The sequence below is a fragment of the Myotis lucifugus genome, unplaced genomic scaffold, assembly GCF_000147115.1.
Source record: "Myotis lucifugus unplaced genomic scaffold, Myoluc2.0 scaffold_153, whole genome shotgun sequence".
Lineage (NCBI taxonomy): Eukaryota > Metazoa > Chordata > Mammalia > Chiroptera > Vespertilionidae > Myotis > Myotis lucifugus.
In genome coordinates, this window is record NW_005871201.1 from 1599964 (window position 1) to 1672052 (window position 72089).

The following is a 72089-nucleotide window of genomic DNA, read 5'->3' on the forward strand; positions in this document are numbered from 1 at the left end:
TAATGCACTATATGAAAATATTCATTGAATTTGTGGTTCTTGGCTGATAACAGATAGTCCTGGCTTGTTGTCACACACATTTATCTTTTCGATGGCTCTATGCTTGAGCTGCTTTCTACACAAGGGTCTGTTTGCTCTGTGCACTTTCATGAGAATCTTGAAACATGGGCTTGACAAGTTGGTCAACCTTCATGAAATAAGTATTTCCCTTCTCTTGTTTTTCTTTTCTTTTGCTTTGTCTTGCTCTTTTCACTGACCATTCTTAAGAAATTCTTTTCCCATAGAACCATTTGTCATCAAAAGTATTTGGATAAAATATACTGTACAAAAATGTTTTAAAGTGTTGTTGGTATTTTAATTTTAGGTGAATTTTAAATATTTGAAATAATTATTAAGTCTTTCAGAATATTTTTGTGTTACTTTCACAGTTCAAATCCATGATTAAAATTCAAAAAAGGGACATTTAATCTTCACAAAAAGCAAAAACACACAAAAAATGATCTTGAAAGAAAATGGAAAATGCACTCAATGGAATTGTGTATATAAAGGCTGCACTCATTCCACGTGTCCATAGGAGACTAAAAACCATGTCTAGACAGCTGATGGCTGCTTGAATAATGTAGTAATTTTTAGTGTTTGGAACTGAAGGTATTAAAATAGAAGCCTTTCCATATGATCTTACAATTAAGAGACTTTGAAAATTACATTTTTGATGAATGGCCAGCTTTATTTAGCACCTTAAAAAATAAAGACTTTGAGTCATTGATGGCAACAATATAACATTTACTGTCATTTTTTTTAATGTTAGGGAATACACAAATGACTGTCTGTTAGACAAACATTTCTGGAGGGTAAGAAGAACAGACAGTACTTTTACCCAAGGTTTTTCCTATAAAAAAATAACCTGTCCTGTTATTTCCAAAATCATCACTCTTCATATAAGAAGTTAGGGAAATGTATTCTTGAATGCTGTACTGTGCACAACCGTATATCCTCATTTGCAGATATGAAAGTGCACTCTAGCAAGGAATAGGGAAGCACAATCGCCCTGCCCATCTATAGTGATATACGGCACATTACCTGTCACTCCAGAGCACACAGACATAGCCGATCAGCTCCCATCACAAAGCAAGCAAGCAGATGAACAGAAAGCAACAGCAGAACCTTGATGGTACCATGCTTACGTTAATTTCCAGGCAGAGTGCAGTAATGAGATTGAAATAGTTGAAAACTATGGCCCAGGCTTCAGCCTGCCTCACATTTCACAGGCAGCACCTTCCTAAATAGTTTTAGTGGTGCCCAACTGACTTAGTGTCAAACAGGCCTACAGTACATTCTTTCATTAGGCAGGGGCCCTACACGAAATGGAAATTCCACTGGAAAGACACGAGGAATTGGGAGCTGGAAACTACTTTCCTGAGTTACTGCTAAGAAGATGTAAATAACGTAAAAAGCATATAAAAATTACACAAACTAAAGAGACCCTTGAGAGCACAGTGGGGCCTTGACTTACGAGTGTCCAGACTAACGAGTTTTTTGAGATACCAGCTGTCTCGGCTGATTTTTTGCATTGAGTTGATAGAGTAATTTGAGTTAACGAGCTCCTTAAGGAGCTCCTTAATGAGCTCGGTCTCAGAACGAATTAAACTCCTAAGTCAAGGCCCCGCTGTACAATGCAATGGCTCCCAACAGTGGAGAGCTGGGGAATAGCAGCAATAGGAAAAGATGAATTTGTCCTAAAGTAAAACAATCACGAATCAGCCACTCTGCAGAAAAATAAAACATTTAAACACATTGCACCATCCATAAACAATCACTTTTAACAATGTCATGCCCTATAACCAATAAGTATTTTTTAAAACTGTGATTGATCCTTGCATATATATATATATATATATATATATATATGTACACACACATATATATCATCATAGCCATTCATGTAAATATATACAGATATATATGTAATAATAGCCATTTACTACTCTTTTCCAGTTAACAATGTTATGAAATAATTTTCATATGTATACATAAATGTTTGCCTCATGTTTAATTCAAACAGTATGATTTTTTAAATCTCAACTGTGAATGCCAAATAACTTCCCAGACTTTGACATCTCATAATCGGGAATTAATAGTTCTTATCTATAAATATATTTTACATGTTCTTCTCCTAACTTCTAGAATAGTATTATGTATTTTTTTCCTTATGTGCAATTTATTTTATTGACTATCTCTGAACTCCAGCTGCTTGCCCAGTACTACTTTGCAATGTTGCATAGGTAGTATGAGACAGCCACCTGCTGGCTATCTGAAAAACTGAACAATTATTATAAAATTTAAATTTTAATTTCAGTTTTCAAAACAATAATTGGGTCTCAGTGCTTCCTTATGAGGGAAAAATCATTAGTGATTTATTAAGTCTTTCACTTTCCTTAATAAATTTGTTTTTTTCTTAATTTTTTACTCTTAAAATCAAATGATGAGTCAATATCTCAAAAAGAAGTTTTAAGAAAGATTTAAAACTCAGTGTTACTTAAATTTTATTACATTAAGTAATTATCTCTGAATGATGTGGTTCAGTTGATTGTAGCATCGTCCCAAGCTCTAAAAAGTTATTGGTTCAATTCCTGGTCAGGGCACATACCTAGGTGGCTAATATGATCCCTGGTCAGGCACATACAGGAAGTAGCCGATCAGTGTTTTCTCTCTTACATCCATGATTCTCTCTCTCTCCCCCTTTCTTCCTATATCCCTCTCTCCATTCCCCTCTCTCTAAAATAAACAAACATATCCTCGGGTGAGGATTAAAAATAATAATTAATTAATTAATTAATTATTTCAAATTATCATTCTTTTTTTTGGAATACATTTTATACTATGAGATTCTTGATTTTATCTTTGTCTTCCTGGCAGTTGATAAGGTTTTAATAAATATTTGGTGAGTTTTGAATAAATATTGAATAAATAAATGGTGAGTTTTGCATTATGTACTTAAAGAAATCCAAATGTACTGCTAATTTAATTTTTAGAGCATTAGCCATTAATAATTTTGTATTTATCACTAGTAAGTTTAACGGAAATGTTTGTTCTTTTGTCTTACATGTTCATTCTGGAAAATATTATAACTGGTATAGTACAATGAACAAAATCGATATTAGAGTTAGACGACCTAAACTCAAGTCTGACTGTTGCCACTCTCTAGACTTGTAACCATAGGAAAATTTCTTAAATGTATCTATAATATCTATATTTTAGAGTATACATAATGCTTATGACAAAATATAGATACAATTTTCTTATTCTTAAAATGCAGACAATGAATTATAAGTTTTTCATATCCTTTCCAAGTCTAAAGTTCTGGGAACCTATTGCAGTACATCACCTGTCCGCTCTCATAGTTATAGGGGATGGTACTTTGCAGCTAGGCCAGATCAGCACCATGATGATCACAGTCCTTAGTGATGACCACAGCATCTGAGCTCCCAGATTGCCTCCTGGGTTGTCCCCAAAGTTCTGGTGTCAACTTCCAATCAATCCTTACTAAAGAATTCACAGGTATACACACACACAGGCACCTGGGACAGGGTCTGTAGAAGTCTTTTTCTTCCTTGTCCCATAGCTGTGCATTTGCTGATTTTGTTGCTAGACCACACTGGCCATTTGAAGAGTAGATTCAATAGATCCAAACTCAGCTTTGTTTGCAGCTACATAACATATTGTCAAAACAATAGCACCTCTGTGACTCTAGTTATCCTTACGTCTTATATTTACTACTCAGATCTTGCAGACCCCATAATGAACTTCCAATTAATTTCTATATATTCACTAGGGGCCCAGTGCACGAATTTATGCACTGTGTGAGGCTGTGGTGGGCACGGGGGCGGGTCTTGCCCCATCCTCAGCACCTGGCCCCTCCCGCCACAGCCCTGCTCCCACCGCTGCCACTCCCACTTGCTGATGGTGCTGGCTCCACTTGCACCACTGAAGGCGTGCAGCTATTGGGGCCGGCACCAGCAGCAGGTGTGAGCGAGACCGACGCTGTCATTGGGTGCAAGCAGTAGCTGCTTCCCCAATCACCCCTCAGGATCAGGGGTAGGTGGAGAAGCCCCCAAGGGACAATTGGGGCCTGCAGCCGCCGCTCGCACCCGCTGATGGCGCCAACTGATTGGGACTGGTGCCCGGCGCCAGCAGCAGGTGTAAGTGGCAGCTCCGGCACCTGCAATGGTTGTGAGTGGCAGCTGCAGTCCCCGATCGCCCCTCAGGAGCAGGGGGAGGTGGAGCCTGGTGGTCAGTGCACATCATAGTGACTGGTGTTTAGTTCAGTTGTTCCACTGTTTGGTCTATTTGCATATTAGGGCTTTATATATATAGATACTTAGGGTTGCGAATTTTTAATTTTGCCAATAACAATTTGTTTAAAGCAACTACTTTTTCTAACCATCATTTCATACTATAAAAGATAATTGTAACAGGAAAGGCATAATATCAAAATAAAGAACAATCCTTTATACTTACTAAATGTAGTTTTCCAAACAGGTCACTATATTGACCTAACTTTTTTTCAAGAATGACTAAGTGACCACTGAGCCACAGTATGCGCACATTTGTCTGGTTGTCTGTGTTCTGTGGCAATCCCTGGGTCTCCCAACCAAACAGCCCAGGAATGTGCGAATCATTCCAAGCTCACCCTGTGTGGGTGACACTTGATTTTTCTATAGATTGAGGGAGAACAATCGTCATGTCAGTGAATTCCTAACTCTGACTCTACAAAAAATCAGGAGGTAGTTGAGAAAAATAACAGCAGCCATTGTGAGTCAAACCAGTTGTATCACAAAGTCACAGAATCAAGGAAGGGGAAGGAATCCTAAGAAAGTATCTGGTTCCTTAAGCAAAGACAATGTCTGACCTTTCTAAATCAGATAAGAAGCCAGCTTTTCCATGCCTATGATAAGCTTTTACAAACCCCTTTAGAGGTAAATTCTTATTGTGTCACTCTATTCAGTATAATGAAAAGTTCACAACCTAAGTTTGAATATATATAAAGTAATTGGAAGTTCATTATACAAATGCATTTAGTTGGCCCTAAATCCACAAAAGCCTTCATTTTGGAGGAGAATAAATGTCTCTCAGACCCAAGGCTATGGGACTGCCAAAAAGAGGAGGATCTTTGTGAAAACAGCTGTAGTGCTAACTAACCCTACACCAGGTTCTTTATGCTGCTGTAGCCTTGCATTGTTAGCCTGTGGTGAATGTGAACATGATATTCCTGAGAGAAATCCAAAATACCCAACAGGACCATTACCTAACAATAAGAACTAACAGGAAAAAAGGTGGAGGTCATTGAGATATGTTTCAAATCCCTGGCCATTCGACTCTAGCAAACAAATGTAATCAATTATTTAAAAAACACCTATAGACACCAATATACATTTTTTCTGATATTTGAGCCACCTAATTTTAGGGGGAAAAAATTATTAGGAGTTGTTACCAATGAGCTTAATAGTCAGGTAATGATAACTTTGCACAATAATCAATTTCAGTCTATCTTTTTAAATTCTACTCAATTAACAAGTTTCTTGAACTCTATACAGTTTTGTAAATTTCAACCTCAAAACTATCAAATAAGGAATAAATAGCATTCTTATGCATCATAATATAGTAATAAATAATAAGTAAATATATGCTTATTTCTTAATTCTATTTATTCATATTGTTCACTCTATATTTATTTCACTATGTACGTTTATTTCATATGGGAGGAGCCATTATAACAGCACTGTAGATCCTCGATGTTTACCTTTAAATGTGAGACGTTAAGGATTTCATTGCTAGTAGGAGTATGGAGAAAGAACACCCCATTCATTGTTGAGTATATAATAGTTCCACTTTTACAGAAGATTATTTCAATATATTTTAAAGTTTTATCTAGCAATCCCACTATCAGGATTTTACTCTTTACATAGATACACAAATTATATCAAAAGTATATGTATAAGGATTTCATTTTAGCATTTTTATAATTGTATAAACAAACAAATCACAATGAGAAAACACCAAATGCAAAATAACAACACAAAAACAAAACAAAACAAACAAACAAACAAAAAACCCACAACTGTTTCACCCACAGGAGACTGGTTAAATTAGCTTTGGGATACCTACAAAAAAAAAAAAATACCTCTCATAGAAGTAAAAATGAGTGCTGATAGCAAAAACTCTTCAAAGTGTTACCTGTGGAAATGAGGTTCTTTCACGGAGTCGTAAGGAAAGTGTTCTGGGAGATGCACCTGTGGGGGGATGTGGTCTAGCTGTAAGATTTATTTGGGTGAAAATAGAAGGCTGCCTGCCCCCAGGCTCCCAATGTCTCATCTCTGCCCCTCCCTCTGTGAGAATAGTTCAGCCTTGTCTTCATCGGGTCCAGAAGTAGGCCCAGCGTCCATACATTTGGTGCCCTTGGTTCAGTCCATGTCTCTGTCCTCCTCTGGCTAGCATAGTCTGTGTTGTTGGCTGCACTCTGGCATTGTGCCCTGACCTGTGCCATCCGCCCCAGGCGCCAGGCAGCTGCTAGGGCCACATGGCTTCTTTGGAGAGAATAGGCCAGTTGGGCAAGGGCGTGTTACTGGCCACTTCTTTGTTACGCTGGGATCAAATGATCTCGGGCTTGGGAAGGACTGGGCACTTCTTCAAAGTAACCAATCAGCTTCCCAACCTGTTGGGGCTGGCACTGGATCCTCCTCCTAACCAGTCCATTTCCTAGATCTTCCCGGGTTCTGTATCCCTTACCCAGAATGTAAGGGATGCTCTTCCCAGGATGTGCCCATGCCTCATAGTAGAAGCACTTCCCCTGGGCCATCTTGACTTCTACAGGGCACTTGCCCAGCAGAGGAATTTCTCCTGCTGCTTTATTCCTCCCTGGGGAGATGACCAGTTAAGATCATTATACCTTATGACCAGCACTATGGAAGGTCAGGGGGTCTAAAATGCAAGACCAGTGATATGCTAGGGGAGGAAAGGTCACCCTAGAGGTGAGGTCCCACCCTAAAATTGCCCATTGCTGGGCACTAGGAGCTTTCTGCCCTGGATGACCTCTGTACCTGGCTAGCCTTTAACTGCCCACTGTATCACCTATGGCCCCATAATGTTTTTCCTGCAGAAACGGATGGTGGTCTGGATGTGGCCCATGGGTCCTAGATTGCAAATTCCCTGGTTTAACATTTTTCAGGCACATTATTTAAACTGAGAATCAAATCGTTCTATAACAGCATGTGGTATACTGTATTTTTGGAACATACATTCTGTAACATGCTAGGCAGCTCTGTTTAGCCCAGGGTAATTCCCAGCTGAGGGTTGTGAGCCAGCAGCATTCCCCAGAGCCAGGAGAAAAATTCCGTCAGGCCTAAAGGGGATTTGGGGACATAACATGGTATTCACTCTAATCCCTCTCTGCAACACAAAGAACTGAATCTGATTACTATCAATATCTTTACTTGTTTATGAGCATACACCGAAGTAGTTTATTAACTAATCACCTGTGTCAGGGTATTTTGGATTGTTTCTAATACTTTGCAATTATGAACCATGTTGCAATTTGCAAATTTAAGCATATAAGTTGTTTATATTCTTGGAACTGTGTCTTCAGAGTTAATTCCTAGCAGGATTGCTGGATCTTTCATGTTAATACATTTTAAAAATATTGAACCCACTTTGAATTCCTGGAATAAATTTCATTTGTGTGCAGTGCATTATTTTATTAATGTGGTATTATTTTCTGGTCACTAATATTTTTAATATCTTTGCAATTGTATTCATATGTGGCATTCTATAATTTTCTTTTATTGTAATCTCAGGTTTGGGTATCATTGTTACATCTAAAAAAGAATTAAGATATTTTTCCGTTTTATATGTTCTGGAACAATTTGTGTATCATTGGGATCATCTTGTTTTTGAAGACTTTTGTAATTTTCCTGTGAAAATATTCGACATGTGTGCTTTTTTGTAGAGTAGTTCAACTATATGAGGTATATAGGAGCACACCCAAACTCAGAAAGGTTAAAAACAAAGGAATGGACAAAGGTATACCAGGCAAATGGAAACTCATAATTTTTCTCTGGCAAGGCTTGTCTGACAAAACGTTAGAATCTGCGCTCATGGACTATTCTTTCCTTTATTACTAATGGTTTTAGCTGACCTTTTTGTTTGATTTTCTACCTGAACTTATAATTAAAAAGTAAAAAAAAATCTCTACCTTATACTTTTCTAATTCTAATCATTTAATGCTTACATTCCTTAATTGTTTCCTAGGAAATTGCAAAGGTACAACAGAGAGGTCCCATTTACCCTAACCCCATTTCTCTCAGTGGTTACAGCTGAAGGAATTATAGTACAATATCAGAAGAAGAAATTGACATTGGTATAATGTGTATTTATAGTTCCATGTCCTTTACCATATTCAGCTGGGCAAAAGTAGGTTTACAGTTGTGACTAAGCAAAATAGTTTATTATATTATTATTTAACTAGAGGCCCGGTGCACAAAAATTTGTGCACTTGGGGGCGAGAGGGGGTCCCTCAGCCCGGCCTGTGCCCTCTCGCAGTGTGGGACTCCTCAGGAGATAATGACCTGTTGGCTTAGGCCTGCTCCCGGGTGGCAGAGGGCAGGACCAATCCCTAGGTGCAGCCCTGGTCGGGCTCAGAGCAGGGTTGACTGGGGAGTTGGGGCGCCGCCCCTTGTCATGCACAGAGCAGGGCGGATCGGGAGGTTGCGATGCCACCTCTAGTCACGCTCAGGGTAGGGCCGATAGGGAGGTTGGGGCAGCGCCCCCTGTCACACTCAAGGCAGGGGTCGATAGGGGAGGTTGCGGCGCCACCCCCTGTCATGCACAGAGCAGGGCCAATCAGGGGGGTTGGGGCGCTGCCCCCTGTCACTCACAGAGCAGGACCCATCAGGGGGGTTGGGGCTCCGTACCCTGTCATGCACAGAGCAGGCCGATCAGGGGGTTGAGGAGCTCCCCCCTTTCACGCACAGAACAGGGCCCATCAGGGGGTTGGGGAGCTCCCCCCTGTCACGCACAGAGCAGTGCTGATCAGGGGGTTGAGGAACTCCCCCCTGTCACTCAGAGAGTAGGGCCGATAGGGGAGTTGGGGCACTGCCCCCTGTCACACACAGAGCAGGGCGGATCCAGGGGTTGGGACGCCACCCTCTATCACCCCCAGAGCAGGGCCGATCAGGGGGTTGGGGCGCCGCCACTGTCACACTCAGGGCAGGGCCAATGGGGAGGTTATGGCTCTACCCCGTCACACACAGAACAGGGCCCGTGGGGGGGCGGGGGTTGGGGCCCCACACCCTGTCACACACAGAGCAGGGCCGATCAGGGGGTTGGGGTGCCGCACCCTGTCACACACAGAGCCGCAGGGCGATCAGGCAGTTTGGGCGCTGCCCCGTCACGCTGATCCCGGTGCTGGGAGGCCTCGCTGCTCCGCTGATTCCCGTGCTGGGAGGCATATTACCCTTTTACTATATATGATAGAGTCCTGGTGCACAGGTGGGGGCCAGCTGGTTTGCCCTGAAGGGTATCCTGGATCAGGGTGGGGATCCCCACTGGGGTGCCTGGCCAGCTTGGATGAGAAGATGATGGCTGTTTACAGCTGGTCACACCCCCTTCAGGGTTGGGGTCCCCACTGGGGTGCCTGGCCAGTCTGGGTGAGGGGCTGAGGGCCATTTTCAGGCTGGCGGGTGACTGAAGCTCCCAACCTATCCTTTTTTTCTTTTTTTTTATTCTGGGCCAGCTTTAGCTCTGAGGCTTGGCCCCAGCTCTGAGGCCTCGGCTGCTGAAAGCAGGTATCTGGTTTGTTTGGCTTCTATAATTGTAACACTGTTGCGGTCCTGCTCACTCCAGCTCTGAGATCCCGCTGCTGAAAGCCGGTTTCTGGCCTTTGTTTTTCCTTCTGTATTTGATACAATGTTGCGGTCAGGCTGGCTGAAGCCCGGCTGACTGAAATCTGGTTTCTGGGGTTTTGTTTAGCTTCTATATTTGCAACATAGTTGCGTAGAGTTGCAGCTGAGAGGCCGGCAGCGGCAGGCGGGGAACGTTGGAGTCCGCCATCACTGGAGCAAGCAAGTCTCCCTGTTCTCTTCAGTGCATGGCTGCCGGCCGCCATCTTGGCTGACAGTTAATTTGCATAAGGATATGCTGATTAGCCAATGGGAAGGGTAGCGGTCGTACACTAATTACCATGTTTCTCTTTTATTAGTGTAGATTATTATTTAATAACCAGATTATTTATTAATTATTTATTTTGTTATAGCTATAAACCTGTATATAGATTGATGTAACCACTAAGATATAAAACTAACCCATTATCACAAAGTTCTCCCTAATGCTTTCTTAATATAGTCACATTATCCCCTCCTCCTCCCAGTATTCCTAACCCCTTGCAGATACTGATTTGTTGTTCATCTCTATAGTCTTGTCATTTTTAGACTGACCTATAATTGGAATCATGCCTTTTGAAATGAGCTTTTATCACTCAGCACAATGTTCTTGAAATTCATCGAAATTGTTGCATGTATCAATAGCTTGTTTCTTTTTATTGCTGAGTAATATGCCATGGTATGGATGCAGCATAATTTGTTTAGTCACTAATGTAAGACATTTTGGTTGCTTCCAATTGTTAACTATTATAAGTGAAGCTATATATAATCATGATTTTTGTGTAGACATAAAATTTCATTTATCTGATATAAATGCCTAGGCATGTGATTGCTGGGTCATGTGAAAAGTATGTTTATTATTTTTTAAAATACCTGCTCTATTCCCTTTCAGAGTGTCTGTACATTTCCACAAGAAACATATGGGAAATCTTGTTTCTGTGCATTTGGTAATGTCAAGATTGTTTATTTTAGTTATTCTCATAAATATGTAGTGATAGCTCATAGTGATCTTAATTTGAATTTCCTAAATGGCTAGTGATGTTGAGCATTGTGGTATGTGCTGCTTTGCCATCTATATATATCCTCTCTGATGAAGTGTCTCTTTGGGTCTTTTGCTCATTTTCTAGTTGGATTATTTATTTTGTTTTACTGTTGAATTTTGAGGTTCTTTATATATTAAATGAGTCCTTTGTCAGGTATGTGGTTTGCAAATATTTGTTTCCAATGTGTAGTTAATCTTTTTATCCTCTTAAGGTCTTTTGCAGATTAAAAGTTTTTAGTTTTAATAAAGTATAATTTATCTTTTCTTTTTCTTTTAAGAATTATTCTTTTGATGTCATGCCTAGACACCAAGCCCTAGGTCCCAAAGATAACCCAGGTCTGTGCCCCTTGACTGGGAATCAAACCCACGACCCTTAGGGCTATCCTATCACTTTTTATCATGGTAAAAAAAAAAATTGACTATCTTAACCATTTTTAAGTATAGGGTTCAATGGTGTTAAATATATTCACATTATTGTAAAACAAATCCCCAGAACATTTCATCTTATGCTTACCAAACAACAGCTTCCTTCCTCCACCTCCTCCCAGCCTTGACTGCTTTAGACACCTCACAGAAGGAATCCTAGGGTGCTTTCGTTTGGTGACTGGCGTATTTCACATAGTATACTGTCCCCCTAGGTGCATCCATGTTGTAGGCATGGGACAGAATGTCCCTTTTTAAAGCTGAATAATATGCCATTGTGTGAATATATGTACTACATTTTGTTTATCCACTCATCTGTTATCATCTGTTATATGGGCCTTTGGGTTGTTTTCATCTCTTGGCTATTGTAAATAGTGCTGCTATGAACTGTAAAAGATTTATACTTTTAAGCTTTACAAGTAAATCTGTGATCCATTTTGATATAGTTTTTGTAAAACATGTGAGATTTAAGATCAGGTTCATCTTTTGGGATATCCAGTTCATCCAGCAACAGTTGTTGAAAAGACTCTTTGGCAGTAATTGCATGGAGCTATTTCTGAGTTCTTTACTGTTTTATTGTTCTGGATATCTATCCATCTGCTAGTACCACACAGCCTGGGTTAAGGTAGCTGTATGATAAATCTTTTTTCTTTAAATTTTATTCTACTTTTATATATTTTGGACATCTTTTTATAAACAAAACTTAAAGGAAATAGACATTCTCAATCTCTTTAAATGTGGTACATCCTTTTTTTTCTTTTTATTGAATTTATTGGGGTGGCATTGGTTAATAAAATTATGTAGGTTTCAGGTATACAATTCAATAACACATTATCTGTATATTGTATTGTGTGTTCACCACCCCAAGTCAAGCCTCCTTCCATCACCATTGATTCCCCCTTTCCCTCTGGTAATTACCATACTGTTGTCTGTATTTATGAGTGATTCCTCTTCATTTTGATTTTTCAAATGGTTTTAGTTCTATATTTCTTTATCTTTCCAAATAAATTTTAGAATCATCTAACTTTTATCTTTAGAAAAAATCTTGCTGGGATTTTTATAATAATTGCATTAAATCTGTATATCACTTTGGGGAGTATTGACATCTCTATACTTTGTCGTCTTCCAATCATGAACATGGGATGTGTATTTATTTAGAGCTCTGATTTCTTTCATTAGTTTTGTTGTTTTCAGCATAGTAGTAGCTTGAGCATATCTTGTTAGATTTATACCTAAGAATTTTATTTTTTTGAGAGATTATGCATGGTATCTTACTCTTAAGTTCAGTTTTCATGTGGTCATTGCTTTATATAAAAATGCAATTAATTTGTATATGTTCTACTTGGATCTTAAGACATTAATGAATTCATTTATCAGTTCTAGGAGTTTTTGGTATATTTCTTAGGATGTTTTATTGACCATCATGTCATATGCAAATAGGTACAGATTTCTATCTTCCTTTCCAATCTGAGTCTTTTATTTCCTTTTCTTAAATTATTAAGTTTCCTAGAATGTCCTATAATATGTTGTTTGGTATGTTTTGAAAATTCCTTTCTAACTTCCTGTTTGATGTGTCAAAGTACAGTCCCAGTTCTAGACACACTGTTTTGTTGGCTTGAGAAGGGTGAATTGTTTTAAAAAGTTTGAATTTCCTTTGAGTATAATCAAAGAAGAAAATTAGTATTTTATATTATCTATGCCTTTAAATTCACTTTAACCATTATTTAAATATTTTTAATTGAAAATATATTTTCTAATACTTAAATTTTTAATTCAGAGTAAATTTATTGATTTTTTAAAATATATTTTTATTGATTTCAGAGAGAAAGGGAGAGGGAGAGTGATAGAAACATTACTGATGAGAGATAATCATTGATCAGCTGCCTTCTGCACACCAGACACTGGGGATCGAGCCCGCAACCCCGGCATGTACCCTGACCGGGAATCCAACCATGACCTCCTATTTCATAGGTTGATATTCAACCACTGACCCATCCCGGCTGTGCAATTTATTGAATTTAATTTCATATTAGATATATTCTTTGAGTTATATGCAACAAAAAGTTTTTTAAAACGTTCCAATACAGACATTTTCTCTGTTATTTACATAATACAGAAAGGCATTAATGATAACTTAGACACATATGCTAAAAAAAGAAAACATTATAATTAGGAACTATGTCATAATAAATCCATGATTATTTTAAAAAACAGTAAAGTTTATGATTAAATTTACATCTTAAGAGATAAGTAATTAATATAAACATATTTTGTGATATTTTTTACATTTAATCTCATTATAGTCCATTATATATGTAATAAATTTTATATTCACTTGTTTATCAAATGAATTTTAGAAAAATAAGAATTTGAGCTAAGTTATTTTCTGAAATAAATCACAAATTAAATAGCAGAATCACTTTTTATGAACAAAAATTCTTAAAGATAATAAATAACACATCAAAGTAATATGGAGATTTTCACCAATATCCTAAACAAATTTCCCTAACATTTTCCCATTTGGGAAATGAGAGAGTAAGAAATATAGATGTTACAGGTTAATCATGTGATTAAAAGTAATTTTGACAACATTATTCATGAGCGGTCACTGATTTCATAAGTAAATTTTATTGCAAAGGCATAATCAGGCATTTCTGATTCATGGAGAATCACACATACTATTATCAAGGCACATTAACCATGAAAACAAGTCCAAAGAATTGTCCAGTTCACTTCATAGGCAATAAAAAAATATGGCTTCCTTTCCTAGTTTCTCTTACCACTTTTAAATCATACTTTTGAATGCTAATAAATTTTAAATTATTTTTGGAAAGTAATAAAACTTTAATTACCTAAATCAAAATTACCTCATTATAGACACTTCTCAGTGGTGAGAATGACATACCATTCGATAATGATAGTTCTTTCCCTGAAATAAGTGAACTTATGTTTATCATTCACACTTGCTATTGCTGATGTGACTGCTGTGCCTGGGCTAGAACATCAGTAAAACACTTAGCTCTTCCTTGCAGGCTGAAAATGAGACCACCCAGTCTGTTTCCTGTCTCTGGTCCTGGTAAAATTACAGATAGCACCTTCTTTCATTCTCAGGATTTGGGAGATACATTTTATGGTAACATTAGCTATTGAGAAGTAAAATTGGGGTGATGGGAAAGACTCCCAAAATAAACAACAGTGTTTTGATCCCCAGCACCACTGCAGGGGCATGAATATGTCACAGAATAAGTCCTAGGAGCCTTAAGGATAAGATTATGGAACTTTTTTTTAACTGACTTTTTTTAAAAGTACATTTTATAAAAAAGATAGTTGAGCCCTGGCTAGTGTGGCTCAGTTAGATGAGCATCGTCCTGTGCCCTAAGAGGTTGCTAGTTTGATTCCTGGTCAGGGCACATGCCCGGGTTGTGGGCTTCAACCCCAGTAGGGGGTGTTCAGGAGGCAGCTGATCAATGGTTCTCTCTCATTTATGTTTCTCTCCCTCTCTCTTTTTTAAAAAAATCTATAAAAAAATACTTAAAAAAATAGTTGATAGACAAGGGCCTCATTTTCTAAGAAACGAAGTAGCAGGCCAAAGCTCTTCAGCGTGGTTGTTAAACCTAGACTCTTGAGGAGGCCTCCTTGGATTTCAGTCCCAGCTCCAAACACTTTTTTAAAATATATTTTTATTAATTTCAGGGAGGAAGGAAGAGGGAGAGAAAGATAGAAACATCAGTGATGAGAGAAAATCATTGATTGGCTGCCTCCTGCATGCTCCCCACTGGGGATTGAACCCACATCCTGGGCATGTGCCCTTGACTGGAATGGAACCTGGGATCCTTGAGTCTGCAGGTCGACACTATCCACTGAGCAAAACCGGCTAGGGCTTAATCTCTTGAAGCTTCAATTTCCTCATATATGTAAAAGTAGGTGATAATAGTTCCTATGCATAAGATGATGTAGAGGTTAAATGAGATAACACATTTCAAAACATTTAGCACAGTGTTGGTCACATGCTAAGCACTCAAGACATGTTAGTTATTATTATTTAATAATTTTATATATCCTCAATAAAGGACTCAGTTAAAAAAACAGGGCATGGAACTGACCTTCATTCCTAAATATCATATGTGGAAAATGCACAGAGAATTCAGTGTTCTAATCTATACTAGAGTAGAATAAATTCACAATTAATTAATCAAAATCAAAATAGATATTGCATAACTATGTATAATTTAAGATTCCAAAATAATTGAGTCATTTCTTTATTTTTCATTTATTCAATGAATAGTAGTTCAGAGTATGCTTAGGTAGGTCACTGTGACTTTTTTTTTAAATATGTTTTTATTGATTTCAGAGAGGAAGGGAGAGGGAGAGAGAGATAGAAAAATCAATGATGAGAGAGAATCATTGATCAGCTGCCTCCTGCACGGGTGTGGGACCAGCTGGTTCCATGTCTCCGCCCCTCCTGTCAGTCTCAATGTGGCTTCGTTACGGGCCTTAGTTGTATGACATCCTTTCAGCTAGATTTCAGGCGGTTCTGAATAATGGGTGTTCAGTAGTTTAGTTGTAATTTTGATATGGTTGTGGCAGGATTCAAGTACCACATTTGCCTACACGGCCACTTTCAAGAACTCTGAACCAAATCTTTTTATGTAAAAGCTAAGTCAAGACATTGGAGAGAGATTAGGAAGTTGGAAAACAGCAATATTAGTAAATGGCAAAGGTGAGCCTGCAGCGGTTTGATATAGAAGCTGCCACATAGTGAGAACTGTGTTTTAGAAAGATGATTTTGGCAGCTATGCAAAAAATAGATGAATAGGAGCTGAGACTGAGGTAGGAAAATCAAGACTTTAGCTGTTGCAGCTGGATAGAGTGAGGTAGGGAGGCAATCTGGGCTTAATGTGCTGTTAGAAAGAAAAGGGAAGAAAGATTCAGGACTCACATATTTTAGTTAACGGGGGGCGGGGGAGAAAATACACAATTAGTTCTAGGTTTTGCCCTAAGTAACTGGATACTGAGAAAAAGAGGAAGACTAAGAAGGGAGAAGATTTACATTAGAGCACAAGCTCATATGAAAGTATCTGAGCATTTTAAGACATTAAAGCTACTTAGTATACTGCAAACCCCTGGTAACTGGAGCGATTAAAAGAATTTTCCATCTAATATATAAATGTGCAGAGGTTTTCCTAGTTCAGCTTTTCTGCTCACTGAGTAATTTCAGTTTACAATTGGTCATTATGAGTTGATCCATTTATGATCTCCACGAGGTTAGTTAATGGAAGCATTTCATTTTTAATCTAATATTGGCGAAGGAATTTTTAGGACGTCCTTCAGAGAGACTCTGAAAAGCCAGACTTCAACTTTAATTTTCTGAGTACTTTTTCTGCTTAAAGTTATTGAAATAAAGTATCATTGCTTAGAAAAATAGCAAGCACTGCCACTTAAAAATTCAATTCACTATATAACTATTTCAGATCATTTCACCTTGGGGCAGCAATTTGTCTTGCTTGAAATGTATCTTAGCCTAATAGTAGTAGCAAAATGTTAGGGTGAGCTACAAATTGTTTTTGGTTTCTACATACCCAGGCACATAAATACTGTTTTGAATTGGACTCAGTCAAATAACAGGTCTAATTTCCCACTAAATTCAAATTGTTTAGATTAATTAAGTGAACTGATTGGCTCTCTGTTATCATATAGATATCACCCAAGATTGTTATCAAATTAATGATAAATGAAAGAAAAGCATGGCTTATGGCTCAAGAATAAAATAATAGCTGTCATTATTTCAGGCAGCGGTTCTCAACCTGTGGGTCACGACCCCTTTGGGGGTCAAACGACCCTTTCACAGGGGTCGCCTAAGACCATCGGAAAACACATATAATTACATATTGTTTTTGTGATTAATCACTATGCTTTAATCATGTTCAATTTGTAACAATGAAATTGGGGGTCACCACAACATGAGGAGCTGTATTAAAGGGCCGTGGCATTAGGAAGGTTGAGAACCACTGATTTAAGGGATACATTCTCTTGTTCAACAAAACTTGTATGCAGCATTAACATGCTCTACACAAAATACCACTACAACATAATAATGAGAAAGTCCAAGTTACTACTTTATGTATATTACTCATACTAGTAATATTTTAAACATTAGTTAGGATGCCATATAAAATATAGATTTCACTCTCAGAATTTTATTATAGTTCTCTCAGCCAGAACATAGTATAAGTTTCCATAAAGTTGCTTTTTTTTTTTAACTCATTGAACTCCTCCTCTCCAAATTCGAATACCCTTGCCACCAAGAATTGTGGGTTCTCTTGCCACCATCCCAAACTTCCCTCTGCCTCTGACTGTTCTGATCACTGTGAGCAGTGGGACATTGGACCCACCACCAGCAAGGAAGTTTCATGTTACTGTCTTCAACCCAACCCAGTCTTCTAGAGTAGAGTTTTAACATTCTGTTCAAAGCCATTGACAAATTGTCATGTCTGTGGAGATTTCACTTGATTTGGTTAGAGTGATTTCGTAATACTATCTCAGTTACATAAGCAATGGAAACTAAGTCTATTTTTGAAGAAAAGGCCTGAGGCATTTGCAGCATCACAGAAGTGCTGTAGCACTTCCCAGTCTCAGACAAAAGACGATGCTTGTATTTTTAGATGTTTAGCCAGCCATGGACACCAGAAAACCAGGTATCAAGCCAAAGCTCCCAGGGAACTGTGCACCACAAAAGCATCCTGGTAGCAGTACTGCACTATGGCCCTATGGCCCTGCACGCTACAGCGTCAGTACTCGATGGGACTTATGAAACCCAACATCTGTGGCTTTACAAGAAGTGCTCTACATAGGGACTAAGAGCCACTTGAGCCTGGTGTAGGAAAGCGGCAGGGGTGGGTGAAATAAAAATTGGGAAATGTGTTTTTGTGGGGACAGAGCTTTGGGGTAAGTACAGTTTTATTTCCTGACCTTCAACTGATAATTCTGGAGGAAAATTATGTTTTTTCCTGTGGTAATTGTAGCAAGTAACCATCAATAGCAAAGGCAGAAAGTATTCATTTTCTAGTAAAGACATACTTTTTTTTTCAATATGAAAGAAGGATGAACTTCAGACGAATATCATTACAAATAGTTTTATACATAGTAAGCACGATTGGGGGAAAATACTTTTCAAGACAAATGGCAAAGGCTTCCTTTTAAATGAATTCTTTGGTTATTAACAGGTCTTAAGTGACATTAGCTGGTGTCTGCTCTGTGTGTCCCTGGAGGACCAGGATAAGATTAATTATCCTGGGTTATAGCTCAAAGAACATATTTAATACAATTTACTTTGCTTTTATGTAAACAAATTGCAGATTGAAAATATCTTTAGATCTGAGATAGTTATTTACAAAGCTACTACTGAACATGTTGCTTAAACTTTTTATTCTTTTAAAAATAAAAACTCCGATTTTCTTAACAGGAAGCATAAACAAGGCAGAAATACAAACTCTTTGTACATCTTCCCATGAGTCTTGGCATAAGGCTTCTCATTCATTGGCCCACAGATTCCTGAGTTAAATAAAAACATAATGAAACTTAATTAGTATGTCCTGGTTACTCTGTAATGGCTTATCATCACTTCAGCAAAGCAAAACTTGCTGGGAAGGGATGATCCAACCTATTGCCAAAACCAGCAGTTCCTATTCTCACTACTCAGGAGAAAAATGCTTACAAACTACGAAAATTTTTATTCTAATCAGTAAAGAAAATAAGCTAATATTAACCAAAAAGATGGAATATGTCAGAATAAAATAGGACAATCCAGAAAAATTGAGACAGGAAAAAAATAAGACTACATGAAGAGTTGTAAAAGAAACTAGCCCATGGTGACAAAAGAAAAAAAAACAACAACACACATATATGTAGGCAGTACAATAGCTTTACTTTTATATTGGTTCCTTGGTGGGAAAAAAAGATGTCATTTATTTTTGTATAACTCTGTTTTCTCCCATAATATTGTAAACAAGCAGACCCATGCACATAGTGATTGACTAGGTCTTTAATGAAACTTTTTTAAAAAAGTAGTTGGGTTAATAGACAGCCTATGTCTATTGGATTTTACCTTTTATTTGGGATAGCATTTAGAAGTAACTTACATTTTTTCTGTACCTGGGGACATTATTTTCTATACCATTGCTATCATCTGATTTCCTGTATTGAAAATAAAGAAAGAAAGTCACTAGATGTTTACACTGCATAAAATCAAGTCAGTAACCATCTACATCATGACTATCAGGTTAATGTGAAAAGTAAATACAGACAGAATTTACTCTTAAAAATGTTTTACTCATAATGTTAATTTTTTTATGTCATTTATTATGTTGCTGCAGATGACAGTGGCAAAGGCCTGTCTATTTTATTCAGAGGGAGAATTGCTTCTCCCTAAGCATGTGTGGGGGCTTGGGTAGATGGCTGTAATGTATGTGTTGTTTTGACAAATGCAAGGTAATAGCCAATCAGGAGCTCAGTCAATATATGAGCTACAGGGGCTGTACTTTGACGAGTTTATTACACTGAATTAGAGGATGAACATGGTTCTTTATCTACCCAATGTGCATCGGAGCAAGAATACACGTCTAGGCTTCAGATTCTGAAGACAAGAGTGGCTAAACTATATAACAAGGGTGTGTAATGAATCCCCTTCTAGGTCTTTCAGGAAGCTTTGAACTCATTAAGCCATTAATACCAGAGAATAAATTCAACCATCAAATCAATTATGTTGAAATCTGGGTGCAAGGACAGTTAGGTGAGATTGTGTGGTTTAAATATCTGAGTGGATTAGATGCTGAGTGAGCTCCTCATTGGACGATGTGAATGAGCACTAAAACTAGCCTGTTTTGATGTTGCATGTTTATACTATTTTAAAAAATCATTTTCACCAACACACTGTGAATAACTGGCATCTAACTGAACATACACACACACATATATATACACACATTATATGTAAAATATATTGATACATAATATTTGTTCTCTGTCAAGAAAAATGTATCTCCTAGCTAAAAATTTCTAAAAGAGCATTGGGAAAAGGTAGGTCTAAATGACCTCAAGTGCCCCTGACACTGATATGAAATCTAAAGCTACTGTTATAACCTAAAGATGAGGAAAATAAAATGCTGTCAGTGATCTCCGTGGAGCAGTACGGGATGGAGAAAATAATGTACAATATCCCAGTTTTCAAAGAGCAGGAAGTTAATGCATTGCACTAGAGACTGAATCAATTTGACATTGCCAAGATATTCTAGAAAAAATATTTTTAAAGTATTTTTTTCAATAGGGTAGGCTACATAAGCAAAAATTAAATTATGAAGAATTGGTCGTCGGTTCCATGGGGTTCTGACACCATCCTTTCAGAGTGTCCTATGCCAACCAGAATGTGCTGAGACCCCAGCAGCCTCCTACTATCACTGCAAGGGAATGGGTGGAAACACTGGGGAGACTGAGCTGGGGGAACCAAAGAACGGGGCAAGGTTGTAACATTTCAAATATCTGTCATGAATTGTGTATGACTTTAAGTATAAGAAAGAGATTCCATACATGGGAGCCAGAAAGATGCAAAGTGCAAATTAGTATAAGTAATATGTTCAAGTTCTCCAGAACGAGGAACAATTAATTCTCTCCCAGCCACGAGAGTCTGTGATTCTAAGGCAACACCGTTGTATTCCTATCTGTGGTTATGGGACTCCTGATACAATGATTTTATGCCTTAATTTATAAGCTTATATGGTATTGGTGTATTTGCCATATGTGAATTGATTAAAGTAACTATTTTGCATAGCGTCTACAAATATCTGAATGATAGCCGTATACCCTGCCCCATTCTTTAAGAGTGGCTACTGCACTCACACCTCACAGCTCCTGTTGACTGATAAAGATAAACTTTAAAGGCAATTTTTTGTTGGTAACATTTGCTCAGGCCTCCAATTTCTTAGGTTTCTCTTGGCTGCTTTCATCTGGTCTTATTTTCTGGTCCCCAGTCCTTGGCTCTGTTACTGAGATTTTTTTTGAAGTATCGTTGGCATACAATATTATATTAGTCTCAGCATAGTGATTCAACATTTACATACCTTGTAATGTGACCACCACAGTAAGTCTAGTAGTCATCTATCATCATACAAAATTATTACAATATTGTTGACTACTTTCCCTATGCTGTACATTATATCCTGTGGCTTATGTATGGATCTAGAGGGTATTATGTTAAGTGAAATAAATCAGACAGAGAAAGACAAATACCATATATAATTTCACTTATATGTGGAATCTAAAAAAACAAAAACCAATGAAGAAACAGACTCATAGAGACAGAGAACAAACTGATGGTTGCCAGTGGGGAGGGGGGATGGATGAAAACGATGAGGGGAGTAAGAGGTACTAGCTTCCAGTTATAAAACGAAGTTGCTAAAGATTTTAATCCCAATCTTGGCCTCCTCCGTCACTGGACTCTACACTCAGTTATCTGGTTTGGAGGAACTAGAAGCTCCCAGCTTTAGCACAGCAAACTGTACACCTGGTAACCTCCTCCCCAACGCTCTGCATGCTCAACTCTCCACAAAGTGGGCTGTATGAGAACTAGCGCACAATTTGTGTGCTTTCAAAATAGTGACTGATAGAATCCCAGGCCAGTCATTTCCCACCCGACAGGGAATCAGCATCAGTGATTGACATGTTAAAGAAAGACGGAAGCCCAGGCACCCATCCCAGAGGTTCTGGTCCGGAGATCCAGTAAGGTCTGAGTAACTGCATTTTTAAGGAGCATCCATCCTAAGTGATCAAAAATATAGCCGGGTGTGAGAATCAGTGCTTCACACAAATAATACTTCCTTATGGTCACTGAACACGCACGCTAGGTGTTCATAGCCCACACTAGGCCCTTTCACACATAGCATATCATTTAACCCAACAGCCCTATGTTGTAGGTACTACCACTAAACCCACTTTTCCAGGAGAAAATGGGATTCTAATGTCGGCAGGCAAACTCCAGATGGTCACTACAACATGGACACGTACAGCAAGTAGCATACGTAATATACTCATGATTTTCGCCTAACTGTAAGCATTTATTCTATTTCATATTTATCTGTATTTCACTCAAGTGAAAATTTATAAAAAATACTACTTACAGCTGTTCAATTTGTTCAAATTCTTTCCCATCATCTGTGTAACAAAAGAAGAATATGCATATTATGATTGGTTTATTATTCTTATGGAGCATGTATGTTTAATTCAACCCCCCCACCCCCAGTTAAGAATGCACTGTGCTATGTCCCCTCTTTGGAATGAAAGAGAGATGAGCGACCTTAGGCAGCTGCACCTCCATCCTGTCCTCTCCTTGTACCTAAAATTTCTATCAAGCATAGTATAGACTAGAGCTTCAAATTTTCAAAACAGGACTGATTGATAGATTAATTACAAATTTATTTAAGTTATTAAAGTTTTAGTACAAAATCAGGAAAGAATACAAAATTTAAGATAAATTATCTTATGGGAAGAACATTGGTTTCTCAACCCATAATCCATCAGGTATAGGCTACAAAACTGGGAAACTGACAGGACCTAGTCTCTATATGAGAACTCTAAAATGTTTGATGAAATATTTTAAGTGTTATCTAAGTGAAAAAGCAATTTGTCTTTGAAATCTTTTCTATTGTGCTATCACAGAATTTCCCAATATTCCAGGACCAAAGCACATGTTACCTAATTGATATGTAGGTACCAGTAACACCAAAGAAAATGGTGGAAAAGATATATTTTAGTACTACAATAGTTTAGTAAATTGAAACAGGAAGATCATCAATACAAGCTCATAGCTCACTGTCACCATTGATTTTAACATAAATATCATTCCAGGTAACAAAAACTAGATGTTTTTCCCAAACTCTGAAGCCCTTGTAATATATTAAGTCATAATTTGAGAGTGTTATCTAAAAAAATAACTCCTACCTGGGCGGTTCTTTTTCTTTTGGGTGTACATTTCACACAGCAGAATAATAGCCACTAAAAGGACAACCTCAGCAACTATTGCAAGAAATGGTTTGAGGGGCACCAAATAAGTCAGCACGACAAGTTCAATGTGGTCTTCACTCTTGCCTAATTGGAATATTGCATGGCACCAGTAAGTTCCCTGATCTTCCTCTGAAAGGTGCATTATCTTGAGCCTTGTTTCATTAGCATTTGTTCCACTGATCACATACTTATCGCTCATGTTAACATCAAGAGGAACCTAATATAAGGAGACATTAAAATCCATTCCTATCATATTGCATACAAGAGACATGTCCTAAATTATCTAGTTTTGAGCAAAAGCTATAAGATAGGGCCAAGAGAACCACTTACCAGAGAAAGGCATGTTAAAACTTGTGAGAAGTTATACATACTAGTAACAGCTCATCTTACCAGAGTTTGATCTCCAAGAGGTAACAAGCAAAGGAGAAGTATACTTTGCTGTCAATACTTACCACTGCAACCACAGCACACGGGTCATCATGGGTAAATATGATATGAGAATTAACAGCCAGCTGGATTTCACATTCTAATTCCCGACTAACTGTTCAAAGAACTTTCCCTTCACAAGCACAGGAATACATTCAACCAACTATTAAATGAATGAAGCCACTAAATCTGATCGTTCCTATAAAGGATGATCACTGGCTCTGGAGATTGGGAGTTCCTCTGACAGGGACTGAAGATGAAATCTTCCGTCCTGAAAGATGATGTGGAAGGATGGGTGAACATCCCCGGTGAGGCTGGTATACGTGGTGGTGTGGGCACTCTCTGTTCTTTCATATCTGAATTTCTCTCTCTCTCTCTCTCTCTCTCTCTCTCTCTCTCTCTCTCTCTCTTCTGTTATTCACTGGATTTTCCCAGCCACTCAAGAGTCACGCTAGGCTATTTGGGGGCTTATTTATTTAATCCATTTAAACTCAATTTTATTCTCAGGCTATTAGTATTTAATTCCTTCACTGCTCTGTCATTCACTTGCACAGCTCAATAGATGCTCACCTGCATACAAATATTCCCAGAGGTTATCTGATGAAGCACTCTCTGTGAGTTTATTATGTGCCCCCAAAATTATAGTAGCCTGCTCCCTGGGCGCAGCACTGCCCGTGATGTTGTTACCCATGTGTCTTCTCTAACTCGGAGCTGACAAATCTGAGGGCTGTGTGATAACAGGCATCCCAGGGGATTCTGATGCAGAGGGTTGGCCCACACTTTGAAAAAAATACTTGACCTAAAGTTTTGACCTGCACCTTCTTCCCTGCACTTTTCTCACTTCTTAATCTGACCCATGCTTAGGGCCAAATTATAAGAGAAAATGAGTATAGCAAATGGAGAGCTGCACAGACTACATTCTAGAAGTTTAATATAATTAGATTTAGGGTATTTTCATCAGTGTCACATATGCATAAATAAGTTAGATTGGGCATTTCCAATATCACAATTGACAATTTTTACATATTTACATGTTTTTAAAAATTATTTACATATACAAAATGATTGCCTTTCCTAATCAGCAATAAGAAGAGAAGCAGAAATGTTAATGGTTTGTCTACTCCTAGGTGGTTGGGAGCTGTTTCTTTGAAAAATCAAACTAAGGTTATCCCAGAATCAGTCACTCTCCCTGTTCTCCTTCAACAGTCTATGATAGCATCAACTTTGTCAAAGAAAGAACTTAATGTTTCAGTTAAGGTGTACACTGTCTCATACTGTTCCTTCTCGAATTACAGCTTGCCTTTACAGAATTGAATTTCTGTGACCATTAGCAGCAGGCAATGGGATCATTTCTTACATTTCCATGCTATTGGAGACTATTTGGGAGGAAGAAAGAGCCAGAAAGATTTCTTGAATACTCAAGTGTGTTTTATGGTTTGTTTGTTTTTTTCCAAATCAGATCTTTGAGTTCCCATTAATTCCTTAATAGGAATTTTAAGCATTTGGCTTCCCTTAAGTCTCTGGGAGGCCAAAGAAGCCAAGGCCAGTTACTGGAAGAACCTAAGTTCAAAGGACCAAGTTGTCATTCTTTTCTGAGATGGTGCAGTTGTACTGTCTCCTATCACAAGTGTGTCTGGAGGGAGACAGCAGCAGGAAAGGAAGATGGCCTTTTTTCGTTATTTTCATGAAAAGAAGAAAAAAAGAATATTTTTGTTGTTGGGGTTATTTATAAAGTCATCAAGTAAAAATGAATCATAACTTCATTTCAAAGAATTTAAATAGATTGCTAAATGTAAAAAACAAAAAACAGATAATGGAACATTTAAGAGTATCTTCCAATGTGTAATGTAACAAGCTAAAAACGTCAAACGACAACTCTCTTTATCACTGTTCTTTCTTTATGAACAAATACTAAAGAAAAAGATAGCAGACATATAAATAGTCCTTGCAATTCTAAGTCTGTTATAATCTTATTATAAAATAAAATTTTTATTTGTTTTCTTCAAATTAAAGAAATATGACCTTACCTGTACACTCCCATTCATACTGTACCAGGTCCAATTTAAAGGAACACCCTCTTGGCATTTACATATAAATACAGTTGAATCCCCCACATAAGTGATCACTGGTTTGTTTTTTCCATGAAGTTCGGGGACTAAGAAAAATGTAGAGAAACGTAGATTACTGAAAGAGTTTGAGCAGGGAGGATGTATTTAAGTTGAAGTCAGTTTCTTTCGTTTTTCTCATTAACATGAGAAAGATCAACCCACTTTAGGAGCAGCCTCCATGAAAGCCTTGCAGAGGAAGTAGAGATCTGAGTGTGGCTGAAACAGGGATTCTTTTCTGAAGCCACAGTTTCCTTCCCACCCACAGAGGGCAGGGAGCTACACCTGGGTATCACCCGGTGAGGCACGGCGTGCACGTGGTTGGCACTGCATTCTAACAACGCGGCTGTGACGCAGGTTCTTCTAGAGCCAGGCTGGGCTCGCCTTAAACACACGCTGTTCTGAAGGCTACTTTGAAGCTGGTTGTGCTGGGCACCAGCCCAGGGCCTTTCTGCCTCCCCAGCCGGCTGATCTCCCAGATATCTCCTCTAAGTCGCAATCTCAGCACGCTCTTTCTGGAAACAGGTTAGGTCATGATTCAGCAGGAAACTATGTGGTGAAATAGGATCAAAACATTGACGTTTACTCAGGCTAGGAATCAAAGTGGAAGAAAAGCAATGTTTTGGGGAAACACGGTAGAAGATACCCTTTTCCAGTAAGTGTCTAAGAGGCCTGGGAAGCACAACTGCTAGCTGAGAGGGTTTTTCAAGAAAATCGTGGGCATTTTATGAAGTTTGGGGGTGGGACACACTGCTGGGCTATTAGACCATCTCAAGTAAGTGTTAAGGTCAGGGTATAGACTGTAGGTAAGTGACAGTGACACCAGAGGGGAACAAAACCAAAATTCTGCTTTCTTTTCATCTCTTCTGTTGGTTTTGTTTTTTACTGTCCTCTGGATTAATGGTCAAGATGACAGTCACCATGGCTCTGCCATGCTTTACATGGCTGATACCAGCCGTGTGGACCGAAATTATAAAATGTACTACTCTCAGGGAACATAACTTGTTAAAACTGCTCTGGAGATCACACATGGTTCTGGGATGCTGCTTACATTTGGAAATATTTATGACTACAAGGACAGGGATATGGTATTGCAATGTGTCTGATTGACCTTTTGGAACTTTGGATAAACTAGGGCACATGAGAGTCTTGGGATTGGAAGAAGCCATGTTTAAAGATAGTGAAGTTGCTGTTTCAGACCGATCTCTGGTCTTTTTTTTATACCATCACTCATCTTTCTAGGGTGAAAAGTAATCGCGACATTTGCTGTTGCCCCTGTAACTGGCATCACTAGCCAGACCACGAAGTCAGCAGAGTTTTTGCATTGTACTAATCAGTGATGTGGGCCCTTTTATAATCTTGTAGTAATTAATCAACCAGCTCTCATAAAGGCAGAAGCAGGAACTGTGCTGATGAATTATTCTGAGAACTCAGACTCATGCACTATAGCTGACTCATGTAGTCAACAGAAGGATTTTTTTGGTCTCAACTTAAAATAGAGAATAAAGCAGACTTTTCATCCACACTCAACTATAGTGCTGCTAAGGAAAATAATCCTTATTCTTAAGAAAAATCATAAGCAATCCATCTGCAGAAAGCATAATAGGGCATCGATAGAAATACATACCATTCTATAAGCCTTATAGATCTAATTAAATAACTATAATATTAGTTGTTCTGCAGAAGCCACACATCTTTAAAGTGTAATCAAATAAAATTATTTCTCCAAACAACATTAATTTAGAGGAATTACAAAGAATTATTATTTCACCAAAAAAGATCTAGAAGGGCTCAACTTATTTTATAAATATCTTCATGATATAGTACATGCTAAAAAGTCACATTAATGTTAAGTGGGCATTCAAAACTAATAAACTGCACAGCTGGTGTGTCTCAGTGGTTGAGTTCTGACCTATGAACCAGGAGGTCACAGTTCAATTCCCAGTCAGGTTGTGGGTTCATCCCCAGTGTGAGTCTTGCAGGAGGCAGCTGATCAATGATTCTTTCTCATCATTGATGTTTCTATTTCTTTTTTTAAAAAATATTTTATTGATTTTTTACAGAGAGGAAGGGAGAGGGATAGAGAGTTGGAAACATTGATAAGAGAGAAACATCGATCAGCTGCCTTCTGTACACCTCCCACTGGGGATGTGCCCGCAACCAAGGTACATGCCCTTGACCGGAATCGAACTCAGTACCCTTCAGTCTACAGGCCGACACTCCATCCACTGAGCCAAACCAGTTAGGGCTGATGTTTCTATTTCTATCTCCCTCTCCCTTTCTCTCTCTGAAATCAATAAAAATATATTTGTAAAAATAAAAACAAAAAAATCTCTAATAAACTGAGCTAAACTGCTTCAAGAAAACTATTTTCCAAGATTCTAAATATTCAGTGTCGATTTCATTCCTCAAGCACTTGATTTCAGATCTAGGCTTAGTGTTGATACTCCATCAACTTCGCTCTCTCAAAATAGATAGGAAATCAAGAAGCCTTCTTCAAGACCACCTGACATTAAACCTGTTGTTATATGGAAAGGTAAAATGCCCTTGCTAATCTTCACATCAGAGGTAAGAATGATCACTTCAAGTAATAGCTTAGGGACTTTCTTATAAGAGAGCTAATGAGAAAAAATGCAGTATATTTAATATTTAAGCTTTCAATAGGCATAACTAGTATGCAGAAAATACCCCTTTAAAAGGGGAGGAGCAATATTTAAAGTTGTATTTCCTGGAATCACATCAAGTCTCAAGATTTGATGAGTATCTTCTTAAGACCCACAGGTCTTCTTATTTTAAAGAGGCTCAATACAATGTTTACAAGGACTGTGTGTGCATGAGCATGTGTGTGTACAGGTACAGGTATTCAATATCTTCTTAACTCATTGGGGAATGAGGGTGGGAATAAAAGGGGGGAGACAAAAGGAAAGGAAAATAAAAAAGAAGGAAAGGAATAATGGAAGGAACTATAGTTTATCCTTCACTAAGTTAAATTAGGCAAATTAAGGAAAGTTAAAAGAGAATGTATATGATCAAAATAATCAAAGGATGATAATAGTTTCTGCCTTTGCAGAGACCGATTTGCATAAACATAAGAATTTATTATACTTACCAAGAAGAACATTTATAGAACCACATGAAGGAAATGAGTCAGTGAGTATAGAGGGAATACAAGGAGGAATACAGGAGTGAACCATCTTAAATCCTGGTAATGATGAAGCAGGCCATTCCACTACTGATGGGGCCTTGGGAACAGTATCCACGTTTTGTCAGGGCAGCTAGCCATACTTGAGAATGATTTCTCATGTATCCTGGGAAATTATTGTGAAGCAAAGCCCAAAATAGTTAATGTGGCGACAGACCGAGTTTCCCAAATAGCAGCATGGACATTGCGTTCACTAATCTATCACAGAATCTGGGTTTTTTCATGAAGATAATTATCCAACTTGAATGGCTAGTCTTTATTATGAGTTTGAGACCTTTAAAGTTTTGGTTTAATGATAGAAAGGGTAAAATACTTCGATTTGTCCGTTCCCACAGGGAAAGCTGTGGGTTATATTCTGAGGTTGTCCTTACTTGATGAGATCAAAAGCAGGCAACCCTGTGTGCATCTTCATAGTATTTTTAAATTTTATGTATCCTTAAATTTCCAAGTCCTAGAGCCACTGAGGGACACACAGTTTCACAGTCTAAGCATACAGTGACTCAGTTACCTGGAGGGCTACTATAAAAGCTCTCAGTTTAGAGCGACGGATGGAAGGATGGATGGATGATAGATTGATTGATTTAAGATAGATGGATAGATAGGTTCAAGAGACTGCTGTGATTTACAAATAACTTGGCAGCCTGGTCTTTCTAACTAAACCCTGTGCTTTAAACTAGGGCAGGGAAGCCAAGTGGAAGTGGGTTGGGAAATACAAATCCTACACTGGGAAGACACTGGGAAGCACTATATTAAAGATTGCCACTTATGACTCAATAGAAAGCATATAATTTTCTTTCAGCTGCATTATGTTTAGTATTGTAGTAATAATATAAAAATTGGGGGATGTAGTAGTCTCAGAATAGAGCACTGAAGTTATAACTCTATAAATTATTAGTACTGACCTTTGAAATTAAATGTGCCCCTTTGTTCCTTTTCCTCTTGGAAGAAACAAGAATAACTTCCCATTTGTTTGCTATCAATGATGGTGAACCTAAAGATAATTTAAGTTATTAATATGAGCTTAGTTCTCTAAATACTTGCAATGAAAATGAAAAGACTTAGCCATTAATCAAAATTTTAAAAAAGAAAAAAAATTTGTAATAACATTCAGGTGAAAGCAATGGGAAAAATTGCCAGTCACAAAAATATTTAGAATTTAACTAGTAATTTCATGTAACAAACCAGCTTAAAACTTGGTGTACTCACATGTATTGGGTATACAGAATGTTTCCTGTTGCATTGATGAGATAATTATCCTCAATAAGTTCATCATCTTTTCTCCAAGTCACGTTTACTGAATTCAGATCCCCAGATGTTGTGAACTGGCACGTGAGTTCTACATTAGAAGGTCTTTGCAAAGTGATATTTTTTTCTACTGCAACGTTGGAATATTCTATTAGCCACAAAAGAAAACAAAACCAAATGATATTGTAAAAGCTACATAGAGGGAAATCCAATATAAAAAAACAAGTTTAAATCAACAGTAGTGCTCTACTAAGACCATTTCCTCATCTGACATTCCTTTCAGGAATTATTTCTCTGTTAACACTGATGTGGTTCCCTTTGTTATTCTCTTTCACAGGCACTGTTGAGGAAAAGCTCTGTTAAAATATTAACATAATTGCAAAAGCCTTAGGCTGTGATCTTTTTAAAAAATATATTTCTTTATTGATTTCAGAGAGGAAAGGAGAAGGAGAGAGATGGAAACATCAATGATGAGAGAGAATCATTGATAGGCTGCCTCCTGAGTGTCCCCTACTGGGGATCGAGCCCGCAACCCAGGCATGTGCCCTTGGCTGGAATCGAACCTGGGACCCGTCAGTCCGCAGGCTGATGCTCTATCCACTGAGCCAAGTCAGCTAGGGATAGGCTGTGATCTTAATCTCCTTAAAATCTGTAGCTGTCAAGGGTAGAAGAGGAAGCAACCTGCGACTGGTGTCCTGTTTCATATACTTTCAGGTGCTTCTACAGTTTGCTTGCTTTCCTATCAGCAAAGCACAAGCATCAAAACATGTAGAAAGAGTTTTACCTCTAAGTCTAAAATATGTTGTGGTTAGCCAACACACTAATATGTCCATTGAACTTGGTGCACAATGTATAAGCTTCCCCAGGACTCCACAACTGCAGTAATGTAGTTCTGCTTTTTTAGTGTTACAAAAGCAGCCGTGGCATGTATATTTCCAGGACTTTACCCATTTGCTCAGTTTCTGAACTATATTTTTTAAAAGACTGTTCTTAAAATCATAGTAATTTACATCTGCCTAAATAGTCTTATTTTTATCATTAAAAATTTTAAAGTGTATGGACCTTTAAGCAAATTGTGATCTTTGAAAAAAAATGACAAGTTAGACCTTAAGGGGTCCAATTGGGTATCATTTCACTTGAAATAAAAGTCTACTTTGACCTATTACAAAAAAGTAAAAAATTTAGAAAGCCTTTTAAAATTTATTACATAGGACATGGTTTAAATCAGGAACTCTTATTAAAAATAGTTAAGTGCACTACAACATATAAAACTCAATAGCAGCCCTAGACAGTTTGGCTCTGTGAATAGAACATCAGACTACAGACCTAAAGGTCCTGGGTCTGATTCCAGTTAAGGGCACATACCTCGGTTGCAGGCTCCTCGCTGGCTTGGGCCCTGGTCAGGGCTAGTGCAGGAGGCAACCAATCAATGTGCCTTTCTCATTGATATTTCCCTCTGTGTTTCTGTCTCTCTTCCACTCTCTCTAAAAATTAATGGAAAAATATCCTCAAGTGAGGATTAAAAAATAATAATAATAATAAATAAATAAAACTCAATAATAGCAATAAAACATCTCGATTTTAAAATGAGCAAAGAACCTGAATAGACATTCCTCAAAAGAAGAATTACAAATGGCCAACAAATACATGACGAGGTCCTTAACATCACTGATCATCAGGGAAATGCAAGTCAAAACCACAGTGGAGACATCACACCTGATAGGATGGCTATTATAAAAAAGATACAAGATAACAAGCATTGGTGAGGATGTGGAGGAAAGGGAACACTTGTACACTGTTGGGAATGTCATTTGGTGCAGCCATTTGGAAAACAGTATGGAGATTCCTCAAAAAAAAAAAATAGAACTTCCATATTATCCAGCAATCCCATTTCTGGGCACATAGCTAAAGGGGATGAAATCAGATTTCAATGAGATATCTGCATTGTCATGCTTGCTGCTGCGTAGTCACAACAGCCAACATAGCAAAACAACCCACGTGTTCATCAATAGAATGAACAAAGAAGTTTGGTATATATAAAGTGCAATATTATTCAGCTATGACAAAGAAGGAAATACTGCCTTTTACAATAACATGGATGAAACTGGAAGACATTATGCTAAGTGAAATAAGTCAGACAAAGATAAACACTGTATGATTTCACTTACTTGTAAAATCTTAAAAAAAAAAGTTGAACTTCTAGAAGAAAAGAGTAGAAAGTTGGTTACCAGGGACGATGGGAGCAGGGGAAATGAGATGTTGGTCAAATGTACAAAGTTGCAATTATGTAGGATGAATTAAGATTTGAGAGCTAATGTACAGTCATGAAGACTATATTCATTAATATACTTGATAATATTCTACTGAACACTGGAAATATGTTAAGAGTAGATTTCAGGTTCATTCACACACAAAAATAAATGTGAGAAGATGATATGTTAATTAGCTTGACTATAGTATCATCTCACTATCCTATATAATAAAAGGCTAATATGTAAGTAGGCTGAAAAGTGGAATGACTGGTTGCTATGACATGCACTGACCACCAGGGGGCAGATGCTCAATGCAGGAGCTGCTTCCTGGTGGTCAGTGTGCTCCAACAAGGGGAGCACTGCTCAGCCAGAAGTGGGGCTCAAGGCTGGCGAGCGCAGTGGCGGTGGCGGGAGCCTCTCCTGCCTCCATGGCAGCGCTAAGGTGTCCAACGACCCTCCCCCCACCCCCACAGTACATGAGTTCATGCACTGGGCCTCTAGTATATATATAAAATCATCATGTTAAACATGTACACTTTAAATACAATTTTAAAAATATATATTTTAAAAAAATAATAGATCTCAAATGCAAATCTAAATCACAGGTGGGAATACAACACAATATCATAAAAACATTAATTATCCCCAAATTAATCTACAGATTCAGTGAAAAAGGATGATTGTCATGTTGGTCCAAATTTGCAACTAATGTATTACATCTGAATTTCCCTACAAGAAAAATTTTATTCTAAAAGAGACATCAACTTATAAAATGGCCAAAAAGAAAAAGAAAATAATATTAAAAGTAACTGTTGTAAGCACCATTTACAGACGAACCTGAGTAATCAATATTGGTGCAAACATTCCATTTATAAAGTGGGTTAAAAATCCTAGTGATAGCAGTGAGAATAAAGCCTAAGGTTCCTTGTCACCATAAATTCATCTTCAGATTAGAATTCTGTATTTCACAAAAGACAGTTCCTACAACCCAACTTTCTGATGAGAAGGCAACAGAACAACAACCCGCATGTAAATGTCATTGTCTTGACAACCAGTGTTTCAAAATGAATGTCAAATCTTTTGTCAAATAAAAACAAATCCGGACTTAAATAAGGGAAAACTAGATTCAAAAAGTCTATTGCACTATGAGCATGCTCCCGGAGTTGGATCTGCAAGCATCTCAAAATCAAAACAAATAGGCCTTTCTTTCACAGGGAGGGAAAGCCCGCTGGCAGGAGCTTTTGAGAGGACATTGGACAAACTAGGGGGGGAAGCACACAGCATGACTGGGCTGTCATGCACTTAGTGATTGCTCAGAACTGGGCAAGCCCAAGTTCAGGGGCCTATGAGGAAGAGAAAACTGCCTGACTCAAGTTCATCACGCCAATGTGAAGGTAAGCAAGCAATGAACTGCAAACACGTGATGCCTTCGTAACAGTTGGGATACTGGTTTTAATAGCAGTTGCAGAATGAAAGAGTAGGTAGGAGTTAAGCCCTCCGAACAGGTTAAGTAAGTAAATAACCAGCCCAGCATCAACTAAAAAGTCAATGCTTGCTCTCACCCCAAGCACCTTCCTTCCCCAGGCGCCTGCTGGACTGGAAGCTGAACATCCTCGGGCTGGTCAAAGGATTGGCAAACATATTATTCACATGAATTCCCTTAAACATTTCATCCTAACAGGGAAACTCACCAGTAGAACATGCAAACAGTAAAAAAGCAAGTAAGAATACATTCTAAATATTAGAATGGGGATAACTGGGGACAAACAGAAGTTGCACAATGTCATAAAAATGTTCTATGATAAAGTGCAGTGCAAACATCCCTTTGGAATCAGATTGGGGAGGAGAAAGCTCACCTTTCCTGTTAAACAGAAGTACAGGAACAGTTTTTCAGATGAGAGGACATATCATTGGATAAAACTCGTTATTGACTCAATGAACAGGTTTAAAGTATTTTAAATGCTACTTGAACTTTTAATATTGTTACTCAAACAGATAATGCCTCTTACTCATTTAAAGAACTCTGAGATTGCTTTGAAACACTGGTGGTCAAACCCAAAAAAAACATGAAAAGGGGAAGCAGAGCTGAGTTTTAGCCCAGAATTCTTTACTCATTTTTCTCCTGCACTGTCATGGGCTCCCTGGTGTATCTTCAAATGAGCTGCCAAAAGGTCTTTCACAAAATACCTGAGTTCTCCTCTCAATGCAGAGTGATTTGAATGGATACACCAGCAAGAACTATATCAGAGTACCTGCAAGTCAGAGTTAACCCTCCTCTCCCCCCAGCATCCCTTTTCCGGAGAGCCTTTCTCAGCTCCCATGTCTAGACGAGCTGCCTCTTCCTTGCACCCAGAGCCCAGCATCCTCATGGCAGAGTCCCCATTCTGCTATACGGTACTATATATACTGTGCAGATACTGTGATTGTATAAGGCAGTGGTCGGCAAACTGCGGCTCGTGAGCCACATGTGACTCTTTGACCCCTTGAGTGTGGCCACAAAGTTTCAATCGCACTGTATGTGCATGCCCGCAAGTGGTATTTTGTGGAAGAGCCACACTCAGGGGCCGCAGTTTGCCAACCACTGGTATAAGGGGCTGGTGTGTTTCTCCCAGCAGACCACGAGCATGGATTAGAACTTCACAAGATAAAATGCAGTGGCTTAATGAAAAATAAAAGCTTATTTCCTCATCGTATTATTAGAAATATGGCCTGGCCTGTGTTGCTCAGTAGGTTGGGTGTCCTTCTGTGCACCAAGAGGTCACTGGTTTGATTCCTAGTCAGGGCACATGCCTGAGCTTCTACGCAATCCCCAATAGGGGGCGTGCAAGAGGTGGGTGATTGATGTTTCTCATCAATGTTTCTATCTCTCTCTCCCTCTCCTTTCCTCTCTCTCTAAAATCAATTTTAAAAAACATACATATTTAAAGAAAAGAAATATGAAATATGATAGATTTACCAGTCAGGGATAGGTTGTGACTCTCCAAGGAAAGGTTGGAGTATCTGGCCAGCATTTCTTCTCGAGCATGTAGACTTGTAAAAGGTGAAGCTGTGAGAAAAAGAGCAGGTGATTATATATTCTTATCAAGATTAAGTGACTATCTGAAAGCCAGTTTCCAACAGCTAACAGCTAACATGTTATATACTAGTCATGAAAAATAATGTTTTCAGGAAAATCTGATAAGTTTTATATGCCCCACAGATATTCAGAAATATATCGGGCTATTAAGTGTGACCAAATTTTCAATTGTTTCTATGGTCTTTTTTTTTTTAACTGAAAAATCCCTATTGATTTACACCAAGTGGCTTTAAAAATAACTTGAATTTTGTTATCCTACAATTTGTAGTTTCTTTATAAAACATAAATGAAGACATTGAGGGATTAGATAAGAGTGGCAGGAAAAAGCAAGGCATGCGGAGGCAGAGAAGATGAGAGAACAGGAAGCACAGGATCAGGGGCATTAGGAACACAGACAGCACTGAGCACGGGGACACTGGGCCCAGGGACAGAGGACACAGCGATGCCCAGTGCGTCCAGCTCTCTTCCTCTCCAGCTGCGGCTCCAGTGCAGGGGCCTCCTCGAAATCAACTTTTCTCTGTCACTTGCATCTTCTTTGAAAACCTTTAGCACAGAAACAAGTTTTGCATTTCAGCCTCTCTCACTGGGCTGGAACTTACGTTCTTACACTGGCTACTGTTTCTCTGACATCGGTGCCCCAGACCTGACCTCCTCTGAAAACTACTCCAACTCCATCAAACAACCCAGAAAAGAAAAGTAAAGGCTCGTTATTGTCAGTTTGGCTGCCTTCCTTAAACTTCACTCAGTTTGCATGAACCCTGGCTGGTTTTGCTTCACTTTTTTGTACTTCACTCAAAATTAACTTCCAGGTATTTCCCTTTCTTCTCTGTATGAGAAATGGTATCAAAGTGAGCGGTTGCTTTTGTCGCTTCTGCTTGCACATAGCGTTTACAATATTGCTACGGAAAAAAATCTACCCAGCAGAACCTAATTCTCCGGTACACCGTGTTCTGAAGGCGCGGTCCCTTCTCCTGCAGCTTTGGAATGTGGAATGCACTTTCCCATCAAATCATCCTTAACGAATGAAACCCCTGAATCATACTCCCTTCTGGTAGTGATTATGTCGGAAAATATGCCCGAGGGTCTCACTGGGCTGCCAGAAATACAAGACCTTTCCTCCACCCACATTTAATATTCATCATTCTCTCTGCCTCCCAGACACACATGCACACATCCTCGTTGCCCAAAGGCTGTCTTTTCCTAATGAAAATGCTTCTTTTCCTTCTTGGGCCTAGTGCACCAAGAGATGTCGGGAAAGAGAAAGTATCTCAGGAAGGAAGGTCCAGGCAGATGGGGCGGGAAGGAAGGAGCTGATCTACCCCAGCATCGGCCCCAGGAAGATTGCACAGCAAGGGCTCTAGCTCTGCCTCCTTGCTTTCTCCACCCAGCCCAGGCAGAACAGTAGACAGGGGTTCAAACACTCCTTATCCCTGAAGCAGCATCCTTTCCAGAAGGCCTGACGTCATTATTATTATTATTATTATTATTATTATTATTATTACTATTATCTACCCTGTAAGCAACAATAAGAAGTGAGAGAAGCTGAAAAAAAACTGTTGTCATTCTTCTTGTTTGACTTAAATGACTGTAGAGAGCACCTGACATGCTTGACGCTGATGAGGAGCGTGAAGCTCAGTGAGCTGGGTTCCGAGAGGCTGCACGAATCACAGCAACATCAGTGTAGGCCTCAGTGTGTGTCTGATTGCCATTTGGGCATAAGACTGGCCCTCATTGATGAGGAGATGAGCTCCGAGGCTGTGGTTATTCTCACCAGGACCTGGACGGAAGGGCTCACCTAGGTCCTGAGTTAGAACAAGGAGAGAAAGGAGTCTAGGCTTGGGTTGGGCAAAATCTAAGCGTAGAGAAGTTGAAGGAAGAGAAGGAAAAGGAAAAACCAAGCTTTGAGAATAGGGAAGTTTGAGTAGTTCCAGAATATACTAGCCATCCTGACCACTTCCAATTGCCAGATCATGTGACAAAAGTACAATCCGATGTCTATAAACCAGCTTTCACCTGCCTCCTGCCGTCCTGTTCCCTTTAAAGCATTCATGTTGATCAGGCTCCAACAAGCCCCAAGTGCAAAAGAATATGCATGACTGTTGTGATTTTTGTCTTGGGGAAATCCCTTTAAGAGGCAACATATACAAACATCCCGAGTGCAAGAGCAGGGCCATCTGTAGAAGGTGTCAGAGGAGTAAAAGCAAGGAGTTCTTTGTTCAGCAGAGGTCTTTTTTAAGCAAAACAGGGAGAACAGTAAACCTATTGCTTTCAGTTGGCAGGAGGCTGATGAGCAGACGCTGGTATTTGAAGGAAACTGGCAGGAAATGCAGGCAGACATGGCTTAAAAACTTCCCTAAAAGGATTAAGTTGTCACAAAAAGAAATACAAAATGGAGAAGCAGGAATTCTGTGTCCTAACCCAAGTTCCACTACTGACTTGTTACTTGGGGTTTCACTTCATGGAGAAAGAAGGGTGAGCAAAGTTATATAATATTGAGTGATGGCGCCAAGAACTTGCAAGCATTCCTCCAGTTATGATACTCTCCCATTTCCTAGTCATTGCTGGAAATTGTCCATGGGGCATGTTTTCCTTCCTCTGCAGGGGCGGTGGCTGGAGCTGTATCATTCCCATGATTGGCTCCGTCTTTACACAGCCATCTTCCCACTGTGGCTGTGCCTCTGTATCTAAATCTCCCATCTCCCTCCTTTACAAAGACCACAGTCATAGGGTGAGGGCTCATCCTAATCCAGGGTGACCTCAGTTTACCTCAATTACCTCTGCAAAGACGAGACTCTCAAATATGGTCCCCTTCACAGGTACCAAGGGTCAGGGCTTGACCATTTCTTTTTGTGGTACACAGCTTGCCCACTGCATAGGGATGCTGTTACAGTGACAGCCCCTCACAACAGAGAATTATTCAGTCCAAAATGCCAAGGCTGAGGAACCCTCACTTGAAAACAGGTACATCCTCCACCCTGATTCTTCAACAGTGTGGTTTTCTGTCATCTTCCATGGCCCTGTAGCCCTGATTTCCTGTTCTGCATCGTTGAGATGCAGAGATTTTACTAGTAAGCTGTGACATTTCTTGCAACCCTTCTTTGCCTTCTCTCCTCTCCTCAAAACTAAACATTCATTTAGAACTGGAACAGAAAGGGGCTGGTGCTTTTTGGTCTTCAAAGTAGTCCACCCCAGCAGAACCTTTGTGAGGCCTGGCCATGCCCTCCTCCTCTCCAGCGCAGCCTACTCTACCCACCTCCACTTGAGTCCTGTCCCCAGCAGCCAGGCCACAGCTGAGGGGCAGAGCCAAGCAGAGTGCAGGGCAGCTCCCCACACCTCCCTCCAGAAGGGGCCTATTTTGGTGACCTTTTAGGAAGAAGCCCCAATTGCTGGATGGAGGTTTGAAATGCAAAACAGGAAGCCGGCCCTGGCTACTAGCTAGCTCAGGCTCTTGACTCCATCACAGAAGCACTTCAGGTTTCGAGATCAATCCAATATTACATCTAAATTCTCTTTCAGGATCTCAGGACTATCCTATATAATAAAAGGGTTGTATGCAAATTGTCCCCTCCACTGGGAGTTCATCTGGGAGTTCGACCAGGGGGCTGAGCTGGCGGGGGGAAGGGAGGGAGGCCCTGGCAGGCAGCCAGCAGCCGCTAGGGACCCTACCAGTGTACAAATTTCATGCACTGGGCCTCTAGTGTAATTATAAAGCTGTAAAAAAAAAGATTTGATCTTGGGAGTAGGGATACATTAATAATGACATGACCACAATAACTTTAAAAATGCCAGAAAAATAATTTTCAATTAAAAGAATAACACCATTTTTAAAGATAGCATCTATTCTTTCTATAGGAACAATGCATTATTTGAGTCATTTTGTTATGTGTGAACAGTGACTATTATTAGGAATGGAGAGTTTATTTTTAACAAAGCATTTTGAGGCTTTCCTTCTATATCATTGTGTGTGTCCTAAATTGTTTCTTTCTATGGTTCACATAATGTTATGAAATATGTGAGGCCAGCTATACAGAAGTAACTTCAATAGATTACAGTTTAGGACAGACTACCTTAACACATGATCTGCTGCTGTTTGAGAACAAACACTCCTTTGGAAAATGTACCTAATTGCATACGCTTATGACCATTTCTCAATTATTCCCTATGGTTTAATGTAAAACTTTCTCAGGAAGAGCTGAAATTCTTTTGGCTTCTTTTCAAATAATCTGGAACTAACAGAGAAGTTTCAAGTGCAGAATGAACGTTTCCCCTGAATATTTGAAAATAAGTTGGTGCCCCGATGGCCCATTCCCCTCTAAGACATTACTGCATATTTTCCACAGAGGACCTACCTCACATCTTCCCAATACTGCTGTGAAAATAGAGAAACAAGCATGTGTGCACTCCCCTCTCATGCCACACCTCATCTGAGTTTCTACAGAAGTCCTTTTGTTGAAATGTACTTTTTAACAAAAGATTCCAGCTCAGCTGATGTGTTGCCATCAGCTGTCATGTCCTTCTGTTTTCCTTCACTTTGGACACTTCAGTCTCTCCTGACCTTTTACGACCTTGATGTTTGTGAGAGTAACAGGAGAGCTGCTGTGTAATGTGATTAGATTCAGAGGCAGCTTCTTTGGCAGGAATATCCCAGGGGTGACCGTGTTCTTCTCATTGCATCCTGTCGGATGGCACGCCATTTTTACTTCTCTCTTTACTGATAATTTTCACTTTGATCATTTGATTAAAGCCGTATCTGGCAGGCTTCTCTACTATAAATGTATTTTTTCTCCTTTTCATCAGTAAGAATTTTGTGTGATGTGACTTTGAAACTATGTAATATTCATCAAACTTTTACTTAATTCATTTAATTTATATCGGTATGTACTCACGAATACCCATATTATTCAATGGGCATTGCTCGGTGGGTACTAATGGTACTAGTCCATTAGTATTACTATTTATTTTGATGCCCAGTTTGGCCCAGCTTTGTCCAGTGGGAGCCCCTTCCCTCTGGTCCTGTATCCTTTTGATATGACCTGTCATGCCTTGAGCACTTCATTGCTTCTGGCACAAGATGTTCCAGGCTCATCTTATACTTTCCCCACCCCAGTCCTGAAATCAGCCATTTCTCCACGAAGTCCTAGCTACTGTTAGTAAAGAATGGTATTTCGACTCCAGTGCTAAGTATGGTTATCGCTATTGGGAAATCTCCACTCCATCTCAGCGGACAGAACTAAGAATATATGCATGGTCATTTATACACACGCATACTATAGGTATAAAGTGGATATAAAATATATCTGCATTTAAATACACAACATATGCATCATACCTAGAGTTATACACACATTCATATCTATGTATTTACTTATACAGATGTAGACATAAGAGTGAAATAGATGTTTAAAGTCATGAATTCACACTAATGCTACAAATTACAACCCAAGGTTCATTCTAGTTTCCTTTTTCTTTCTTAAAAATGTTTTATTCAATTTATTGGGGTGACATTGGTGAATAAAATTATGTACATTTCAACTGTACACTTCTATGATGAATGATCTGTATATTTCCTTCTCTTCTAGTGAAAAGCCTGGTCCTATTCTCCTTACTAGCTTTACTCATTTGATCCATCCATCCCCCTACATGTAACTAATCTCCCACTGCCATGCCAGGCCCCAAAGAGATCCTGCCTGCTCTCCTGCCTCTTCACCTTCATCCCCTGATCAGGGCCAGACACACATGTCAGCTAGGCTTGCAAAAAGCCCTGGTCACTGCTCAGTTCCAGGCCATTCTCTGTGGGAGCATCCACCCTACTGTGCTCAGACCCTAACACACCACCTGAGGCCACTCTCCTACCTGGACACCATCCTGAACCGGCTAGGCCTTCAATTCCCTGATCTGGGCCCCTTTGGCTCCTACAGTCCAACAAGGGAGGATACTTTCTGCATTTCCCCTCTTCACAGCTACAGGAAGGGCAGCATTTTGGGAAGGGAAGGAAGAAGAGGATAGGAGGTGGGGCAGAAGACCAGGAAGAGGAAGAGACAGTTAAATTAATTCTTTAAAAAAGGTTGTGATGCAGATTCCATTCCCCGTCAGGGCATATACCCAGGTTGCTGATTTGATCCGTGGTTGGGGTGGGTATGGGAGGCAACAGATTGAAGTTTCTCTCTCATCTCTCTCTTTCACTTCCTCTCTCTAGAAATCAATAAACATATCCTTGGGTGAGGATTTTAAAAAATGTTCATATAATGTTTAATGTGATGATAAATTTAGGGTCAACATTTTGATGCATCAGATACAACCCTGTTAAAGATATGATTCCAATTCACCTGTTCCTTTAAACACTTTAAACACCTTGAAAGGTAAAAAACTGGTAAAGTTTTCTACACAGATATAGACTTACGCAATGTCAGCATATCTAGGTACTCGAATAATATTTATTCTAACATATTTACTACTAAGCAGTTGCTTGGGTTGGAGGGGAAGCGTATAGGAAGGAAGCAGGGGTTGATGGAAGAAGCATATAGGCCATGTAACTCTCGAAGTTAAAAGTGATCATTTCAAATTACTCACCTGAAAACATTTTTCAAAGGGTAAACAGGACCCATTCTCTTAATTTGTTCCATGTAATAGTAATAACAATGATTTCTGAATATTCCTATTCAAATAATAATTCTCCCTTACAAAGGCATTTTATACATTTCTTATTGAACTAAAACAGTCTACTAGTTAGGATGAATCATTGTGCCTAACTTTATTCTAGGACTCGCACTGTGTCAGCAAGCCCTTCAGCTCAAAAGGAGCATCCACACACTGTGCTCTCCGTTGGTGGTTTCAATCTTTCCTAGACACACCCAGTCACCCCAGAGCCAAGACTGAGTCTCCGTTTAGGAAAACAAGCTTTGGAATTGGGCTGAACAATGCTAAGTTTCCTGCTCTACTACTTAATTAACTAAGTATGCTTTGGCAATGATTTAACTTCACTAAGTTCTAGTTTCCTCATCTCAAAGTCAGGGTCAATAAAAGCCAACACACAGTGCTATAAACTGCATAACGCAGTTATGCAAGGCACACAGTTGTTACACAGTTAGTAGGAAAAAGTATAACCATTTTTAATATTAAAATTTAGCCAAAAGTCTTTGGTTTATAGAACACCTAAGCATCTCGATTAAAAAAAAATGGCAGGAAACTTCACACTGTCCTTTAGCAAACAGGAAACTGAATCTCATGGAGATCAAAGCAGAATCTATAAAACAAGATGAAGTTGCCTGACAACTTTTAATTCTTCCTTAAAATTAGATGCTAACTGTATGCTTTTTCTGTGGCATAATTTTGCCGTAAGAGAAGCTGAAAGGACAACATTGACCCTGTACATACACAGATGTTTGCCATACATGCGTACACTTTATTTGCTAATGTATTCCACGGTTGTTTTTTGCCTGCTTGTTTCTCTTTAGAGGTCTCCTCTGCATGTCAGGTTAAACCTGGGCTCCTTGTTGCCAACAGAATAACTAACTGCCCAGCAGTGCACTCTTGAGGATGACATATCCCTTTAAAGCCTAGGTCTTCCACCTGCTCGGGATCACATGATTAAATACATGGAGGAATTTAAAAACTCCAGATGTCCAGGCTGAGTCCCAGGCCAACTGCATCAGAATATTTATTTATTTATTTATTGGTTAATCCTCACATGAGGATATTTTTCCATTGATTTTTAGTGAGTGGAAAGGGGTGGGGGAGACAAAGAGAGAAGCATTGATGTGAGAGAGACAGACATCTATTGGTTGCCTCAGGATCGAGCTTGCAACTGAGGTATGTGCCCCTGACCAGAATCGAACCCGGGACCCTTCAGTCTGTAGGCTGACACTCCACCACTGAGGCAAACTGGCTAGAACTGAATCCAAATTTTTGAGGGCAGGATCCAGGGAGCACTTTTGCCAATAAGTTCCCTGTAAGTTCCAACAAACAGCCAAATCCCGCAGCAAAGTTCCAGGAGTAACCCAGTGTTCTGGGGTGAATGAAGGGTGATGCAGGGATGGAGAACCAAGGAAAGCTTGGGGGGTGGGGGAGGAGAGAGGCAGGGATGGAATGGCCTAGACCAGGGGTCCTCAAACGTTTTAAACAGGGGGCCAGTTCACTGTCCCTCAGACCGTTGGAGGGCCGGACTATAGTTTAAAAAAAAAACTATGAACAAATTCCTATGCACACTGCACATATCTTATTTTGAAGTAAAAAAACAAAACGGGAACAAATACAATATTTGTATTTGCATGTGGCCCGTGGGCCGTAGTTTGAGGACCCCTGGTAGACAGTCCTTTATGCTCAGTGTGAATGGAAAAGAGATGCGGGGCAAGGACATTTAGAAACTGAAGTAGCCCAAAATGTTGTGTCCAAGTTGTGAACAACTGGGCCTTTGAAAGGACATTTATTAAAAAAAAAAAAAAAGAATAATCATGTCCTTTGATTACCTTTCCATCTTCCTAGCATCTGATGAAAAATCTGCTATAAGCCCATAAAAATGAATTCCTACGGAAAGCTGAAAACCCTGTGTAGCATAATACTCCGATTTCGATTAACTGATGGGCAGTATTTGCCAGCTAGCGAGGTGGTCTGTTATCCTAAGTGGCTGCTAACACTGACACTTATAACACAGGAGTGAGCGGGCATTAGAAAACAGGTTAGGTGGAATGCTTTTCAACTAAAAAGTAATTCTAAACAGGTGAAGCTAAAGATGGCAAATTTGGCGTTGGTTTTGATAATATTTTGCCCACAAATACCTCTTTCAATTTGTCTTTAACAAAATAACCACACATAAAACTTCACTGTCAAAGACTATGTTGTAAAAGACAGCCCCTCTCTCTCTCTCTCTCTCTCTCTCCCCCCCTCCCCCCTTCCCCCTCTCTCCCTCTCCTTCCCTCCCTCTAGAGTTGTGTGGCTTTGTTTGATTGTTTGGTTGTTGCTGCATTGCTGTTTCGCACCCTCAAAGCCACCCCGCCTGCAGGAAGAGTAGGTGCTATCTACACCTTACTATGCATTCAAATGCAGGGAGGTGGCCTGGGTGAATGTTGTTTACAGAATACAGACCGCACTTTCCCAGAAGCCAGTCCCTGCCTGTGCCTGCCCACCCGCCCTCTTCTCCGAAACGGAGACACTGCCCTCCTCCCACCGCCACCACTCCCAGGCGCTGTGGGTTCCAGATTCACGCCCTGGAGGGGAGGTCCCCTACCCGCCCCTGTCCCCTCATCCAGCTTAGATAACCCGCGCTTGGCCAATGGAAGGCGCGGCCCTCACTGTCCACCTGCATCCCCAGCATCCTCGCGCCCCTTCCCACTCAGTGCCCCGTGCGCGCACGGGCCATGCAGACCTCCCCCCCCCCCTCCTGCGCCCCCGCCCCGCCCGGTCCTGCACCCCTCACACCTGGGGGATGGTCATCCGCGGAGCTCGGGCGCACCACCGCCAGGAGGCACAGGAGGAGCAGCGGCTGGGGCGGCGCCCCGGGCCCCCGCAGGCCGGGGAGGGCGCACATGGTGCCCCGGGGTCTCCCTCGGCCCTCGCCAAGGCAGGTCCCTTGGCTGCCGTAGGTGCCCGGAGCACCTGCGCACACTCGCCAGTGGTCCAGCGCCCGATGCCAGTCAGGGGGACAGGAAGCGCAAGAAAAGGCGGAGTGGGAGGGGCCGGCCCGGTGCCCTGCCCAGTGCCCTGCCCTCCTCCCCTCCCCCGGGGACTCTCACCACGCCCGCCGACCCATAACTGCGCAGGGCCTCCATCCCTGATGTGACTCACAGCCCGCAGCCCGATTGCAGCAGGCGCACCCGGATGTGCGGTGGCCACTGCCCAGCGCAGCCCGGGCCGCCTCTACCCTGTGGGATCTGGCAGGTCTGGGAGGGGGAGCGAACTTGCTCAAGATGTGTGGCAAGGGATGTCCGACCCATCTCCTGGGGGAGAGGTTGAAATGATATATGTACATATACACATGTATATATGCCTGTATACGTATGTGTAGTGTATGTAATATTATAGTATACTCCATATAATGTCTGCAGACTATTTGCACTTCCTTTGAAGTAGGTTCCCGTATTTACATCGATGGGACAGATGAGAGGGTGAGAACACCTTTCTGCTCCCTGCACCTCTGGGGTATTAGGGGGACTTAGGTCTGCGCTGGGAGAGGCGCACCCAGCTGCCTGCGTCCTGGGCTCCTCTTTCTTTGCTGGGAGTACCAGTGGCACACAGCCTCCCCTCCAGTCCCTGGAGGCTCAATGGTTCTCTCCAGAGGGCGTGCCAAGGCCCTAACGTGTGTCTGTTTTTCTTTTCCTTTTGTTTGCCGAGCCTAGCAGATTTGAAGAGCCACCCAGAGCTCTGGAAACAAAAACTTCTGAAAACCCCTCCTGTAACCCATGCAGAGCCGTGGGCCTGCTTGGGACCGGACCCGTTTAGGATGCTATTTACTCAGCAAGGCTGGAGCTTGGAATTTTCAGTGCTCTCGACCAGATAAAAGGAAACAACTAACCCTAGGGCTTTATAGAGAGGAGGAATCGCCATTATAATATAAAAGACTAATAAGATCTGATGGTTTCCCAGGCGGCTCTAACATTAAAATATGTGGGTTTTTCCCTAGCTGGTTTGGCTCAGTGGATAGAGTGTTGGCCTCCAGAGGGTCCCGGGTTCGATTCCAGTCAAGGGCACATGCCCACGTTGCCGGCTTGATCCCCAATAGGGGGCATGCAGGAGGCAGCCAATCAATGATTTTCTCTCATCATTGAAGTTTCTATCTCTCCCCCCCTCTCCCTTCCTCCCTGAAATCAATTTTAAAAAAAAATGTCTTATTGGTTTGTTGTTGTTGTTGTTGTTAGTATATCTCATGTGTTTTGCTTTCTCCTCCTTTATTTTTTGGACGTCAGGTTTCATATTAAAAATTCAAAATATATCTCTGTCCAAAAAATAGAGGGTTAGATGAAAATGTTATATATACATTTTAAAACTTGACATGCTAAACCAGAGCTGTGCTCACTTCAGGCGGGAGTGCTTAATTTTTAATTGGTAGGTGTTGCTAAGAGAGTCTCCTGTTTCTGGTTTAATACTATATAGGCAAACCCGGGAGGAAGAATATACGTTGTTTAAATTGGTGTTGAGAGAATATGAGTAATACAGTTCATTAACCAATATTAAATGTCTACCACGTGCCAGGTGATGTTCAAAGGAGGCAAGTAGGCTGTGTGTACTAAGTTGAGCCCCCTCTCTCTCTCTCTCTCTCTCCTCTCTCCTCTCTCTCTCTCTCTCTCTCTCTCTCCTCTCTCTCTCTCTCTCTCTCTCTCTCTCTCTCTCTCTCTCTCACACACACACACACACACACACACACAGTGAATATTAATCTAGAGAGCTGTTGACCTTTAATCTACAAATCTAAGACAGCCTCTTCTCAGCCAGAAGTTATGGTTCTAAGGACTGAGCCTTTCTGACAAAGACTTATGAGAGACCCGGAAGGAGTATATGGCTAAGAGGACGGCCTTCTCACCTCGGCCCACTTACTGAACCCAAAGTGCCAGGTCATGGGCTGCTGAGCCAGCGCCCCGTGCCGCTGCCCCGCATCCATCACAGCACTGACTGTGAGCCTTCCCATCACCTTCGGAGAGTCAGTGAGCTCCGACCGACCTTCCCCAATTAGTCCTATAATATCCGTAAGCTCAAACTCACCTTTCTTCAAATAAGCCGACTTCATGGAAAAGGAAATTATGTCTTCATTTGAATTAGCCTGTTTATGAACAGAAAGGAGTGACTTGCCCAAGTTGAGGCCAATGCCCACTGTCACTTTTGTTGTTAGAGCAAAACAAGTTGAAATAGAATTCTTGTCTTGCTAAGCAGTTGAAAGTCTTGTTCCCCCTGTTACTGTTTAAATTTAGATATTGATTGATATGTGTGACCTTCTTCTCACTCTCTTTTTTCAAACGCTCAATACCCTTTCAAACCATCTTTCCCTGTGCGGCTTTTTCTGACCTTTCTGGTCCAAGCTGACCTTTCCCTCCATGGTGAACTAAACATAGCCACGGACGCCTTGACCCTCTCCTCATCGTGCGGACTGCGGAGGAAGGAGGGTCCGGTTTCTTCTCTGCAGGTGCGTGGGTTCTGTGACCTATTGAATATTGCCCAGGTAACCCTGTGTGAGTTTCTGGATCCAGACCACAAGAGTGTCCACTTCCTTTCCCCTCACTCTTACCAGGCAGCTGTCAGGAAAGAAATGAGAGTACCCTGCCGTGAGAAGCCCAAACCACATGCAGGGCCAGGACCATGAGATGCGGGGAAAGAGCCTAACCAAGGGACAGCAAGGTGCTAGATTCATGTGGCGCCCTTCCGGAAGCCTGCAGACAAGGCCGGGCCCAGCTGGGAACCTGGCAGGGTCCAGGTGATGGACCTTAGGGTGGAAGATTGCCTGGCTGCACCCCCTCCTGAACCCCTGGCCCACTCAGTTGTGAGGGGTAACAGCACCACTGTTGTGTTAAGCCACTAAATTTGGGGGGAGTTTAAGTCACCATAACAATATAACCCAACCACCATCCTCTGAACTCCCTAGGATTAATTTGACAATTAATAATTAATTTAGGCTTGAAACTTGGCCTTCATTCTTGACTTACATTTCCATTTAAATATTTTATTGGTGTTCAACTTCTGTGTTTCTATTGGCTTTCTGAACTACATTACAACTCTTTTCAGTACCTGCAAATATTCTATAACTCTTTACATTTCCTGCAGTGTTTCAACATAGTACTTTTAGTGGGCTCTGTGTTTTTAAAAATATTTTTATTAAATTTATTGGAGTTACATTGGTTATAAAATTATATAGGCTTCAAGTATACAATTCTATAATATGTCATCTGTATGTTGTATTGTGTTCACCACCCCAAGTCAAGTCTTCTTCCATCACCATTTATTCCCCTTTTATGATCTTTTTTTAAAAATATATATATTTTATTGATTTTTTACAGAGAGGAAGAGAGAGGGATAGAGAGTTAGAAACATCAATGAGAGAGAAACATCAATCAGCCGCCTTCTGCACACTCCCCACTAGGGATGTGCCAACAACCAAGGTACATGCCCTTGACTGGAATCGAACCTGGGACTCTTCAGTCCGCAGGCCGATGCTCTATCCACTGAGCCAAACCATTCAGGGCTCTTTTATGATCTTTTACTTGCCCCCACCCTCCTTTCATTCTGGTTGTTCTTACTTATTAGAAAATTAGTGTAAGGAGAATCATTTTTAAAAAAATAAACTCGTGTTCATAAAATAATGCCATAGAATTTTAATTTATTTTCTTTTAAGATGCATGCTATCATTGAATAAAAAGTATGTGACAGGTTCCTGGAAAGGTGTGAAAGTGAGATTGAGAATGGAGATGAAGGTTACCTCTTATTGAAAATAATATGTCATTTAAAAATTATTGGAGAAAAGCATTATGTCAGACAGTAATATATAAAGTGCTAAAAATAAAGGTGAGAACTTTCTACTGATGATTAGTAGAAAGTAAACAAAGAAAACTCCAAAGGTACAAATGTAAGTTATGGGATATATAGTAGGCAACATTCTGCACTGACCCCAAGTTTCCCGCCCCTCTGGTCACACCCGCTGGTTTCTGTGAATGTGGGCAGGCTTGTGAATAAGCTGGCATAGTCACTACCTCCATTAGGTTACATTTGATGAGACTCCATTTAGCAACCTGCGGGGAAACATTCCTGGTGAGAAAGAGGCCCTCATGCTTGTTTGGAAGACACAAACAACCAAGTTGTGAACTGTTTGTGGAGAGGAACAACCTCTGGGAGCTGAGCACATCAGTCCTGCAACCCCAAGGAACTGAATTCTGCCAACAACCAGTGAGCTTGGAAGTAGCCCCACAGCCTCAGATGCAGCCCCAGCCAGCATCTTGATTGCAGCCTAGTGAGACCCAGGAGTTCTGACCCAGGGAATTTGTGAGATCACAAATTTGTATTGAACAGCTAAGTTTGTGGGGATTTGTTGTGCAGCAATAGAAAACTAATACAGGGGGTCATCAGATGTGATCCTAATCACATTGTAAGAAAACAATTCTGTACTTGAACGAGGTCAGGAGTGGGCATGGAAGGAAAAAGAATAAACTACTTTAGTCATCTCTGGATAATAAAAAGAATGGATGACAAACTCCAGAGCTACGTGGAAGGTTGTTGTATTTCTCAGTTGGGACCTGTGACCAACTGACACTCATTTGCTCTCCTTCGCTGGAAGATATACAATGAGATTTTTAATTAAGTAAGTTATTTCAGCAACGTATGCAGATCCCTTGATCTCAAGGATGGAAGTCCTCTACCACACCCTAGGTCACAGTGGTTCTCAACCTGTGGGTCGCGACCCTTTTGGGGGTCGAATGACCCTTTCACAGGGGTCGCCTAAGACCATCCTGCATATCAGATATTTACATTATGATTCATAACAGTGGCAACATTACAGTTATGAAGTAGCAACGAAAATAATTTTCTGGTTGGGTCACAACTTGAGGAACTGTATTTAAAGGGCCAGAAGGTTGAGAACCACTGCCGAGATAAATCACAATTGGCCTATGCCAGTGGTCGGCAAACTCATTAGTCAACAGAGCCAAATATCAACAGTACAACGATTGAAATTTCTTTTGAGAGCCAAATTTTTAAACTTAAGCTATATAGGTAGGTACATTGTTATTAACCTACCTATATAGTTTAAGTACTGTTGATATTTGGCGCCTCCCCCGAGCTGCGCATCCCTCGGCCTGGCTGCGCTAAGACCAACCAACTGACCAACACCCCCACTTCTTCTAATGCCACTTCTTCAAAATAGACTCGCCCAGGAAGTTTCAATCACACTGTACGTGCGCACCCGCACATGGTATTTTGTGGAATAGCCACACTCAAGGGGCCAAAGAGCCGCATGTGGCTCGCGAGCCACGGTTTGCCAACCACTGGCCTATGCCAATGAACATACTATTATTCTCCTTAGCAATGGGGTTTCGAGGGGGGTGCATAGCTAATGAGATAATAGAGCAAAACTGCTATGAATAATCTCTCTCACCACAGAGATAAAGAGCTGTAGAGAAAGATTCTGCATCATCTCTTTGACTCCTTCTATCATGAATAGAGCCTTGATGCCAGGACTGGCCGTGGTGAGTGTGCAATCATGTGGTGACCACAGACTTTTCCAAAAGTAGCAGAGGAAAAGGAAAAAAGCCACCTGGGTTCTGAAGGGTCTCACCAAGCTGCTGCCCAGCCCTGAGATGCCTACCTCCAGGCCTATGCAAGCATAATAGCCAGAGGTCCAGCACCAGCACCATTGTTTGGACTTTTTGGATGGCAGCTGGCCCAGGACTTTCTGTGTCCTGCCTTAGTGTCCATAAAAGCCTTACACTGGACCAGGGGACTCCTGCTCTGTCCCCACATGGGATTCTCCTTCTTTTTCCTGATTCAATGACTCCTCTTTGCTGTGTGGATAATATGCAATATCTATGTATTACAATGTAGTCTTGTGTTCTGCAGTCCCCTCAGTACAGAGACAGATGATAGTTAGCCATGCAGTTTAGAAATGGCTCAAAGGCATTCAGACCTTGTGCTGTGGGGTTCCCCAGCACTGCCACTGAGTCCGCTCCTGGGCATCTTGACGTAAAGTCAAAGAGTAACCGACCAAATCTGGATGCCCTGTTGTCACTTGGCACGGAGGTGAGTTGATAGGGAGGGAAAAGGATGCCCTCACCAGATCAAAGGTGTTGTGGAGTGAATTGTGTGGCCCCCAAATTCATATGCTGGGAAGCTCTAACCCCCTTAGAATGGGACTGTATTTGAAGATAGGATCTTTAAAGAGACAATTACAATTAAATGAGGCCATCTGGGTGGACCCAGAATCTAATATGACTGATCTTGGACCTCATCCAAATGGAGTCCTTATAAGAAGAGACAGAGACACTGAGGATGGGCGCTCAGAGAAAAGGCCAAGTGAGGACACAGAGGAGGCGGCCACCCACGGGCCAAGGAGAGCGGCCTCGGGGGATCAAAGCTGCTTCGGTCATTTGTCACTGTCTGTTTAGTTTTAGGTAAAGACTCATCCCAGGGTACCTTTTGTCTTGTGACATTATCACCGAAAACTAGTTGTTATGTAGCCAGGTTAACCATTCTTTCAAAAAAAAAAATGGCTTCTATTTTTGAGCATTACCACTTAATCTTTTTGTGAACTTGAAAATAATCACTGGCCCTAACTGGTTTGGCTCAGTGGATAGAGTGTCTGCCTGCGGACTGAAAGGTCCCAGGTTCGATTCCGGTTGAGAGCATGTACCTTAGTTGCATGCACATCCCCAGTGCGGGGTGTGCAGGAGGCAGCTGATCGATGTTCTCTCTCATCGATGTTTCTAACTCTCTATCCCTCTCCCTTCCTCTCTGTAAAAAATCAATAAAATATAAAAAAAAAGAAAAAGAAAATAATCACTGAATCACTCCAAGTTTCTACTTCCTTTCCTATAAAATAGGGAAATGATTCATATCTGCCAGTGTTGTAAAGAAAAAATAAAAGTTTTGGCAGTATTGCAAACTATAAAACAAAATATGTGAGTGTTTGTTGTAGTGATTTTTGTTGCTATTACTTTTATTTTTAATATTAATTTCCACAAAAATAATATATTTTTGAGACAGTTTTGTGCCAAATGCATCACTTTGGAGCTGTGCCTTGTTGTATACTGAGCTCAGAAAGAATGCTACCGAGCCAGTCTGATGGGTTAAGGCAGTGGTCAGCAAACTCATTAGTCAACAGAGCCAAATATCAACAGTACGATTGAAATTTCTTTTGAGAGCCAAATTTTTTAAACTTAAACCATATAGGTAGTTACATTGCTATTAAATTAATTAGGGTACTCCTAGGCTTAGGAAGAGCCACACTCAAGGGGCCAAAGAGCCGCATGTGGCTCGCGAGCCGCAGTTTGCTGACCACTGGGTTAAGGGACAGATTTCACTGGTGAGACGGGTAAAAGGTGTGATCACCAGAAAGAAAGACACAGGTCTCCCATTACGTCCCCACATCACACACAGAGGTATGCATGCCTATTGTTCAAAAATACTAATTTTAAGATGACTGCCGGGGAGAACTAAACCACAGGTGGGGCCTTCCTCGGGGCTCAGCGTGACTATCCAAGGTGGTGCTGCCCCGTGGAGCCGGCAGCATGGCTACTTTACTGAAAATAGGAAGGCCAGACCCTTTCTGAATGCTAAATGCTGAGGACCTTTACTAATAGGTCCCCACCTTTACTCTCCAGATGGGAGATTGAAAAAACATTTTCAGGTGCATATGACCAGACCAAGGGTCCTTAAAAACATATTTAAAATAATACTCAAGCCCAAAGTCAAGGAAGTTCCATACATGTGCTCAGAGTGTTAAAATAAACATTTAATCCCTACAATTTTAAACAAGAATAAACAGGTAAAGATGGCCAAACTCCCAAGGAAAAGATGTAACATGGAAAAAGAAACCAAAACAAGAGAAACATAATTTATAGGTAAAAGAAAAATTTACAGAGAGAAGAAATTTCAATAGAAATGTTTCATAAAAATCCTCAGATTAAGAGATGATATTGCATCTATTAAAAAAAAAGGGCAAGCTATTATAAAAAGAAACACTTAGGAAAGAAAAGGATATCAGATGTTAAACCATAATAGAAAAAATGAAAGAAGTTTCAGAAAATCAAGCTGAGAAAGGTCTCAGAGAAGGTAGAGCAGAAGGACACAGAGATGGCTGTGAAAAGAGAAAGAAGGTAACATTAAGTGATTAGTCCAGGAGGCCCAACATCCAAATAACAGAAAGATAGAACCCAGGTAACAGGAGGAGGACATGAACAATGAGATAATCCAAACATTAACTGAAACGGAAGGAAATGCAGGCCAAAGATTTACAATGTGGTATATTAGTACAGGAAAAGCAAGTGGTCTAGTGAAGAAGATAGACAAAAGAAGATGCGCATCTTCATGAGAATTTGGTTTACAGCAAATATGATGTTTAAAATAGTGGAGGAGAGAAAGATAACCCAATAAATTAGAGGCCAATGTGTTATCCATTTTATAGATACATTTAGATCCCCATCTCACCCATCATCTTTAACAATAAATTCCAAATTGATTAGCGTTCTAAAGATACAGCCATAAAATTGTTCAAAAGCTGCATAAAATTAAAAAACAAAATTATACATGATGAAAGACACCACAAAATAAAAACACAATACAGATTGGGAGAAAACATGTGCAGTGTATCATTGACAAAGGTTTAGTAACCTTAATATTAAAAGAGCACCAATAGCCCTGGCTGGTGTGGCTCAGTGGTTGAACGTCGTCCTATACATCAAGACTTCACCAGTTCGATTCCTGGTCAGGACACATGCCCAAGTTGTGGGCTTGATCCCCAGTAGGGGGCATGCAAGAGGCAGCTGATCAATGTTTTTCTCTCTCCCCCTCTCCCTTCCTCTCTTTCTAAAGTCAATAAAAACACTTTTTTTTTTAAATAAAAGAGCACCAATAAATCAGTCTAAAAGATAAAGACTCCACTTGAAAACAATGTGAGATGAAATGCATTTGGGGCAGTATATAGATGGATTAGGCTTAGTCTTTAAAATCTGGGTAATGGAGTCTATTGCCATTTCTCAGTTTTCTTTGCTAAGCTCTAAACACCATAGGTCTCAGCTTGTGGCTTCTATAATAAGCTCCCACTTGCACCAGAAATAAAAATGACTTATATAGAATCATCAGCAAAGTGATGGCACAGAGACAGCCTGAGAAGTAACCAGTCCTTTCAGCTCGTGGGGTCCACGGAGGAGCATCGCTGCAGGATCTCAGCATCTTCCAGACCTTTGAGGGAATGAATTACTTTCTCCCATCTTTGTGGCTGGCATGGCTCCACAGCTAAGGAAAAAGAGCTCTATTTTCTTGGTAACACTTTGAAAAAACACTTTAGAAATGCTGGCCCCTTTGTTGGAGAAGCAGGTACACAGGGCAGCCAGGGCAGTGGTGTGAGTCTGAGCGAGTTGGCCCCAGCAAGCTGGCACAGGGACCCCGGAGAGGGTTGCCAGCGTGGCGGGGTCAGGAAGGGTAGTCAGAGAATCAGCTGCCGTGCCTGAAAAGACTGTCGCTGGCCTGTCTGCCACCCCAGGGTCCTCTCTGGAACCTCAGTAAACTTGGCAGAGAGAGAAAGCTCCCACACGTGTAGGACCTGGTGCAGAATTCAAACACGGGGCCCCTTGTTCAAGGAGGAAGAAGAAATGCCACTGCAAGGACTGAGCCATGAAGTTTGACTTGTCTTCGTCGGCCCTCTCTTGACTAGTTACATAATTGCTATTTAATGTTGTTCTAACTACAGAAAACATTTTCATAATTAGAATGTTACCATTCATCTTTATAATGTGCAATACCAGATAAAATGCAAATAAATATAAGAGCATTTAACTCATATGCATGACCCCCAAAGCTACACCATTTATATTTCATAGCTTATACATGCATATGCATTTTGTTCTTACAAAGTACTGGAAATGCTGCACAAAGGCAACTCGGCTGTTTATATTTTGCTTCTTGACACACATACATCCTCCCAACCCTCTGCCCTCAGCTTGCTGATGAGGAAGGACTGAAAGGAGAAGGAACGGAGGGTGGCCTGTCTTTCCTTCTGTCATTTTCCATGTAAGTGACTCATGACCATTCACAGTTTGCATTGATTTTGAAGGTGGTGCATTTTTTTTCATCCAGGGTTTATGAATGAAGGTTACTCGGTAGATTAATCTTTACAAGATTATAATGTACCTACAATAAATTAACATTGTATTTCAATATCTAATTCTTTTCCTAAATAAATATGAGTCACAAGGTTGTAAAGAAAAACATAATAAGTTATTTATGGATAGAGCTAAGTATGCTGAACATATGTGTGAACATATGAAAATGCGAACATATGTGTGTGTGCACACACACACAGCTTTCTCCAAAACTGCAACAGAATGCATTGTGAAAGACTAATTTCAATTCCTCATAGATTGGCGGGGCTAAAATTTATCTTCTGTTGATTATTATATGTACTATCTATAAAATAGTGTCATATCTTTACAGAATTTTTTTATGTTTAGTAAAGACTATATGGTATAATCAAACTTTAGAAACTATAAAGACAATGCTTTAAAGTTAAGTAGGCATTTTTACTTTAAAATATGATCCAAAATCGCTCTTTAAAATATAGAGCAAAAATTACTTTTTAATGACCTCGATCTCATTTTAAAAGTGACAGTATTTTGCAATTTCTGGAGTTTTTTCAAATAACCGATGTGCCCGCTGGTGGCCTTACATTACCCGTGTGCTGTTCAACACAGCCCTCAGAGGTGGTCCTTGGAGATCAGGTGTCATCTCTCCTCCGGGAGCTGAAATTCTAGACACTTGTCTTCCAGTTTCACTTCTCCGCCCACTCAAGTCTAGAGATGGGGAGATGGGTACACCTTCTCCACACAGGAACGAGGAAGGCAGAGAGAAGACGGGCTTGCTGACCTGTCCCTCTGAAGAAGCTCCTCATTTGAATTTGCTTTCTCCCACAATTTCCGCTGTTCACTCACTTTACAGACGTTTCCATTAGAGTTAGAACTGGACTGGGTTAGCAGGTGGAGTTACTGTTTATTTCACAGAAATAGACACATTTTTTTTTTCTCCAAAAGTTTTATCTCCCAAAGTTTCAAATAGAGTCTGGTCCTAAATATGTGTAGTTGTATGTGTGTGGGTGGGTGTGTAATGTATGCATACATATTTACTGAAAATGTGTATACATATGTGTAATATATGCAATTACTGATTACTCTCCATAAAGTAGGCTCTGTGTCTTATATATCTGTTACCAATTTTAAGGAGAGTAAATGCAAAATTATTTTATCAAAATTGTGATATTTAACTTTCAATGTTACATATATTCATTCACCGGATATATTCTGTACACAAATGGACTTGAAATATAAAATGGTATTTTTCTCTGTACTGCCATCTAATGGGGAATTTCATCAACATTATGCTATATTATAATAATTCCACATCATTGGACGTTTGCTTTTAGTATTATTCCTAGTTATCTAGTTAATACCCTTTATTTATCTGAATTATGATTTATCACCAAAAAACTTTTACAATTTATTGTCTAGAGTATTTTCTTCTACTCTGTTTTTTCTGCAGAAAAGAATATTTAGAGACTTTCTCCAACAACAAACCAGTAGTGCCTCCGAGTGGAAGTACATGAAATGGCCTTAAAATGCATGGATTCTGTTCAACACACACACACACACACACACACACACACACACACACACCTATACATCTATATCTCTGTATAGATGTTATATATTAATTCAATTACATGTATGTGACAAAACTTTTCAGTTTAATAAACCTATAGCTCCAAAAATGTGATTGAAAAGTCAGAAATATTTTACTAAAGTCCAAATTCTTCATGAAAAAGCAAAATTCAATGTGTATTACTCTTTATAATATGAATCTATATATACAACTGATAAATTGTCAGAACTTTTTTGTATGTGATCTGATCAGTGGTACTAAGAGAGCAACACAGTCCTGCCGAAATAGAAGTGGCTGTTTCATCTAAACTTGAACTTTCTTAGTCTATGGTCAAAACTGAGCTTATTTTAGGCTTTGTCTTTCTCAAATCAAACTACTAAAAAAAAGCACTTTAGTTTGAAAAGTAAAACACCAATACTAGTTAATTTTTAAAGTATTTTACTAGAAAGTAATGTTAAACCCCTGATAATAAAGGTGTCTCAAAATATAACCATTGCAGCCACGTGCAGCTTTAACATTGCAGTCAATTGTAGTTCATTTGGTTTAAAAATCAGGATTCTGAATATATAATGTTCTCCTTTAATGATCCTACCTTCTATCCAAGACACCATTGACTGACATTTTTTATGGCTTTAGATTCTGTAGTAGTTGTTTTTCTTAGGCATTTCCTATCTCCGATGTTTTGTTATGGAATAATTTGGAATAGCATCCCAGGTGGCTCTCGATGTGCAAATGAGCTTGAAGGAGATGGGCTTCTAATTTTGAGTCATCTCCAGTCCCTTTGGACAGATCGCCCATCTATCCCCACCCAGTCTCCACAATTCGTTTTTTCTTGCAGGCATCTCCCGTTGTAATATTTGTCTCATGTACACTATTGAATTTATAACCCTATAATCGAATTAATACAGAAGGGAAATAGATCAATAGACGTATAATTGAAAAAAACTTGTGATGCCTCAACATTGTTCTAACTGCAGATGAAACTATATATTGAGAAAGTGAGATAGCAACACCTTTTCAAGGAATTGGTCAGTTTGTGGCACAGGGATCAAATCCAAAAATGTGTTAGTGTTGATTTACTGCAGAAAAATGTGAACCAGAACCAGGACACATTTGCTGATGCAATTCTGCCTGTAGGTGTCACTAATTTTCTAGTAGTGGATCACTAGCTTACATTAGACTCATGTTCTAAATACTGTTTTTTGGTTTCTGTGTCCATTTGTCTACCAGCTCATTATCATACTCCTTAGATGGTGCTTCTCAAATCTAGTTGTGTATCACCACCAATTGTGGAAGTTTTTAAATACAGTCCTATTCAGATCTACTGAATCAGAATCTTGGGAAAGAAAATCTATAAGCCTTTTCCCTCTCTCTTCCTTCCTGCCTCCATCTCCCTTCCTCATTCTCACCTCTCTCCCTCCCTGTGATTATAATACTGCAAAGACAAAACCATTGGTGTAAGATGAAAGAGAGAAACAAAGGAATAACTAAGAAGAAAAAGAAATCAGTCTCAAAAATTCTGGCTTAAGGAACCAAAACAGATATTTAAATATCTTAGCTCTGAGTTTGTTTTTCAAATGAAAAATATGATGGTTTATCCAGCTCATGTAAAAGTTGCACCAAACTGTCCAAAAACTGATGTGAGACCAGTAAAGACAGCCCCCATTTTATGCCTTTTAAAATAAAAGTGTTTCTCTCAAGGGTCGGTGGTCCCCACTGTAATTGTCCTATGGTGTTTTGTTGAAACTTCTGGAGCTGCTTCAGCCAAAAGCCCAGTCTGAGGGTTGGTTTATTTGCCTACCTATGTTTCTAGAATGTGAATTCCTTCAAGGAAAGTAAGCAGAACCTGGCTTATCACTAATTTTGCCCAGTGTGCCCTGACCCTTTATTGCATCCACTGCCTAAAACATCCCTTCCCACCTAATTCATCTCTTGAATCCCCATTTATTATTTCTCAAAAGCAAAGGGACGATAAGCATAAAATTCAGAACAGTGGCTGCCTAAGGGGTGGGGCATGCGCAAGAGTAATGGGAGCTCAGGGCTTCAGCATCAAATGGACCAGTCATGTTCTGCTGCATGAGTGGCAGAGCGTGTGTGTGTGTGTGTGTGTGTGAATAACTTCAAAATTAAATTTGAAAAATGACAAAAATTTAAAATAGTCCTTGTAGCTATTCGACTAGAGAAGCAGAACCACAAGGGGATAAATATACCTAATTTGTTGCAGGAAATCGGGCGATTGTGGGGGCAGGTTAAGCAGTCTCCATGAGGCAGTTGTCTCTGCTTCTGAGGCTGGAGCATGGTGTCCATTAGACAGGGAGGCAGGGAGGATGGACATACAGTGGGGAGACCAAGGGAAGGTCAGGACCCATAAGCAGGAGCTAGAACCCCAAACAATGGACCGAAATCCAGGTCAGTTTTGCCTTGGATGTTGGTGGCAAGGGTACCCTGCAGAGTTTCTGGGTCCTTTGTCACAGAACTAACACACACACCTGACCCAGGGGTGAGAGAAGCTGAACTTGGCTGCAAGGCAAGCCAGAGCAGGGCAGTTCTTCCCCCCAGGAGGTGAGTCAGCAGATCAGAAACAAGGTCTGTGAGTGAGCCACAAAGCTGATGCTTCTCCAAATGTTCCCAGTGCTCCCCCTAAGGGACAAGAAGGGCTGTCAGGGAAAATGCAGTTCAGCACAGACACCTTGCCTGAACAATGAGGACAGACTGTTGACATGAGTCCTTGCTTTACAATCACATGCCGACTGTTTTCTCAGACTTCACTTCACTGTCTCAGGTAGACAATATCTGCATTCAATTCTGTGGTTTGCACTTTAAGAGGGTCTTGGAGAATATAAAATGTGATCTGAGGGTACACTCGTGATACTGGAAGGAAGGCGCTGGGGCGTCTGAGATTTTTGAAGAACTCTCACGTGGAAGGTAACACGTGGTTTGGTTTGCTGCAGAGGATAAGCAGTTAAAATGCCACAGGAAGTTCGATTTTTATATTCAACTTAAAGTCTTTAAAAGCCCCTGTAGACTGCAAGCTCTGTAAAGTCAGGGAAGATTGTGTGTGTGTGTGTGTGTGTGTGTGTGTGTGTGCATGCGCTTGCATGTGCTTTTCATTTTCAATGCTCAGTACATATGTGGGAAGTGATGAAAATGTTTTATTGATGTATCAGTTAGTTATGGACAAATGGGACAATTTTCTAACAAATAAAACTGAGCAAGCTAATTGTGGGATGGATGATGTGTGTATCCCATAATTCCACTGTGTCACTGAGCAGTAGGCATACCGTTGCTGCGTAAACATATGTGCTTTTGAGATTGTAAAAATCAGATAATGAGAAAGTTTAAAAACAATCTCCATGAAGGACTCATAAAATCTCAAGTCTTTGAGAAATTGCAGTTTAATAAAATCATAAAAATAGCACGACTACAAATATTTTGTACTTCCTTGGGCAGCTTGAATATGAACTCATGTTGACATTTTTTTAAAAAATATAAACATAATTTATCATTCTTATATGAAATGTACCATAGGAATGTATATTAAAATTACACATGTATAGCATCTGATTATGTTTCCATTACTTTATCAAATGTTTATTTTAATTACCAAAACTGTATTTCTGATAAAAAAATATTTTAAGGTGATGCTTATAGGGGATTTTTTTTTTGTGATTCTAGAAATGTAAAATCTATTTTGAAATTCTACTCCAACATATGATTTATTTATCACAGTTACTTTTTAACATCACAATTCCAGAATTTAGGGAAATGTGCGTTCATTTTATAGATGTGAGCAAGGACATATCATATTAAAACTAGTCTCTTTTTCCTCCCTCTGCCCCCCCCCCCTTCAACCTTTTCATTTCTGCTCCTTTTGGCATGTTTTTTTTAGTTCTTCCACATAATTTAACTTAGCCCCATAATCACTCAAACTGTATTCAAGGCTTAAAATGTCTACTTAATGAAAGGAAAAGAAAAACTTGTTTAGATTTTACCATTGTCTTAACATGTTGTACCTTCTCCCCTATGTTAAAATGCAGAAACTGGAATACAGAATGTCCAGCATATGACTGTCCTTTCTTCATTTTCACTGTTTTTGTCATTTGGGGGTGAGGGGTGGGGGGTGGGGAAGCTCTTTCTTCATTGTTTAGCTTGGTGCAGTGCCTCAGCCTCTCCGAGGGGGAGAGGAGGCTGCAAGGATCGCGTCAGGCTGCTGTCAGACATTAAGGAAGAGGAGTTGGGTACGAAGATTTTGTTTCCCTTAACTTGCAGTTTGGCCACGTGGGTCCCAGCATCCCTGGTGGAGCCGTCCACCCCTCAGAGAAATCGAGGGAGAATGAGATCGCTCACGGCACGCATGCGCCTTCCTGAGTCTCCCGTGGGCAGTGTGAGCTGGGACCCGTTACGGGGACTGTAAGATACAGCCAGTGTCATCGCCGCTCCGTTTGTTGCAAAGGGGACTGCCCAGTACCTTTCAAATCACATTAAATTGCAGAGAACATGCCTAATGGTACTTCTGTGTGTATGAATTACATGTTAATTTCTGAGCACTCACCCTTTTAAATTTCAATGTTCAGATACATACAACCCAAACTGATCTTTGCTGAAATATTGCCAAGGACAAGTGCAATACTCATCATTTATCTCCCCCGCTGCCCCGCCCACCAAACACACACAGCGAGCGAGGAGCCTGGCTTTAAAGTGCGTGGAGACCTCCTGGGGCTTGATGGCTTCACACTCTGTTCACACCACCACCCCTGGGCCTGGCTTTTCTGAAGAGGCCACACACACTCCTCCACTCCCACAGAGCAAGAGGAGGCCTATTGCACAGCCTTCCTTCAGTGATTAATCACAAAATTAATGATGTATACAGAGTGACACTTCTAATTCTTTTTTTCCCCCTGAAAACATTCCGACAGCATTTTGAGTTAGAGGGTCTAGTTAAGTAACAGCAGGGGCGAAGCCTCAGGATACACACGCCTCTCAGTCTACTTGCCTTCCCAGGACAAAACTCAGACAGGCAGACTCTGTGAAAGCTTGTATCACGTCATCTACCTTCGGGGGAAATTATTACATCTTGATCAATATTAGAAACCGGGTAGGAGTTTTCACCTAAACACATAGGAATGTTGATGATGGCCCATTAGATGGGTTAACACATGTAAAGTGCTTAGATCTATTCCTGATACAAAATAAGCATCTAAAATGTGTTAGTATTGCCCTAGCTGGCTTGGCTCAGTGGATAGAGCATCAGCCTGTGGACTGAAGGGTCACAGGTTTAATTCCGGTCAAGGGCATCGTCTTGGGTGGTGGGCAGGGGGTGTGCAGGAGGCAGCCGATCAATGACTCTCATCATTGATGTTTCTATCTCTTTCTCCCTCTCCCTTCCTCTCTGAAACCAATAAAAATATATTTTTTAAATGTGTTAGTATTTATTACAAATACTACTTCCGCTTCTGTTACTATCCCGTCCACAGTTGTTCCTATAGAAACACCATTGCATGCGTGGGCCTTGTCGGACTCTCAGAGGCACCTGTGACGGTGGCAAGGTCATTTCGATGTTTCTCGTTCCCCTGGCAAGTCCCCCTTCCACTATGCAGTTCCAGAACGCGCATCTGTCTCCAGGGCCCTTGATTCAATCTCCGTTAACGCAGCACCTTTCCCAGCTTCAATTCACTTTCCAGAGGTGAACAGGTGGAGGGAGAGGCTCAGAGAAGGCCTAAATCATGTTTCTATTTTTCCAGATGGATGACTCGGACAAAAGAGCACGGCTTCATTGTGTACAAGAGCCACTAAATTCTGCCTTTATTTCAGAACATAGCTGTAGGTTGATTATTTTTCCCCCTTCAGTATTTTCAAGGGGAAGTGAGACAGTTGTGTAATTTCTTTGAAAGAAGTTTCTCAGTAAAATAAGTCAGCTACCATCACAAGACCAGGGCCACATACACAGGCTGTGTTCTCATCTGCACCCTGTTTAATGGCAAGAACAGGAAAATAAGCTGGAATTGCAGCGGGTTATCACTCTCCTGCATCTTTGCCTTCTTAATGGTCAAAAGGGGTTGAACTGGGCAGAGTGAACCTGGACACACCGATCGGGGGCAGGGACCTTTCGGTGCGATCACTTACAAATTGGTTTGAGTATTCATTGTGAAATGGATGGGGATAAATATTGTCAGAAATGACACAGGGGCAGTTGTGTGTCTCGGCTCCCCAGTGTGGCATGACTGTGGAAAGACTGTGAATGTGCACATTTGGGCTTCTATTTGGAGGGACATCACGGGACATAAACCCCCCAAAAGCAGGGCTGGTTCCAAGTGGGCTGTGGCAACCATGTGGGCAAGGCCTTAAATCCCTCTGAGGCCCTGGTCCTCTCCTACAGATTTAATTTCTCTCCTCCGATACACGCTATGATGTTTCTGCTCCTTCGTGTGTGGGTTATGCAAGCTTGATCTGGTATTATAGACAGAAGGGGGGGGGGAACTATCAGGAAATGTTCTATAGAGACAGAAAAGGTGATGATACTGTTTTTGAGATTATAAAGTTCTAGGCAAATGCCCTTGTTCTTATTGACGATACTCAGTAAGATGGTTTCTTTAGCTTATTGACTATGTTTATTTGACGTTAAGAATGAAAGTCTCACCCTTAATCATTTTAACAATATTGGGTTAAGTTTTTTTGGTTATGTGATTTTATACAAAACAGGGAGTCACTTTCTCTAACAGTGGTTCTCAACCTTCCTAATGCCCCGACAGTTTAATACAGTTCCTCATGTGTGGTGACCCCCAACCATACAATTATTTTCGTTGCTACTTCCTAGCTGTAATTTTGCTACTGTAAACAATATGTAATTATATATGTGTTTTCCGATGGTCTTAGGCGACCCCTGTGAAAGGGTCGTTCGACCCAAAGGGGTCGCAACCCACAGGTTGAGAACCACTGAAGAGATTCTGATATATTTAGGAAAATGGAAACCCATCATGACCTTTCCACTAGATGGCGCCCCGAGACAACATTTGCATTGTTTTCAAATACACCTGCAGATCTTTTTCAACTATAGTTAAGGTTCTTTGCACATTTTTTTTTTGGTGTGAGGTAGTGAAATTTGTATTTCTTCCCTAGCGGGAAGTTAAACCACTAGTTTTTTAAACAGACTGACTGGATGGCCAGTCTTCTAGTCCCCTGGAAGAAGGGCTGGGAGACTAACTTGGGATCCGATTGAGCTATGTCACCTTGGGAAAGTTGCTCACGCCCTCTGAGCCTCCATTTCCCCATCTATAAACTGGAGATAACAATGCCTTAGGGAGCTTTCCTTATGACCTCCCCCCTCTACCCACGTCATTTCCCTTTGTAATGTAAGTTCCTTCCAACCAGGTTGCTTTTACCCCTGGTCCCCTGATGATACCGGGATCCAGAATCCACCAGCACCTCTCATGAGTCGGATAGAGAGTGGGGGTGGGGTGTGCATGTGTGAAGCATCATTGTGAGTCAGTACACCTCTCATGGTCCCTGAGAACCAAGATCCCACTGTGTGAGGAGGAGGAATATGGAGCACCCACATTCCCCTACCTAAAATACACCGTGGCGTTCCTGAGAGCATTCCAAATAAATTTCCAGAATATCAAAATGGGGCTCGTCTAAAAGTGATTCCAGCATGAGGGCTGCCTGGTCACGGATACCTCCTGTGCTTGGTCCTCAATGCTCTCAGGGTAAAGGAGGTAATCAGAAATCTAATATGATTAGCACTAAAGACTCATCTACACCTTTGTGTGGCTTGATAGTGTGATTACTCCTTCACCTGCTGATGGCCATCTTGGTTGCTCCAGTTTTTAGTGATTATGAAAAAAAAAAAGCTGCTCTAAACATTTGTGTGCCAGTTTTTGTGGGTGATAAGTTTTAAGATCAGCTGAGAAAAACGTATAAGCACGATTGCTATACAATATGATAAAGCTATGTGTCGCTTTGTAAAAACCCATTCCCTTGTCTTCCACGGTGCCTGTGTGAAGTCATTCCCGCAGCCATGAATGAGAGTTTCCATAGCTCCATATTCCTGCTAGTCATTGGCATTGTCTGTCAGAAGAGTTTACTTATTCTAACGGGTATGTCAGTGCTGTTACCTTTTTAAATGATTGTTTAACAGAGAAGATAGGTTTAGAATAACTTAACCGGCTGTGGAGTAACTGTTTTTCTGTCACTGTTGAGCTCTTGCTCATGTGTCTGTGCTGCCCCGCCACACCCCTCCTCTTGGCGGGAGCCCTCACTGTGGGCTTTCACAGGCGCGCCTGCCACTAGTGGGACCTCCTTCTCCCAGCAGCTCCTCCTCAGGCTGGGACATCTGGGATTCCTGCTCAAACCTGCTGGGGACACTGGTCACATTTTCCATTTTTGTGTGATTTTTAAATTCTGGGGTTTTTTTTCTTTTCTTTTTTTCTTTTAGTACAAGAAGCACAATTAGAAATTAACACTTTAAAGCTGCACCAAGCAAGTTAATCCTGCCATAGGAACCTCACATCAAATGACATTATTCCCAGTTTAATTTCTAGGGTTATTTCTGGATATGGTTGAAGTTTGTTCGGTTTTCCTTAGGAAACTAGCTTTGGTCTTACATGTAAGTTTTTTGGAAGTGGCACCAAGTGTTGTTCAAGAGAAAAGCACAATTCTCACAGGCTGCACAGCACGTGGCCTTCCCAGAACAGCTCTGCAGGTGAGTGGCTTTGATGACACTGAGGGCTTTGTCACCCCCAGTGCGATGGACCTAGTGAATCTGAGGAGGCCGGGGGCGCTGGCTCAGGCTCAGCCACAGGAAGTCACCAGGCTCGGGCCTTTCCTTCCTCATTTGCCCATCTCATTTAGCATGTTTCTGTGCCACAGCTTCTGGAAATGTACTTGGGGCACCTGTCTTCCCCTTCTCCTTCAGGGATGTTTCACTAAGCCCACTTAAGTAGATTCTGACTAGAATTGGCATTAATACTGGGGAAAGAAAGAGGACTCCTTGTGTGTGTGAGGGAGAGGCAGAGATTCTAAAGAAACTGAAGAGGCAGGAGCAGTGAGTGGGCATGGGAGTTTCCCAGCCTTTGAGGAGTCCTTGTCCTTAGCAAGGGTTAGTTCACATGGTCCAGGGTCAGCCAGGGGTCTGCCCTTACTGACTCAAGGAGTAATGCCCAAGAGAAAGGAGGCAAATGTAGAAAACGGTCAGAGAAGTAGGTGACCTAAAAAGGTGGGGACCCGGGCACCCCAAGCCAAGTGTTATAGAGAGTCCCAGTGGGGACCCCTGATCTGTGTGGGTAGAGCCTTGGACTGGGCCAGGATCAACTGCTCAGAGTGCAGGGAGGGTGTCCTGACTTCCTTGTTCACCTGCAAAATGGTGTCAGTCCTGGGAATCAAAGCTGATGTGAGTGAGCGTTTCCCCGGGAGTCCTTGGTAGTTCGTGGGTCAGGCCACCTTCAAAGCCCTGGACTGAGTCTCAGCCGGGTTGTTCCCTGTCTCCCGGAGGTACTTTGGGTAATTGATGATCAAAGGAGATTTTACTTTAAAAATATGTCATATGTCCTCTGCCCTCTGCTAATCATTTTGTGTAAACACTTCTTTAATGCACATTGAAGGTGCAGCCTTGACAGTGTTTGAGTTTGCAATGTCCCGATGCTTCTTTAGGACATTTTCCTTGCTTTCAGAATTAATCACCAGCATTTCTCCCACACTGTCTAACCATTTTTCTCCTCACTTTTGCCCAAGGCCACCAACTCTCTTTAGAGTGGGTCTGTTATACTTCTTGTGGTTGTTGTTGTTTTGTTTTGCTTTTGTATGCATTTTTGAAGTATCTCCATTGCTTATACCCGAATTCAGCATTTCTGTCTCAGTAGAGGGATCTGGCTACATAGCAGTAATGATGAACTGTGCCTGCCTCAGAGCAGTCTTTCTCCCCTCATGCTTAAATCTCAAGGCACCAGTAATAAATTCCTCTGTAAGTAGAGTATTCAAGTGACAGCACCTGCAGACTCTTGGATATTCTTTTTAAGGCGATTGCATTGGTCACGTGCAGTGCATCCATTCATTCCTGGTGTACCTGGTGATTTCTGCTGATGTGACACAGCCAACATTTGATTACCAACCAGTGGATTATCTGTGACATTCTGACTCCCTTGGTCTCTGATCAGTGGTTGTGAAATGAGAGAACATACTCACCTTGACCTGAGAAATGGACAAAAGGTAATACCAAATATTGCACAGGGTGTTACCAGGTAGGATAAAATATTTGCAGACCAGGCATCATTTGGAAATTGATTTCTGCTGTCCGCCCCTATGGATTTCTAATAATAATAATTGATTTGCAATCAATGTAAGGATGTTTTGTAGTTCAATAAGTACTGAACCAACGTATTCCATTTTTATTTCAAAACTACAAAACCGAAGACAAAATAGTGCTTTTGTTTTGCTTCTCTTCTGATTTGGATTTTGAGAAACAATGAATGAGATATTATCCCTGTCTGATTGCCTGTCTGCGAGGCTGAAGTGTTGGCAGTGATTTCTAAAATGACAGTATTTCAGACTCTTTTAAAAATGGACTTATATTAAAGATGAATTATACATATCTTTCAACAGATGGAACAAGGTTTTATTCAATTTTAATATAGGTTATCATCAGAAATTCGGTATCAGAAGCATCGGGAATAAAGATCTGTTCTCTACTGCAAATATGATTCCCATAGCAAAGTGACTTAGAGCATCATAAAAACCTAATTCAGAGCCTGACACCAATTGTACAGTTTCTAGAAAAAAAAAATCACCCCATGTAGTCTTTTCTAAAGATTATATTAGCTCTGACATTGAAAAAAATCAAGCTTATTACCCATGATAAAAGTTAATATTAGATCTAATTCAGATAAACCTATTTTATTGTGTTGAGAAGAGAAAGCTAGCCAGTCAAGAACACTTTCAGATCAGAAAAGTAGCATAAAATCCATTTTACATTGCTAGTGACAGGGAACCGGCCTGCAGCATTTCTTAAACTAAAGTGTAGGTCAGGCAAGAAGCTGCATTCCATGTCTCCTAATTTAACCAGTAATCAGGGGCCAGGAGTTAAATGTGCTCCATTTCTTTTTCATCTACCTAGCCATTTAATCCTCTATGACATAAAAACAAAACAAAAACGAAAACAAAAAATATTCCAAAATGGCTCAATGTTAAAGATTCAAACGCTGGGAGGGAGAGCTGGAATCTGCAAAATCTACCTTCCTGTTCTGTAAATATCGGTAATTTAATTTCCTATACAAATTTCCTAATACTTTGTGTAAGATGATAATTTGTCATTTCACTGGGATGTTATCAGTTCCAATTCTAGAGGCTCTATGGGACATACTTTAAAGAAAATTGCTCTTAAGACTCCCTTTGATCTCAGGAATAGAAAAAGGACGGACATAACCCAGCATCATGCTCTATTGAGACATAATGCCAGAGATGTCTGATGGCTCCTTCAGAATTTTTGCATCTTCCAAAAACAAACAGACAAAGAAACGAACAAACAAACCCCACACCCCCGCAGTGCTGTTCTATAGCAGGAATGTCAGTGCAGTTCCTATAGAAATGAGATTTGTTATTGCTCCTCTTTAGGCAAATCCATAGAGGTGGGAAAATCAAACACACACGTGGGTGACAGCTGCCACAGACACAGTCACTGACCAAAGGAGAACCATTATGTGATTTCTTTTCTGAAATCAATTCCAAACTGCTTCACAATTTTCAAAAGTTGTCCTTCTTAGCTTTAGCTAAAGTTAATGTTTTTTGGTGGGGTTTTTTGGCTAAAGTTGATTACTTCTCCCCTGCACCGTAACTATAAGTCAACATCAGACTTGAACTTCAGCACTATGCAGGAAAATACATTTAAACTGTCCTCATGAACAGCTAGATTCACCACTAAAACTACATCATCTGCAGACAAAATGCACAAACTTGGTCCAGTGGAGGATTCTTCTAAAATGTGCGACAATAACTGGTACACCATTGGATGTCACTTGAAGACAGTAGGGAACACTAAATACCTCATTCTGTGTCAAATCCTATGGCCTGTTTTGTGATACAAAATAAAACTATTGGAATTGTTTTATTTTGTCATTGGACATTCTCAAAAGTCAACTTCAAACCTTGGTAAAAGTGCAAGAAGTTACTGACCTCATGCCTCTCAAAAATTACCTTTAAAAAATGCAGCCTATATGAATTACAATGGAGCTTTTATAGAATGAAATAGCATTGCCTTCCCCCTTCATCTGAATGAGAGAGTGAAGTTTAGGTTTCCCTGTTTAGCTGGGTATTGCTGGGTCATTGGGCACACCATTCAGTTTCTCAGTTCTTATAATTTTAATTATTATGGCCATTTGAAATCTTCTTGTTAGACATGAGCAATAAAAATTGACAATTTACTTTGCTGGTCTTAAATGCTCCCTTGAGGACTGTCCAAGTTCATATCCCAGAAGGTTGTCTAATGACATGTGACACATACATGTTTTTAAAAATTAGTGTAAGGCACGAGTTGCACAGCCCAGGCACAGAGCTCATTGCCTGTTGCATTGGGTCAATTAAGGAAGTTCAGAGAAGGGGCAGGGTGGATGGGGGCTACCCAACCAATCAGCAGAAACCATCTTACACCGTGTTTCCAGCCTCAACTCTGAGAAAAACAACACACGTTCATGAGATCAAATGAGCTATTATTACAGAAGTAAATATGTGCTCACTTGCTGCTTTTGGTGAATTGCCAATTTCTGTGTCCCAAACCAACTCATCTTTTCAAGATCCATAAAAAATAGATCCTAACTACTGCTAACAGTGCCACAATCTCCCTTTAGCAAACCCCCTGCCATCTGTATCTGCCAATATTTTTCTGGGCAAAAAGAAGAGAACCTTACTTATGTACATTGTAAGCTGCATTATGGTATTTTTTACTCATGTTTCATGTAAGTAGTTTGTCTCATTCAATTGTATGTGAGAATTAAAATAAATCCTGCCATTTAGGAAATAATTAGAGGACACTTTTTGGGGGCATTGTCTCCAAGTCCCCTGTGTCCCTGGTGTACTAGGGCATGGTTGCCACTTGAAGATCCATATTGACCTTCAAGAAGCACATTCATCAGAACAAGACTGCAGAAGACTTCCTGGTAAACCCCTAACACACTCTGGTGTGATCTTCGGATCCTACAACCTCATTGTAGAGGCCCACACAGGACCAACCAGGTTCATGATGATTCTGTGATGTCATAAACAACTTCTACAAATGCCTCCACAGGCAAAAGAAAAGGTGTGATAAGCAAAGCCAAGTAGGTACAAGGAGTTCGTATCCAGTCTTGTCGATTGATTTATTAAATTATACTCTTTCTCCAGGGCACCTTATTTCATTCTTCTTTGCATAAAAAGGTTTTTTCTTTTTGTTTTTTAAAACAGCTTTATCGAGGAATAATTTATATACCAAAAAAACTGTACATATTTAATGTGAACAGTTTGATGAGTTTGGACATATGCATGCATTGTGAAACTATCAGCACAATCAAGGTAATTAACATATCTGAAGCTTATCTCAAATGAACCACTGACTCATTTAACACGAACACAGTTAGTAGATGCCTGGCCCAAGAAAACCATTCGATTAAGTGATTCATGACCCGATTACACATATTGTGTGTATATAGTTGACCCTTGAACAACATGAGTTTGATGATGTGGGTTCACTTATATGCAGATTTTTAAAATAAACATTGTAAATGTACTTGCTCTTATCATTTCTTAGCATTTTCTTTTCTGTAGTTTATTGTAAGAACACAGTGTATAATACATATAACATACAGAATATGTGTTAACTCACTGCTTATGTTATTGGCAAGTTTTTTTGGTCAGCAGTAGGCTATTAGTAGTTACATTTTGGGGTAATCAAATTTCATAAAAAATTTTTGACTCTGGAAAATGGTGCCCCTAATCCCTGTGTTGTTCAAGGGTCAACTATAATATGTGCACATAAAATGTGTGTGTGCAAATTTTTAGTTGATTGGGAAATCTTAATATAAATGTAAAAAAACACCCAAAACTGCAAATTATGAAAGGTTGAACTTTTGAAGAATTCCAGTAATAGTGTACATTTTTCTCAGTTTAGTAGGTGTGCTAGATGAAGTGTGTCTGGACACAATTTGCTTTCTTGGATCTTGTTTTCCTGAAACGATCTTTGCAGTTATAGAGATCTATATTCTGAAAATGTGATGGTATCACATGATGCCCTTATGTCTGAATCCTCTTCTTAGAATCTCCTTCATTTGTTCTAAATAAAATTAGAAATACAATTTAAAATTTCTATCTGGACCTATTTGACATATATAACAGAATTTTGCATTTAAAGTGACTGCTTGAGCCCAACTTGTGGAGAACAGCATAAATGATCCAATGTACCTACTGTAGCCCTGTAAATGTGTAATACAAAAGGAAATTGTCCTTAAAACAATATATAAACCAGGTGTATTTTCCTGGAATATACTTGACTATTATTTTTTTCACAATAGGTATGACGATAAATCTGAAATTGCTTTCCTCTCAATTTGTTCTGCATGAATTTCCATGTGGAGACATCTGAAGCGCTCACCTCATCCCTGCTAACCCTGGTGAGAACCAGGACATGAGAAGCCTGATTTGGGGGATTCGCAGCTCTTAAAATTGTAACTACTGAAAGAATCACAGACTCACCACACAGAAACCATAAGGGCTCATCTCTATCTGTGGTTCTCAACCAGGGGTGATTCTGCGATGTCTGGAGACAGTTTTGGTTGTCACATCTGGAGGGTGGGTTGTTACTGGCAATTGGTAGGCTAAGATTTAACGAAGAGGTGAGTAGGGAGGCGACACTCAAGAGGACAGGGAAAGATGGGAGCAAAGTGGTCAGTGGGTGCACTGGGAAAAGAAGAAACAGGTGGAACATGATTTACTGGTAGTTACATATATTTTTTAAAAAACATATTGATTAGCAGCAAGTTATTTGATGG

General features: G+C 40.3%; 1 protein-coding gene across 1 annotated transcript; it reads right to left on the bottom strand.

Moving 5' to 3' along the window:
- Positions 1–18803: 18803 nt before the first annotated feature.
- EMB (embigin) lies at positions 18804–45389 on the bottom strand. Its single transcript, XM_006095387.3, has 9 exons — positions 45169–45389; positions 35635–35724; positions 30388–30574; positions 30084–30172; positions 25902–26029; positions 23386–23665; positions 22566–22599; positions 19536–19590; positions 18804–18948 (listed from the first exon to the last, which is right to left on the bottom strand). The coding sequence occupies exons 1-9, from the start codon at positions 45275–45277 to the stop codon at positions 18931–18933; spliced, it is 990 nt and encodes a 329-aa protein (XP_006095449.1). The 5' UTR covers positions 45278–45389; the 3' UTR covers positions 18804–18930.
- Positions 45390–72089: the final 26700 nt, after the last annotated feature.

Coding starts and splice junctions, on each gene's coding strand:
- EMB (XM_006095387.3), bottom strand. CDS start 45,277: ATGTGCGCCCTCCCCGGCCTGCGGGGGCCCGGGGCGCCGCCCCAGCCG. Junction 35,725..45,168: donor CGCGGATGACCATCCCCCAG/GTGTGAGGGGTG, acceptor TTTTTCTCACAG/CTTCACCTTTTACAAGTCTA. Junction 22,600..23,385: donor AAAGAAAAAGAACCGCCCAG/GTAGGAGTTATT, acceptor TTTGTTACACAG/ATGATGGGAAAGAATTTGAA.